The sequence below is a fragment of the Rhinolophus ferrumequinum genome, chromosome 11 (genome assembly GCF_004115265.2).
Source record: "Rhinolophus ferrumequinum isolate MPI-CBG mRhiFer1 chromosome 11, mRhiFer1_v1.p, whole genome shotgun sequence".
NCBI lineage: Eukaryota > Metazoa > Chordata > Mammalia > Chiroptera > Rhinolophidae > Rhinolophus > Rhinolophus ferrumequinum.
This window is the reverse complement of record NC_046294.1, coordinates 36,377,080-36,449,168: the sequence shown is the minus strand read 5'-3', so window position 1 is coordinate 36,449,168 and position 72,089 is coordinate 36,377,080. Positions and strand designations below refer to the sequence as shown.

General features: G+C 36.4%; 1 protein-coding gene across 4 annotated transcripts; it reads left to right on the top strand.

Moving 5' to 3' along the window:
* The first annotated feature begins 29,362 nt into the window (after nt 1-29,362).
* On the top strand, nt 29,363-70,823 carry NUCB2 (nucleobindin 2). Of its 4 annotated transcripts, XM_033121595.1 has the most exons (16): nt 29,363-29,503; nt 34,045-34,239; nt 41,266-41,376; nt 44,514-44,657; nt 45,241-45,348; nt 49,660-49,786; nt 55,410-55,513; nt 58,392-58,577; nt 58,771-58,861; nt 59,433-59,491; nt 59,589-59,681; nt 60,711-60,800; nt 64,817-64,987; nt 65,273-65,360; nt 65,765-68,624; nt 69,928-70,823. In XM_033121595.1, exons 4-15 carry the CDS (start codon nt 44,514-44,516, stop codon nt 65,770-65,772), a joined length of 1,269 nt encoding a protein of 422 aa, XP_032977486.1. In that variant the 5' UTR covers nt 29,363-29,503; nt 34,045-34,239; nt 41,266-41,376; the 3' UTR covers nt 65,773-68,624; nt 69,928-70,823. The 4 variants fall into 4 exon arrangements, with proteins under 4 accessions (XP_032977486.1, XP_032977488.1, XP_032977487.1 ...); XM_033121597.1 differs by lacking the exon at nt 41,266-41,376; XM_033121596.1 differs by lacking the exons at nt 65,765-68,624; nt 69,928-70,823 and having other exon boundaries at nt 65,273-65,368.
* The last annotated feature ends 1,266 nt before the right edge of the window (nt 70,824-72,089 follow it).

Here is a 72,089-nt window from a genome sequence, read left to right as displayed (position 1 = left end):
ACATTGACTCATCATTATCACCCAAAGTCCATAGTTTATACTAGAGTCCACTCTTGGGTTTACATTCTATGGGTTTGGACAAATTTACGATGACGTGTACTATCTACCATTGTAGTATCATACAGAATAGTTTCACTGCCTCCAAAATTCTCTGTGCTCTGCCAGTTCATCCCTCCTGCCCTTCTAACCCCTGACAACTACTGATTTTTTTACTGTCTCTATAGTGTTGCCTTTTCCAGAATGTCATACAGTTGGAATCATACAGTATATAGCCTTTTTAGACTGGTTTCTTTCACTTCGTGATATGCATTTAAGGTTCCTCCATGTTTTTTTTCATGGCTGGATAGCTCATTTCTTTTTACTGTTGAACAATATCCCATTGTCCGGATATACCAGTTTATCCATTCACTGATTAGAAGACATCTTGGTTGCTTCCAAGTTTTGGCAATTATGAATAAAGCTGCAATAAACATCTGTGTGCAGGTTCTTGTATGGACATAAGTTTTCAGCTCATTTTGATAAAAAACCAAGGAGTGAAATTGCTAGATCATACGGGTAAGAGTGTGGTTAGTTTTGTAAGAAACTGCCAAACTGTCTTTCAAAAAGTGGCTGTAATATTTTACATTCCCACTGCAATAAATGAGAGTTCCTGAAGCTCTCCATCCTTGGCAGCATTTGGTGTTATCATGGTTTTGGATCCTATTGGTATGTAATGGTAGCTCACTGGTGTTATAATTTGCAATTCCCTAATCACATATGATCTTTTCATATGCTTGTTTGCTATCAACATATCTTCTTAGGTGAGGTATCTGTCAGGTCTTTTGCTCACTGTGTAATGGGGTTGTTTGTTTTCTCATTATTGAGTTGTAAGAGTTCCTTGTATATTGTGGATAATAGTCTTATATTAGAGATAACATTTCTTATAAATATTTTCTCCAAGTTTGTGGCTTATCTTCGCATTCTCTTGAAAGGTCTTTTTTTTTTCATATGATGGTCATTCTAGTTATTTTCTATGAACTGTCTTTTCAAATCTCTTGATGGGCTTTTTTTAGATGGGTATTTTATTGATGGGTATTTTAGAGTCATTTGTTTGTTAGATTTGAGCAGAAGTTACCTTTTTAGAGTCATCCATGTCTCCACTCACAAATTCCTGCAGTCTCAGAGCAACATACCCTCTTGCATTATGATACCTGGGAAGGTTATCTGGAATTAAATGAAATCTAGTGGTAAAACTGGCTTCTGCAAATTCCTACGTTATAGGCCAATAATATTTGCTGGCAATAACCACTTACCTTTCATTATCACTTAACTAATAGAGAGCAAACTTTTGGCCTTTAGTGTTATGCTGGAGCTATTCATACCAGCTCAAGAGAGCCAGCTATTCTACTTTCAGGAATTTTGTGAGCTACTTGGTAAACAAGGTCATTAAAAGCCAACTTATATAAACTTATAATAAAATAAACTACATTAAGAACAAAGGCTAAAAAGTGATCAAAGCGCATCACTTCCTTATTTTGCTACATTTTACCGTTATCTTTATTCCTGAGGTGATTTGCATCTACTAAGTCGGGAGGGTGGAAATCCTATATAATGGTGTGTAGTAACTGCACCTCTCTTCCCAGTTCCACACGCAGAAACTTGGCCAAATTGGTCATGGTAGGAGTATTTATCCCTGCAAATGCTAAAATCAGGGCTTTGTTTCACTTCCAACCACAGAGCCAATTAACCATGAACTGGCATTTGGTTACAGAGCAGACCAAATGTGTCACTTACTCAAAAGAGGTTCAGAGTGTTCAGTCAACCTGGCTCCCCTTTTGTCTCAGTTTGTGAATTTAGAGAAAATGCAACTGAAACTGAAACAAATTTCTTTCTTCAAAACTGACATTTTAAAATTTATTTTTAAATCTAACATAGTTGGTATGAAATCTTATATTGGTTGTATTAGTTTCAGGTGTACAATACAGTGATTTGACATTTTTATACCTGACAATATGATCACCTCAGTTATTCAAGTAACCATCTGTCACTGTATAAACTTATCACAATATTATTGACTATATTCCCTTTCCCCTTTTCACTCATCCCCCCACCCCTCTCTTCTGGTAACCACCCCTTTGGTCTCTGTTTCTATGAGTCTGTTTTTGTTTCGTTTTTATTTTTTATTTTATTTTTTTTATTATTTTATTTCCCCTCCCCCCCCCCAAACCTCTCCCACAAACCTGTCTCCGGCCGCTCCATCTCCCGCGGAGCCCTCTCCCTCAAAGCCCTCTAGGCCTCGCAGACTCACTGTTTTTGTTTTGTTTTTAGATTTCACATATGAGTGAAACCATATAGTATTTTTCTTTCTCTGCTTGACTTATTTCACTTAGCATAATACCCTCTATATCCATCCATGGTGTAGCAAATGGCAGGATTTCTTTCTTTTTTATTGATGCACATGGCATCAATTGTTCTGATATTGTGCATGGTGAATAACTCAGCAAATGATTTTTTCTCCAGCTTCCTGTGCTAAAACAAATGCCTCAGCATCTGCTTGCAGTTTGTCACACTTTCAAAAGGAAATACTATGTTCCTAGCAAAGTGATTATTTAAGAGGAAGAGTATGTAGGCAGAAACTGCATGTAGGGACTTAAAATTCTAATGCCCAGCACCACGAGAGCTTTCAACAAGTGTTCATTGGTGATGATGAAAATGACAGTAATCAGAGTGACGAGGTTGACACATGATATATGAACCATATGAAGGAGCCGGGAAACGAGTCAGTCATTATTCCTCTGTTAACAGCTTGCAAAGCAGGTTTGGAGCTTGCCTGAGGAAAGCCGAAGAGGTGGTGTGTATATTGCAGTTTGAAAACCACAGGCTGTAGAGACCGGCAGAATTCTGATCCCCCTACTACGAGATTCGTGACCTTGAACACATTACTTAACATCTCTGAGCCTTTGTTACTGCGTTTGTAAAATGGGGATACAGCACCTATTGCTTAGTGTTGTTATGAGGATTAAATGAGATCATGTGACTGACTTATGATTATCAATATTATTTGGGAGTTACCAGGAGATGCCCCCAAGCTTGAGAAAATGAGGAAAGTTAAGTTGCTTTTCAGAAGCAGAGGAAGAAAACTGAAGAGTCGTCAGGCTGGCATTAATTAACCTAGAGACAGATGGGTCATTGAGGAGGGAGAGTAAACATCCCAGGTTCACGTGGTAACCTGATGAAAAGGTTACCTCTTCAGTCAAGTTTGCCAATAGGGAGAAATGAGCAGGCACTCAGCCTTCACGAATGTAAGTCCTGTGGCAGTGAAGTCGCTCTGTGGATGACTAGATTAGCATTTGGCTTCTATGCATTTTGGGTAGCGCACATCGGTCTCTCAGGCCTTTCATAGATCAAGCCAGACTTACCTGAGACAGTGTGCACACAAATCACCTGGAGATCTTATTAAAATGCAGATTTCGATTCTCAGGTCTGGGATAGGCCTGAGATGCTCCCAGGTGATGCTGATTTTGCTGGTCCCTAGACTACACTTTGAGTAACAAAGCTGCAGACAACATGCCCACATTTCCAGTTACACCTCTATTTTCAACAAGGATTCATCAATAATATTTATCACCCTCTCTTTCCTTTGGTGGTCTTAGGTTTCCAATTCAGAACCCCATGCTTGTTGCCCAAGCATTCTACCTCTAGGGACTGGAGCAAGCCTTTGACTGGCTTCCTTGGTTTTGTTCCCTTTATAGCTAGACAGAGGTCAGGATGGGGCAACAATAGGTGTCTAAGTCCCCCCTCGCTAGTCCAAGGCAGGCCCAGCAAGGGCACTGGCTAAATGGCTGCGTTGGCCAGGTATCCTGTCTGAGGTAGATTAAAGCTCAGAGAGAGAAAAGGGAGGTGGAGCACCCTTTTCAAAGTTCAAAGGCAAAGCAGGGGAAGCTGAAGCGAAAGTGGCTGGGTGAGCAGGAAGAGAACTGGAGAGGGTGGTGAAGAGATGGTGGGTAGGCTGATTACTTTGGAGCTGGGAGACCTCAATTTATTTGGTAGACCCTGAACTGGTGGCTAGTATGGTGGTATCATAAATCCTGATACAGGCAAGGTTAAATGTCAATCAGAGGCCCCTCATAAGCCATATCCAGACTTGAATTTGCTGAAATAAGGGACAAAGCAATGCAGAGCTTTGGAGGGTATCTTATTTCTGAAAAATTTGATTTGCTCACCTGAAAACTGAGAGAAATATGTTAAAAATAAATGGATTATATGAAACAATTATAGACAAGATTAAAACTCATTTATAACCTTTAGATGAATGGTGTTACACAAGAATAAACTGCAACATGTCAGAGGAAAATGAATTACCAGTGTGTTAATTATCAAAAAACCTTCAAGTCTTGAAAACTTGTTTCTATTGTTTTTCTCTCATAAAGAAATCCTATTATAATTCTCAAGGCCAAATAAACACACTTTTTAATATTTGTCTTTTTTTCTGCATGCTAAGTGTCTTGTTGAATTATAAAATTGGAAAAGTTTCATCTTTCAAAATGTTTTACTTAAATTTTTTTGTACCCCACAAATAGTGTTTAAAGCTGTTCAAAGTTTTAATTATTATAACCAATGACATAAGATAAAAACTTGTAATCCCCCTCATAGTAAATCACAACAAATTCAAGGACTTTACTTCAAAGGAAATGATCTGAATAAAGGAAGAAAACTGTGTATTAAACTAAGTACAATATGGTTTGCTGCTATGTAAGAACCAACAGGCATACAATGGCCTGTGGTCTAGCAAACAAGAGCACTGTGCTTCGTCACATCATCTTGACTTTGATCTCAGCTGGACGTCTGACCGTGGTAAGCCACTTAATCACTATTGGCCTCATTTTCTTCTCTGTAAAATGAGGGATTAGACTAGTTGGTATCCAGTCCCAAAGTTCCATTGATTCAGTAGACGCCTCCTTTTGATTCTGAGAGCATCAAAAAGTATTTGCCATTCCCCGTACTACTGAATGTCTTAGGAAGAGGGGACCCAGAGAGGTGAAGCAACTCACCCTCTGTGTCATAAAGGCAGAGCTGGAATTAAACTCCCAAGATGCCTGATTGCTGTCTAGGGATACTTTCTACAGTATCATGAAACTCACAATTCTTTCCAGAGATGATCTTCCCTGCTATTAACATGAAAACACGCCAGAATAAACCACGGCAGATGTTGGTCTAGCATCATTTCCTCTATGGAAATGATTATTTTGATGGGTGGCTTACTACAAGTCATAACTGACTGAATATGGTGAGAGATCTGGTTATAAATTATGCTCGACAACCACATGAAAGCACGTCGAGTTCTCATATACAGCCCAGATGGTTAGTTTTGAGATTACACAGTACCGATCCTCTTGGTCTGTGAGTGACCTGAGGGCAGACGCCATACTTAGCAAGGCAGGCATTCAGTAGCTAGGCGATCCTCCCAGTGGTGCAGGGCTGTGGGGGCAGGGCTGGGGCAGAGGAGCAGGTGGCAACATCAGGGAGGGGAACTGAAAGGGAGGGCACTCTCAGCAGAACAGAGCAGGCCATGGCAGGACATCTTACAGTGGCTCCTGAACCAGAGTCCGTCCTCTGCACAGGCACAGGAGTAGGGGTGTCAGGTGTTCTCAACAACAGTTCTGTACACCTAGGGCACATGGAAAGGGATGGGGAGAAAACATAAACCCCACCTGTTTTTTGTAGGTAAACCCTGTCCCTCCCTACTCTTCTCCCTTTGAGAAAGTTGTAGCATTATTATATACTTAGCGTTAGTGTACCTGGACATATTATTTGAAAATGGATAAACTGGAGAGTGAAATTATTCACGTATCTTTGCAATTTCATATAACACTTTGTATGTGCCAGGTACTGTTATAAGTACTTGCAAATATATATTGTCATTTAATCCTCAAAATGACTCTGAGGTATGTACTATTGTTATCCCCATTTTACAAATGAGGAAACTGAGGCACAGGGAGGCTAAGTAGCTTGCCCAAAGTTGCACAGCTAGTAAGTGACAGAGCCTGGGTAGTCTTCTTCCAAGTCCCACTTTGCTTTCTCCTTAAGAAAAGACCACAAAGCAACTGGTAAGAGTAGACATTTGTCCTTCTAGCTGCTTGGCTACTGGACCCACTTCTTATGTTAGGGGAATCTTGGTGAGACTTGAGAGGGGCAGCGTCACTTCCCACTCTACAGACTGAAAGTGGAAGATACTCATTTTCCAGCACATGCTCAGTCTGGCTCAGCCATTTGGATGCACTAACTAGTTTGAATTTGGAGCTAATGATAACCGAAGGAGAACCCAATGGCAGCTGCAGTGGATTTAGGCAGCACAGCGAGAGTCCAGTGTTCGTGGTGAAGGGGTTTTGGAGGCTGACACCTGGCTTTGAATCCCAGTGCTAACCCTTGAGCAAGATGCCTAACTTCTTTGTACCTCAAACTTCTCATGTGTAAAATGAAATAACATAGTATTCTCTCTCAGATTGTTGTAAGAATTATACAGGACATCAGAGATAAAATATAGCACCTGGAACAGAGTAATCTCTCAATAAAGGCCTGCAGTTGTCATTAAGCAGCCTATTTTACAGATAAGGAAATTGGTGCCCAGCGAGGGAAATGTGTACAAGAACACCTGCTAGAAAGTGAGGGAGTGTAAGAAGACATAGTTCAGTTCAGTACAACAATCATCTAATGAATGCTTATTATATCAGGAATTCACAGTGACTGGATTTCAGCGAGCCAGCTAACAAAGTCTTTCATGGTCTATTTGGGCCAGTGAGGCTTCGTACTGGTTGAGTTAGCCTGGTTTCTGTGTGTCACATTATAAGAAACAAATCTATCAGTCAACAGGTAATTAGAAGTGGAAAGAGTACAGAGAAAAAAGTCTTTAAATTTCCCTCTCCTTATCTCTGCCACCCGCAGTAGCACCCTTATGGCAGCTGCTCTCTGGCTTTCCCCCTCACCCTGAACTTTAAACACAAAACAACCCTAGTTTGTGTAGCTGGAGACTCCTCTGTCCCTAGCCTTTCCTGCAGCCTCTCTTCAACATTCTCGTCAAAAAAGAAATTTCAGTCTTTTAGATGCAGACTCCTCCTCCATCTGGCTCTGTTCTGCCTTGATTCTGCAGTATAAAAGCCGGGCAATCAAGCTGGAAAAACCAAACTCTCCTTAGAGGGCAAGAGAAGAGGAAGGTTTTGAACTAACACATTCATAATTTTTGTAGTTATCACTCAAGCGTAGCAGCAAGGAAAAGAGAATTTCAGAGAAATCACAGCGCAGCCATCCTTCAGAATGCAAGGCTAGCCTGGAGCTGGGGTTACTTTAGTATCCCTTTCTACTTATTACCCCATTATTAATAGGACTTTTTTTTGTCTCATCTCTGTTTGTCTTTGAATGTCTCCTCATATCCCCCCCTGGAGCCAACAAGTGAATCTTTCAGTATTTTCTCAAATTTCAGATTTCAGAAGCAGAGGGCAAAACTGACTTAAATAATGTTCATTACGCCCATTGGCCAGAGCTTTGAGCCATCTCTGTGACACAAGCCTAGTGGCCACTGTGGTGTTTTCACCAGATCAGGGCTCGGGTGTTCTTCTAGGTTTGGTTCCCGGCTGCAGAACCTCCAGTCCTGGTTTCCCAGCCTTCCTAGAGATTATGTGAACCACCAATATCCTTTTAATAAAGTTCTTTTCTGCTTAGCTCAGTTGATTCCTGTTGCTTGTAAATGAGAACCCTCACTAATTCAGAGTATGTTATAGAAGGGATCCAAGGGTCAAAAGGTCGTTTTGCTGGTCTTGTCTGGGGCCTCCCCACATCCCTCCCACATCCATGAATCTAAGTGACTTGCCCAAGTTCAAAAGAACCGTTACTAACACCACCCCACTCCTCCAACAGACTTCCTGATTCTTAGCCCCGTTGACCTCCTTGTAAAAATTCTTGGAGACCTCTACCCCTGCCTTATACTTGGAGTCAACTCATAGTTTCCTTAATTTGTAGTATGTGCTTTCTTATAATTCTCACTGTCTTGAATTTACTGGATCTTAAATTCCATTTAATTGGTCTTAAATTCAACCAGTCAAGTGAGATGCGGTGAGAGCCATCGCACAAATGGAAGGGTTGGCCTTAGATGAGAGCTTGGATGAAGTACCCACTTTAATGGGGAAGAAAAAGCATACAGGTACGTTAGAGATGTAAGTCAGGTAGTAGATGTTATTGGTAAGAGGATGGGGAAATTCTGTTTGGTTCCTTCAGTTTTCTCAATGAAATAAAAAGCAGCAGCATCAGCTGAGAGTAGGAGGCAAAGGGTATTACAGGTTTGAGAAGGAGGAGGAGGTAAATGATATGTTAGGAGAGTGTGAGATTAAATTGTCCAGGGAAATTAATAGGGTTGCTGGGTACCATTGAGGGCCCACTTGAGGATTGTGGTCAGAAATTTTAAGCCAGATCAATTAGCATGATTGTATATTTTTCTCCAGCCATGTTCATGCAACATAATTATAATTTGAAGAATTGAGGAACTGAGAAACTAAGGCATTGGATGTATCCTCTGTGTGTGTGTGTGTGTGTGTGTGTGTGTGTGTGTGTATTCACAAATAGGAACATATCATATATACTTTTGTGCTTCTTTTTTCCATTTAATAATACTGGGGGTGCCAAAAAAAAATATACAAATGGGCACTTTGGTCAACATTGCTCAAGCAGTAGTTTGCCGTAATCAGAAGTGTCTGGACGCTGATGGTAACCACTTTGAGCACCTCTTGTAATTGCAGAAGTCAAACGTGACATATTCATCTTTTGTTATCAGTATATATTATTGCAATTTTAATACAGTTTTCCTTTCTTAAAATGTGTATAAATTTTTTTGGCACCCTCTGTATATATTGGACATTATGACATATCAGACTGCCTTATACTTTCTTATTGGCTGCAGAGTGTATGGGTGTACTCATTCCTGGAGGAAATGGAGACTCAGTGGTGAACTAAATTCATTAGTAATGTCCTTTTTTTTTTTTTTTAATAAATTTTATTGGGGAACAGGGTGTTTCTCCAGGGCCCATCAGCTCCCAATCGTTGTCCTTCAATCCAGTTCTTGAGGGTGCAGCCCAGCTCCAAGTCCAGTCACCATTTTCAATCTTTAGTTGCAGGTGGTACAGCCCACCAGCCCATGGGGGAATTGAAACAGCAACCTTATTGTTAAGAGACCAGGCTCTAACCAACTGAGCCATCCAGCCGCCCCGGTAATGTCTTAACTTACTTTCTCTTACACATAAAATGTCTAGTACAGGATCTAACATCTAGTAAGTACTCATATCTTTCTAAATTTTTGACACATATATTTACCTAATCCTTCTGGGGGTCATGTAATGCCTTTGAAGTCTAAGACAGAATCTGCTCTGACAGAAAGCCACAGCTTCGTGGCTTTTAGATTAGGGGCTTTCCCAGCTGCTGCCGGGAACTCCGAGGGCCACTCACCTTTGCAAATGGGAGCTTTTCCAGGCTCACAAATGGAGCTTTGTCTTTTTCTCCAGAGATAAAGGAGTGTTCTGGGGACCTAGGACTGTATGCCAGCTGCTGCCGTTTTTGATCATAGAATCTCATTAACCAAATGTCTATGGATTCTCTTACTAACACAGGGACAAGATAAAGTCAGACATTACAGAACTTCCATCATTTTAAGGAACTAAGTTTTCTATGCTGACACAGTCATGCTCTCCTCCAACTTATCTGCCTCCAGTGACACCTCCCAAGTCTGAGTGCCAGGAATTGCGTAGCCCCATATTCTCTGGCTGAGTGACCACTCAGAGTCTTTGGAGGTCTGAATTATTGGCTTTCTAGGAAGCTGTGGCAGCATGAAAGTGGTCCATTGAGAATGATGGGGTTCTGGACACGCTATCCCAAAATATGGCAGCGTGGTATATTAAATATTTTAAGCTAAAGGAGTTTTGAGAAAACGGCAGAAATAGGAAGGTCATTCTCACCTTCCCTTCACCCTTCTCCCCTGAACCAAGTCATAAAACTCTCATGTGAGAGGTGCCCTCCCTGCACCCAGAGTAAAGGAACTTCCTTATCCTGACGACAAAGGGGCACTGAGAAGAGTCCTAACAAACAGGTCTAAGTTTCTCCCAGTTTACTACACTTACCTCATACTCCTTAACCGATCATATTCCTCCACAACTGTCCACTCTCCATCAAACCTGGCATAAAATACTCAGGTCTGACTGTTTCTTTGGGTCTTCATTTCCTTATGAAGGCTTCTGTGTCACATAAAACTTAAATAAAGTAGTATGCTTTTCTCCTATTCATTTGCCTTTGTCAGTTTCATTTTCTGACCCTAGGAAACTTTTTCCTTCCATACAAAGGCTGTGTTCTCCCCATGGCCAATGTACAGCATGCTGCAGCCCTGAGCAGGGCTCCCGAGGGCACCTTTCAGGGTAGGCCTCAGCCGGTGTTAGCCTACCTCTTTCCTTGCCAGATGAGTATGATGAACACTGGAAACAGTGCAAATACTGTGAGGGAGGTGAGGCAGGTGCCACGCACTGCACATAAATACACTGGCTCAACCCAAGCTGGTCACTAGCGATCAGAGTGCCCTTCTTGCATCTGCTGTTTTTCAAGTGCCTTTAAGCTCAAAACAATCGGTAAGCCAAATCAACATATTTTGAGGTGGCATGTTCTAAATCCCCTCAAGACTCATTTAACAATTTTGTTTTTAAGAAATAGCTATCTCTTTTCTCTGATTTATCGGTGTTAAGTATAATACAAATGTATCTTTTGTTTTACTTTGTTTTTCCTAAACATGTGGAGGTGTAATAACCAAATAAGCTAACATTACTTATACATAATGTCAATAAAGAACAAAAGCAGCCCCTGCCATCCAGGAGCTGGCCTGGTACTGCCCGCTGCTGGGCCTTGGAGTTGCTATGCGCCGGCCTGGCACTCACAGCTAGGTCCTGATGTCCTGTTTCACACGAACTACTTCACGGAACACCAACATCAGACAAGGCCACTCTGTGACCGTGATGGATCACGACAAAAACAAGCAGGCTCCAGTAATCATGGCTGAACACAGACAAGACGAGAACATTGTTCAAGCTGTAAAATACCAAATATCTCCCTGTACCAGCTACTTTGAGTGACTGATGCTGTTTTACCAATTATAGCTCGAGGCTTGCTTTCGTTGGCTCTCCCTATGCATAAGATTTATTGAGATACTCAGGATTCTCCCTACCTTCCGACAACAACCAACCTAGAGGGAACTCTCTCTTCCTTCTCCTTCTCCAAAGTCACCCAACCAAATCGCAAGTCCTGTAAGTCCTTTCTAATACCCTTTTACCGAGCCACCCCACTGTCTCCTGCTGCAATGAATTGTAAAACAAACTTGTTCAACTACAGGAGTGTTCCTGGTGGTCTTTGGCTGGAGGACATTTAAAACACTAAAGATTATGAAATATGTTTGTTATCAACTAAATTGAAACATTATAGTGATAAACTTTTTATTTCAAAAATACTTATATTTTGTAGTGTGTATATTTTGTAGTAACCTGAAGTTAATTTCCAAGTTCTTTAACATAAAATGTTGGACTGATATTAAGTTAATTAATGATAATCAGTGACGACCTAGATGACTTCTAAGTAATGTAGAAAACTGAATCACTGATTACTACTAACCATAGTTTTAAATGTACATAGTTTTGCTTCTTATTTTTTTATGCTATAGAGAGGATATAACTTGAGTCATGGTAATAAACATGTTCGCTTTTGCCACTTTAAGAAATTGAAAAAATGATGTATGGCTGTAGAAAGTTGTATAATATGTGTTCGTGAGCTTTGCTAGTTGGCAAGCATTTTAATGCTCCTGTACAACAGGCAGTTCTCATTGGTCTATCCCCCCCGCCCCGTTTTCTCTGTGTAATAGAAGTTAGTTACTTTGGTTAAAAGTTAATCAACATAAATGGTTACGACTATTCTAGGAGCATAGTAACAGAGAAATACAACTGTGTGTGTCTTTTTGTTTTATAGTAAAAATGAATTGTTTTTGTCCTAATGCAGAAATTTTCAGGATTTGGCCTCCAGATTTCTTTATACTTATACTTTCATATTGGAAATCAAACCAAGAAAATTTTAAGGCTTTTTAAATTGAATTATTTAAAGTTAGCAATGATGAATTAATTGCATTTTAACATAACATCATAGTATTATTATGAAATAGCTTTGACCTCACATGTCTGAGAACCACTGCCTGAAACATTAATGAAGTGTCAGTTTGTTCCAGAATATTAGAGATCATAATACAGGATAAAACTTAAAAAACTGATTTTATTTGCCTTGTGTCTTCTTAATCGGTTTGGGCTGCTATAACAAAATACCACAGAATGGGTAGCTTATAAACACAGAAATTTACTGCTCACAGTTCTGGAGGCTGGAAAGCCCAAGATCAACGTGCCACCATGATTGCCTTGTGGTGAGGGCCCGCTTTCGGTTCCCAGTGGGCACCTTCTTGCTATGTCCTCACAAGGTGGAAAAGGCTAGCGATTTCCCTGGAGCCTCCTTGCTAAGGACACTAATCCCATTCCTGAGGGTCCCACCCTTATGACCTCAGCACCTCCCAAAGGCCCCACCTCTTAATACTATCATCTTTGGGGATTAGGATTTTAACATATCGATTTTGGGAAGACACAAAACTACCTGAGTTTGAAAAGAAGTTATAAAATGGGTTAATGTTTCAGTCAAGTTCACTCAATCTGGATGGGTTTGCTTTTATGACATTGTTCCTCGACCAGGCCAATCAGTCACTTTGTGGCAAGTTGAGTACATCACACCTTTTATCCACTGGGGCACCTCCTGGTATTCTTTTGCTCCATTGCAACTATGAATGGTCGCATGCAGAAAACCTGGACTGAGAATAGTATGATTATGAATGGATTCAGACCCCTCAGAGATAAAAGTGTGAGCTGCACTCTCAGGTAAGCCCCCAAGACCTGGGGAGGTTGTAGCTGAGTGTGAGGGGAAGTTACAATGCACAGTGGAGGAACGAGACGCTGGGGACCAGTTGAATCCCTGATATCAACTGCAGCAGTGGATGCTGCAGTCCTTCCCACAGAGTTCCCTCAGGAAATTTCCTCTCAAGAAGAGAGGCACAGAGCACCACGGAGAAGGTGCTCCATGAACATATATAGAGAAGTAGATCTGCATGGTGCAATGATGGACAGTGGCAGCCAGGAGACAGTGCCTCTCAGATTTCTGACTACGGGGAGCATAACTGACGGTGGCCCCAGCTGCTGTGCTTGGCAATCCTTCTGTATGTTTGTGCCAAGGCCATGCTTCCCTAGCCAATGACCGAGCAGAGCAAGGTTACTGAGGTAGGCTTCTTACTGGGACACGCTTTTCATATGGAGTCTTTAGGTGGAAGACCACACGATGGCCTGGCAAACTTTTCTAGAACTACATGGCAGTCTAAGCACTCCACCCAATCTTCCTACCTACTTTTCTTCCTTCCTTCTTTCCGTTACTCAGGGTCAGATTTACATTGCAAATCTGACAGATCTCTGAGCCTTCTCTAGCTCCCAGCCATTTTTGCTCTCACAGACATTTCCCTTAATAAATTCCTTGCATGTTTAATCCTAGCTTTATGTCTGCTTTCCAAAGGACCCAGGAAACTAATTACCAATTGTCCATCCATCCGTCCATCCATCCATCCATATAAAATGGTGAATTTATACTGGTTCCTCAATTCCATTCTGATACTATAGGGTTCAGTCTAGTCTTTTTCCTTTCAACATGTGAACTCCTTTTTGGCAGGGAGAAATCTAGAAATTATCCACATATATTTACAATTTTTTTATATCCTAGAATACACAAAAGGTAGTTTTAGAATTACTCGTTCCATGCAAAAAACCAACCAACTAACTAGAGTTTAATATTTGCTTACAGATTTTTTGAATTTGACACCAAAAGAAAAGGCAACAAGCACAAAAATAAATAAGTGGGACTACATCAAACTAAAAATCTTCTGCACAGCAAAGGAAACCATCAGCAAAATGAAAAGGCAACCTATGGAACAGGAGAAAATACTTGCAAATCATATTATATGATAAGGCAATAATATTGAAAATATATAAGGAACTTATCCAATTCAACAGCAAAAAACAAATAACTCAATTAAAAAATGGGCAAAGGCCTGAATAGATATTTCTCCAACGTAAACATACAAATAGCTAACAGGTACTTGAAAAGGTGCTCGGACATCATCAGTCATCAGGGAAATGGAAATTAAAACCACAATGACATATCTCACACCTGCTAAAATGGTGATTTTTTTTTTGCCATATATATATATATATATATATATATGTATATATATATATATTTTTTTTTAATTAAATTTAGTGGAGAATGGTTATTGTTAAAAAAACAAAAAATAAGTGTTGGCGAGGATGTTGGAGGGTATGTAAATTGGTACAGCCATTATGGACAATAGTGTGGGGGTTCCTCAAAAAATTAAAAATAGAGTTAGCATATGACCCAGCAATCCCACTTCTGTGTATTTATCCAAAGGAATTGAAATCAGGACCTTAGAGATAACTGCACTCCCACATTCATTGGAGCATTATTCATAATAGCAATATTATTCATAATTTGGAAACAACCCAAATGTTCATTGATGGATGAATGGATACAGAAAATGTAGTATATACATACCATGGAATATAATTCAGCCTTAAAAAAGAAAGAAATCCTGCCATTTGCACTATATGGATGGACCTGGAGGACATTATCCTCAATGAAATAAGCCAGACGTGGAAAGAAATACTGAATGATCTCACTTATATGTGGAATCTAACATAGTCCAACTTATAGAAGCAGAGAGTAGAATGATGGTTACAAGAGGCTGGGGAGAGGGGAAAATGGGGCAGTGATGATAAAAGGGTACAACGTTTCAGTTATGCAAGATAAATAAGTACTAAGATCTATTTATTATATAGCACAGTGCCAATCACTAGAAATACTGTATTGTATATTTAAAATTTGCTGAGAGTAGATCTTATGTTAAATGTTTTTACCACACACACAACAATAATGATAATAATATAACAATAATGAAATAATAAAAATAATATAGATAATAAAAAAATAGAATGGGATGAAACTTTGGGAGGTGATGGATACGTCTGTGGCTTGATGGTGGTGATGATGGTTTCACAGGTGTATATTTATCTCCAAACTCACTGAGTTGTATGCATTAAATGTATACAGCCTTTTACATGTCAATCATACTTCTATAAAGTGGCAAAAAAAGGTAAAAAAAAATTTCCTTGCAGTTCTCTTGGTCTTTAGCGTAAGTGTGTATCTGCCAAAATACTGTATTCTAAAGTTATTTGCGTTAGTTCTCTTATCCTTGAATTTTGACGATACTCTATGATTTGAACTAGCTCATGATTTCAGTTAAGGGCTAATTCCATAGCCAAGGAAAATGCCAAACCAATCCGTAGCCCAAACTGAAACTCATATCTAAGATCAGACTTGTCGACCAATCCAAGCATATTAGTTCAGAAACCAGCTTATAGCCCAGTCAGAATCCCAGCCATACAATCTCAATACAATGTGGTACCCAAAGTTGTATTGAAATAGATAGACAACCATGTTGTCCTCAGCTAAGAGATCAGCCCAACTCAGAATATGCCAGTCCAGCTTCACATAGAAATCAAACCACTCCTGACCAACCCAGATTAGAACCAAAGCCTAGTTTAGGATGGCCCAGAGCCCAGGATATGCAAGTTCATTCCCAGACTCATTCACTCATTAATTTATTGAACCAGTGTTTTTTGTAGATCTACTAGGTTCCAGGCACTGTGGTAGGTGTTAATGCTTATCTAGACATGGGAGGAATCCTAAGAGGCTTGTGTCACCCTAGTGGCCAAAATGCAGGGTCCACTTCCACTTCCTGTTGTAGTCACCACTTCCAGACTAGTGTCATTGGATAAATTCTTATAGATTTTGCTTATGACATCATATTCTGCTTCATCCCCTTATGGCAACTTTTTATTACATAATAGCATATCCCATCATGGCCCTACCCCATAACCTTTTTTTTTTTAATTAAAAGAAATTTTTTAAAAAAAATTAGTTTCAGGTATACAAAACAATGCACTAGTTAGACATTTATCATTTATATCCCTCAGACAGTGATAACCCCCCTGCCCCCATCGACCCCATAATCTTTTGACCTAGCAGATTTCCATACCTGCTTATAACCATTCATGCAACAAATATTTATTAAGTATCTTTAGATGCCGGGCTCTGGATACACAAAAATATTGTCTTTAAGTAACTCACATTCTTTAATTCTACCAAATGAGGTTAATAAATTAAAAAAGAACACCTACTGCAGTTCTCTAATAAAGGTATAAGTTCTTTAATAATGGTATCTTCAAAATTCTATGAGAGCCTAATGGAGGCATTATTTCCTAATTCTAAGAGGGTGTTATTAGGGGAAGTGATTTCTCTATTGTTCTCTGAAGAATAACTAGGAGTTTAGAGAGAGAGAAAGCTATTCTAAGAGAAGAAGTTGTCTGAGCTAAGGCATGCAGGCAGGAAGGAGAACAGGATGTTCCAAGGACAAATTGTTGGTGATGTTACGGAATATCTTACCCTTTGGAAACATAATGGTTTATACCACTTGAGGATAATGAGATTTCTTTTAAACCTGACTCAGGGATGTTTGATACCAAGAATATTTGACAATAAACATATAAAAAGAATTATGCCAATATTAGTGAATGTTTTAGGAAATATCTTATGAATCAATTCCTTGATGAATGCATAGACTAAAACGTTCTCAGATACATAATGGGGGCAAAATCCTCTGAGGTCAGAGTGGCAGAATCCGAAAGAATGTTCTTGGGATTAAAATGGCAGCATATAAAAACCTGCTGCTTCTACCTTATCACAATGAGTTTCCCAAGGTATGCATACCTTCTTGTCTCATAGGTTACCTTCCCCTCCTACAACATATTTCCTCAACGTTGACTCACCTCTTTGTTATATGGAATTCCCCAAACCAGTGTCACAAACATCAATGCCTAAAAGTGCTACATGGATAATATGAATAAAGCTGGCTAAGTGGCGACTGGTAGACTAAAAGCATCTGCCTTGTCCAAAACGACAAGCTGTTACTCAGCTTCAGCAAGTCATGGCCGTGAGGGAATGGGTTGTCAGAACTCCAACACTATCAAGAGAAGCCAGAAATTCTGATTTTTATTATGGCAACTTCCAATTTGGTAACTAATTGGGGTAAAAACCACAACTCAACCCAAGAGTGGCCAACAAAACAAGTCTATGGTCTGGTACTATCTCTGGGCACAAGTTTGTGATCTTTGCCCTAAAAAAGTCCTTATTTTCTGTGAAATCATACTTGAAGGAAGGAAGGACTGTTCCATCTCCTTCTGACATTACTGTCCCAAATATGGACTCTGCCCCCATCTTCTTATGAAGTACTATTTTGTACCACCCTCTTGTGATTTTGGAGTTTGCCCACCCCATTAAACATCAAGTTTTACCCTGCTCCTTGAGATATCATGAACTATACCAACAATCTTCCCCTCCACTATTGGAGGTAGCCTGGCCACACCCTTTATGACATCACAAATGGTGCTACCACCTTGGAATGAGTATTCCTCCATACAGTTGCAATCCTTTGCATATTTCTTTGTATCATCCCATTGTGACATCACATGTTAACCTCATACCAGGACTGCTCCCTGGAATGGGGAGTGGGAAGATACAATCTGTATGGCATCACAAAGAGATGAGATTGTTTGGGAAAGTTCATAATGTTAGAAGAAAATGCCTGCATTAACAGAGATTTTAAAAAGAATCATAAAAGTTAGAGAAGGATGTTTAAATACTATGATTTAGATCTGTTTACAGTGAATAAAAGGTATAAACTTCGTTTTCCAAGTATTTCAGGTCAACTTTCATCACAGTGAAGTTTTATAGGAGACCTCTAAAGAGACTCTGCTCTCTGGATGTACTGTCTGTTCCTTAGGGGAATAAGAGGTGGTTTTCTTCTACCTTCATGGAATGAAAATACAGAGATTAGGAATAAGATTTATATAACTACAGTCACTACATATTTTAAGATTTTTTTGCTGGAAGGAAACAAAAATTATTAATGTAGCACTCAATATTTATTTGATAATGTTTCTTACTGCAGCATGATTAAACTTTATTCTCACTAAATTTTTATAATACATGGAATATATACTTCAGGATTCTTCCTACTACTTTGTTTCTAGTTTATTCTTTTTTAAATTAAAATTGCTAAGTGGAAATAGGATTATTGTGTTTAGGACATTATAAAACTTTTTGGGTAAGGATAGTCTAATTTTTCAACTAAAGGACTCTTGAAATTATGGTCATTGTAACATGGATCTAGATATTATGATTTACTGTTAATAATACCTATCTTCTATATGTTAGTCACTATAATATCAGCAGGAAGAGGATACAATTTCTATTATCTTTCTAAAGAAAAAAAGATAAGAACAAAAATTAAATCTCTCTGCCAAAACACTAAGAATAAAAATCCCCACAATATGAGAACCTAAGATAATTAGGTGATTTTCCTTTCATTCTCATTCATTCATTCATTGAACAGATATGTATTGATTGTCTATTGTATGCATCAGACACTGTGCTAGGCTCTGGGTAAATGGTAATAAACCAAACATGGTTTATACTCTCATGACTCTTATGGTCTAGTGAAAGAGACAGACAAAAAACAAAGAAAGAAGTGTATATATACATATATATATAAATTTCATATATATATGTACATATATACAAACACATACTATTTATTAGGGAGAATAATAAGAAGGAGGTGAGGGAAATTACTTTAAATTGAGAAGTCAGAGTGGGTTTTTCTGAGGCAGTCAGTGGCAGTTGAGTTGAGTTTTAATGAATGAGAAGGATCCAGCTATGTGAAATGTAGAAAAAATATCGGTCTCTTCAAGTGGGTACAGCTTGGGCAAAATCCTTAGCTAGGAATGGTTTCTAAGAACAAAAACCCAACATGGCTAGGGTATAGTGATTGAGAAGGAGGGTAGAGAGAAATGAGGTTGAACAGAAAGATAGAAGACATACTGAAGAGGCTTGCTGATGGATTAGACATGTAGTATGAAGGAAAACTAATAATCAGGCATGACTCATAGGGTTTTGGCCTGAGCAACTCGGTTCACACCATTTACTGAAATGAGAAAGATAGAGTACTGAATAGGTTCTCTGGGAAGCAGATGCTGAGACAGAGTTAGATGTGCAAAAGGTTTATCAGAGAAGAACACTCATCAAAGGAAAAGAGGCAGAAGCAAAATAGTGTAGGGGGAGGTCACAGACAGTGATGCAAACCCAACAAAGTCTCTGCCAGCCCAATGGGGAGCTCCAGAGCAAAGACTGACAGTGGAGTTCTGTGTTGTACTAGGCCCTTGTACTACCACCTTGCTCATTCATTGGCTGGGACTCTCCCCAAGAAGAACGTAACTTTGGCTGGAAAGCTGAGGTGGACCCTGAAGCAGGTAAGAGGAGGAGGCTGTCAGCTAACCACACTCCTCACAGCTGGGCAGCCAATTCTTTCCTGAAGGGGGACGTGAGCAGCACATCTCCATGTCTCCCACAGGGAACGACAGGTAAGAAAACATCAATAATTTAGTTTTAAACAAAAGGGGGCTAAGATAGTTAATTAGATCATTCATTTATCATGTATTTATTGAGTTTCTATAATAGGCCATTCAAATGGCAGTGTCATGCACATAGTTCGAGGCAATCTAGAGTTCAAAAGAGATGTTTGGAGCAGAGATATTTGAGAATTAGTATATATGTATACGATATAAATATATGACATATATGTATATATATATCATATATACATATCATATATATGATATTAAAGGCCACGGACTGTCTGGGATCACCCAATAAAAGACAAAATGGTTTTTAAGTCTGAGAAGTATCACTTCTCTAGGGACTTTCTGGAGGCAACCTGGGTTGTCACATTGACTAGAAGAACGAACAGGACACTTTACTGGCATTTAGGGGGTACGGTCTAGAAATGTAAAATATCCTAAAATGCACGGGAAATCCTCCCCCCTAAAGAAGTGTCTAACACAAAATGTCAACAGTGCCCCTGTGGAAAATTGGCTATCGACAGGGAAGTGGTCCCAGAACAAAGCCTTGGGATATCCCAACTTTTAGAAGCTGGGTAGTGGAGAAGAATCTGGCAAAGGAGACCGAAATGGAGTATCTAGAAATGTAGAAAGATAAACAGAAGAGAGTGGTGTTAGATGCCAAAAGTGCAAGGAGTTTCAAGGAGAGGGAAGTCAGCAGCCAAGGATGCTGCTGAATAGTTGAGTAAGATGAGGACAGAAAATCGTCCGTTCAAAGGTGAGTTTAATAAGAACTCAAGAAGGAAGCCAGAGTGGCATAAACTGAGAGTAAAAGGGAAGGGAGAAAAGTAGAGAAAGGAACTTTTTAAAGGAATTTGAACAAAAAATAAGCAGAGAAACAAATTGTATGGTGACTTGGGGTTAAGGAAATGATCTTATTTCAAATATTTTATTATGAAAGTTTTAAATATACTGGGAAGATGAAAGAATTTCACAGTTAAATATCATTAAATTCTATAATTAACCTTTTATTCTACTTGCTGTATGACATCTTTTTGTCTATCCACAAGGAAGCAATTTTTAAAGGTGGAAAACACTCCTAGAGAGTGTTTGTGTTCCTTGACTGTGATTCAGTTGCTAGGGAAGATTAATGATACAGGAAAGAAAGGAGATAGCCAAGTGAAAAAAATGAAGTCCTTGAGAAGTGGCTGAGGGCAATGTACACAGGTAAAGGAACTGCCTTTTGCTGTTACAGAAGGGAAAAACGTGGTTACGGAATCATGTAGGTTTGTGGATTTGATACTGGAAAAATGTGGCAGACACTACACGACTGCCTCATTAACAGCTTAGAACCTCTTCTCCTGCTCATGGAACCCAAAGTTTGGCATCAATGGGCCCAGGCCCAGGGAATTAATCATGACTGGTTTAAGCCAATCATGATTATTGCATTCCCCTTTACCAGATACAACTTTCCATCATCTTGCAGCTAACAGAATGGCCATATAACTTGTTTCTGGTCAATGGAACTTAAAGGTTGTTTGCTGAGGGGTCTTCCATGAAAGTTTTTCTTTGCTGATAAAACAAAAGGGAACTTCTCACATAGAAGGTCCTTTTGGGGAGGCCAGATGGCTCAGTTGGTTAGAACGCGAGCTCTCTGCTGGTTCAAACAGTGACAGGACGTGGAGCTGAGCTGTGCCCTCCACAACTAGATTGAAGGACAATGACTTGGAGCTGATGGGCCCTGGAGAAACACACTGTTCCCCAATTAAAAAAGTACAAAAAAAAAAAAGTCCTTTTGCTGCCTCCTGCCCCCATCCCTGTGGTTTTTCTATTTTTGAATGTAGTCATGATTCATGATGTCAGAAAATATGATAGCCATCTTTCAACCTTCAATAAGCTTGAAGATGAAAAGCCAGAGCTCAGAAAGGAAAGAGGCTGTGATGATACTGCTTAGCAGCTGCACCAATGCCAACAACTACCTACCTCTAGACTTATTTTTATCAGAAAAATAAACACCAATTTATTGCAGCCTCTGGACTCAGGTTTTATGCAATTTTAGCTGAATACAGATACAGAATATGGGGAAAGTATGGTGGCTCTTTTTCCTGCTGAACACCTCTTTCTAGCTTGATTTTAGTTAGACTCTATTCTCCAGGCCACAGAAGTAAACACCTGACCTAAACAAGGCTCATCGTATTTTGCCGTGTATAATGTGCACGTTTTTGCCCAAATTTTTAAGGGGAAAATAAGGATGTGAATTATACCTGGGTAGTATAATTCCATATCTATATAAATGTTTTTAATTCTTTTATTTATGCTTGTGAGTTAAAAAACTCTAGAAAATCAATAACGATATCCATATGCAAAATAATATCTTGGAATACGATAATCAGTTTTTGTTAAACTTACAACAAACTTGCAATGACAAAGAGTTCTTGGCCTTCTATGATGGGTACATATAAAACAAAAAACAAGTACCTAAATGTAAACAAATAAAATTTGAATTAAAAAATTAAAACGAAAGATTTTATTCCCCTGAAAGTTTGGGCCAAAAACATGGTTGTGCATTATATACGGGAGTGCATTATACTCGGGAGTGCATTACACATGGCAAAATGCGGTAGTTCTTCCTACTGAGGATTTTAGATTTAATTAGGAATACCCAAAGGCAGAAGGAGATAACCTAATTATCACTCCTATAAAGAAGGCCCAAGACCTCCTTCCCCTGGGGTTTTATTCCCACTCAGTCTGTCTATGAGTCACTCCACGATCCTCTTAATAAATCCCCTTTTTCTTTAAGTTACGCGGAATTGGTTTCTGTTGCTTTAAACCAGTGGTTCTCAATGAGGGGAGATTTTACTCCTCACTGGTATCTGGCAATGTCTGGAGATATTTCTCCACAACAAAACACTTGGCCCAAAGTGTCAATAGTGCTGCTATTGAGAAACCCTGCTTTAAAACAAGAGTTCCTTAATTTGTACAAGGAGGTTCTCAACAAAGGTGACTTAGGCTCAATGGAAAATGAGTGGGAAGGAAGAATGGGAGGTCTAAGGAGCAAAGAGAAGTGTGGAATGGACATTGAGGGTGAGTAAGAGAGAGTATGCTGAAGAAACATTGTAAGATTGCTGGGCAGTGGTTAGGGTCTGTCTGAGGTTGGTGACCATGAGTTGAAGACATGAGTCTCCAAATACCATGTGATCTCACTTACATGTAGAATCTAAAGAAAAGAATAAATGAATAAACTAATCAGAAACAGTCTCAGAGACATGGAGGAAAAACTGAGCGTTGTTAGATGGGGTGGGGGGCGGATAAAGAGGGAAGGTGAGGGGATTAGAAAGCACAGTCGGTAATCACAAGATGGCCACGGGGAAACAAAAGTCAATTTGGGGAATGTAATCAATCATGTAAAGATTTTGTAGGGTATCCGATGGACACTTGTCTCATTAGGGAGACCACCTCAGGGATGATGTAGATGTCTGATCACTGCACTGTACGCCTGAAGCTGAAGCTGAACAATAATGAACGTCAACAACAATTTTATATATATATATATATATATATGCACATATATAGTTACAAGAAGTGGAGTACAGCATTAGGAATAGAGACAGTGGAAATGTAACGGCTGTGTGCGATGTCAGAGGGGTAGTGGATGGGGGGAGGGGGTTGACACAGTGTGAGGGACATAAATGATAAATGTCCAACTAAAAAAATTAATGTAAATTCATAATTAATGAAATTCTAAATAAAATGTTTTGTATATTAAAAAAAAAGACATGAGTCTAATGATATTTCTCCTGCAATGTAGAGCTATATTGGTACAGACAAGGAGAGGTATATTTTGGGTACACCCATTGCTGAGTTCTTCTCTGCGAAGAGCAACAGAAGGAAAGAAAGAAATGAGAGTTGATGTTTGCCTGGGGCTTATTTTACTGATGAACCAGAGAAATTAAGCTGGATAATGAGGGAAGAAATAACAAGAAAGAATTGATAATAAAAACTGATGGGACATGGAAATTATGAAAACAATTCCGTTTACAATTACATCATAAAGAATAAAACACCTAGGAATAAATTTAACCAAGGAATGAGAGACCTATACATTGAAAACGATAAGATATTGATAAAAGAAAATGAAGAAGACACAAATAAACGGAAAGATAGTCCATGTTCATGAGTTGAAAGAATTAATATTGTTTAAAAAATGTCCATATATTTAAAGCAATCTACAGATTCAAAACAGTCCCTATTAAAATAGAATAAACAATCCTAAAATTTACATATAATCACCAAAGACCCCAACTAGCCAAAACAACCTTGAGAGAGAAAAACATAACCAGAGGAATATTTCCTGATTTCAAACTATGTTACAAAAACTACAGCAATCAAAACAGTATGGCACTGGCATGAGAACAGAAACAAATCAATGGAACAGAATAGAGCCTGAAATAAACCCACACATATATGGTCAATTAATTTACAACAAAGGAGCCAAGAATATACAATGAGGAAAGGGCAGTGTCTTTAATAAATGGTGTTGGGAAACTTGGATAGTGACATTTAAAAGAATGAAACTGGACCACTAGCTTACACCAAACACAAAAATGAACTCAAAATGGATTAAAACATGAGTGTAAGACTTGAAACCATAAAACTCCTAGAAGAACTTCAACATAGGCACCAAGCTCCTTAACATCGGTCTTGGCAAAGACTTTTTGGATTTGACACGAAAAGTGAAGGCATCAAAAGCAAAACTAAACAAGTGGGACTACATCAAACTAAGAAGCTTCTGCATGGCAAAAGAAACCATCCACAAAATAAAAAGGCAACCTTCAGAATGGGAGAAAATATTTGCAAATCATTTATTTTATAAAGGATTAATATCCAAATAACTCATACAACTCAATAGCAAAAAACCGAAATAATCCAATTTAAAAATGGGCAGAGGCCATTTCTCCAAAAAGGACATGCACATGGCCAGCAGACATTTGAAAAGATGTGCAACATCACTAATCATCAGGTCAATAAAAATCAAAATCATAGTCAGCTATCACCTCACACATTAGAATGTCTACTATCAAAAAGACAAGAAATAAGAGGTGGCGAGGATGTGGAGAAAAGGGAATCCTAGTGCATTGTTGGTGGCAATGTAATTTGGTGCTGCCACTATGGAAAACAGTATGGAGATTCCCCCCAAAATTAAAAATAGCACTACCGTATCATCCAGCAATTCCACTTCTGGGTATTTAACCCAAGGAAATGAAAATATTAACTCAAAAAGATATCTGCATCCCCATGTTCATTGCAGCATTATTTACAATAGCCAAGACATGGCAATACCCTAAGTGTGTATCAACGGATGAATGGATTAAAAAAAATGTGGTATATACATATATACAATGAAATATTATTTAGCTATAAAAAGAAGAAAATCCTGCCACTTACGACAACATGAATGGACCTTTAGGGCATTATGCTAAGTGAAATAAGTCAGACAGAGAAAGACAAATACCATATGATCTTACTTATTTATGGAATCTAAAAAACAAACAAACTAATGAAAGTCATAGATACAGACAACAGATTGGTGGTGCCAGAGGCGGGGCTGGGAAGTCGGTGAACTGGTTAAAAGTGGTCAAAAGGTACAAACTTCCCGTTATAAAATAAATAAGTTTTGAGGATATAAAGTACAGCATGTTGACTATAGTTTGAAATACTGCATTGCATATTTGAAAGTTGCTAAGAGAGTAAATCTTAAAAAGTTTCATCACAAGAAAAAAAATTGGGGGCAGATGGTTCGCTCAGTGTGGTTAGAGCGCAGTGCTCATAATACCAAGGTCGTCAGTTTGATTCCCACATGGGCCAGTGAGCTGCACCCTCCACAACTAGACTGAAAAACGACGACTTGACCTGGACCTGATGGGTCCTGGAAAAACACACTGTTCCCCAATATTCCCCAATTAAAAAAAAATTAGAAAAAACAATGTTTCTCCATTTAAAAAGTTAGAAATTAAATCTACAAAAAAAAGAAAAAAGAAAAAAATTTATAACTACGTGGAGTGATAGATGTTAACTAGGCTTAGTGTGGTGATCATTTTGCAATACAGACATATCAACTATGTAATATTGAAACATTATGTTGTATACCTGATACTAATGTTGTATGTCAATTATATCTCAATTGAAAAAAAAAAGAAAAGAAAAAAACCAAAAAAACCTGATGGGATGGATCAAGTTGATTTAGAGACCAGCAGTATTGGTGTCAATCTAGAGCTTGTTAGAAATCCAGAATCTCCGGCCTCATTGCAGATCTACTGAATCAGAATCTGCATTTTAACAAGACCCCCAGGTGATCTTATATGCACATTAAAGTTTGAGAAACAATGGATTAGAGGATTTGATGAAGGTGAAAATTTTTGCACTGGGTATACTGAAAATGTGATTCTGGGCAAATATAGATCAGGGATTAGCAAATTTTTTCTGTAAAGAGCCAAGTAGTAAATATTTTTAGTTTTCAGGGCCATACAGGCTTTGTCACAACCAGTCAACCTGTCACTGTAGTACAAAAGCAACCAGAGAAAATGCATAAACAAATGAGTATGCCTGTTGAATGTGACTGTGTTGCAATAAAAGTATTTATAAAAATAGGCAGTTGGTTGAGTTATTTACTGACCCCTGATTTAGACCTTAATAAAACTAGTAAGTGTTGGCTCTCATGTAGAGTATATACTGTTTTCTTTATTTCTGAGTACTTACTGTCTCTTGCAAATATGTACTCCTGCTTCCCTCTCCCCTCTTCTCAGCACAATGAAGAACTTGACCAGTTGATTTTCTGTGGGATCCTAAAAGAGACAAGGGGACAAAAATGAAGTATTAACTAGCCAGAAGACAAAATTATTAAACAACCAGAATCTCCTTGATTATATATTCTGATTATATAATCAGAATTATATAATTATATTCTGATTATATAATATATAAATATATATATATGTATACACACACACACACACACACACACACACACACACACACACATTTTTCCCCTAGAGTACCAAGCGATGTAATATGGGGATAGGCTTTACATCAGCTGGTTCTCTGGAATTGTTTCCCTTTCATTTTCTCCTCGCCTCCAGTAAATCTCTTATTGAGCTTCTCAGCTGAGCCAATCTAGGAAAGGTATTTTATCCTTAGACCAGGTTGAGAAATAGCCCCTTCGTGGCTGTGGCATTGATAATCAGAGAGGGGTTCAAAGGTAATAGGCTAGGGGGTGTCAGGGGGGTGAGGGGTGGAGGGGAAGGGAAATAATAGTTATTGAGCATCTCCTAACACTTTACATACATCATTTGAATCCTTACAGTAAGTTCAGTATTATGATCCCAGATTATAGAAGGAGAAACTAAGACCAGTATTTTATCAAACGTTAATATAACACTTACTGTGTGCCAGGCACTGCTCTGCTTTATTTATAAAAACTCATTTAATCCTCACAACTGTGTGAGGTGGGAACAATTATTGGCTCCATGTTAGAGATGGGGAACTTATGCTAAGGAGAAAGGTTAAAAACTTGCCAGAGGACCTTCAGCTAATAAAGGCGGAGCTGGGTTTTTAACCCAGGCGAAGCTGGGATCCAGTTCTGACTCCAAAGTCTTGTTTTTTCCCTTGTACAATGTAGTAGGTATATTCTTCAGTTCTCCTCCCCATCAGGAGATGTTCCATCAGAGCTAAACCCCCGAATTTTGGGTTTTACCTATTAAGTGAAGTGACATTTCCTCGTAAGTCCCTCAGATGGTAGGATGTTTCCGGGGCTCATTATCAACATTCCTATTTTTCCCTATCACAGAACAATCTTTATTAGTGTAAGAGATGCTCTCGCCTGCTTTATATGCACATGGCATTTTGAAGTATTTTCCTTAGTGATTTCTCCTAATCCTGCATCTTGCTATTTGTTTGCCCTGTCTTCCTTGTTTTCTTTTTCCTTCACCCCAGAATATTGCTGAGGATAATGCCGGTATCGTAGTCACCAAGTAGTGCTCACCAAGCTAGCCTTTTCCTTTCCTTGTATTGTTGGACTAATCCAATCTCTTCAGTTTCCATTCTTCATCTCCACTGGATTACTATAAATACTTGAGATAGCTTATTATCAGATAATAATCTATTAGAGGGTCTATCCCAAACTTTCGTGCCTGATCAGGCACTGTGTATTTGGCTTTGTGGTAGATAACAGGTAATAAAATGTGGAAGATAGTTCCTGCCTTTAATGTATTATTCACTTTAGTGTTTTCCAGTGTTGGGATATGGTAGTATCTCCTGATCTTACACTAACATTGGTTATTAATGCTACATAACCAATAATCAAGTAATAATTCTCATGTTTTTCAAATTGAAATTTACTGCTCCTGAACCATAACCTTTTGAATGTCGTTTCTTTCTCTACTGCTTTTACTCTTCAATCCGTCCGTGAGAACTGAATATTATTATCCTTACATTTGTCTCCACTAGCAAGCCTTCAGGGGAGACAGAGCCACAACATTCCAGGACTTACATGATGGAGAAAGTTTTAGATTTTGATTTAAAGAAAATGGATACGTGTTTTGTAAGTGAGAAGTATGTAAGGATAAAGAAGGCTGGTCTTGGAATCTAGAGAACTGAATTATTGTCCTAGCTCAACCACTAACGGTGAGCATGGCTAACAGTAAGGAGGAGGGTAGTATTATTATCTCCATTTTACAGACAAGGAAACTGAGGTACAGAGCGCTTAAGTAACTTGCCCCTAGTCATGGAGTTGTTTTGCGATAAGCAGAGTCCCGATTTTGCAACACAGGCAGTTTAGCTCCAAATTGGTGCACTAAGCTACTACCCTCTATTATCTCGTGATAAAAAGCTACCATTACTAACATATGCAGCAGGTTCTGTACTGGTTTTCTGGAATGTTATCTCATCTAATCTTTGCTAACAACTGTGAGGTAGATGATACCCTTTTTCACAAGGGAGAAAACTGACGATCAGAGAGGGGTGCTATTATTTAGCAGACTTAATTAAGCTTCGAAACCAGCCTGGGGGCTGCGAGAGCTTCTCTAACCCTCGAGCCACAGATATCGTTGAGCCTCAGTTTCCCCATCTTTGAAGTAAGGGCTGTGGAGTAGATGTCTCAGGTCTATGAGGGGTGGGTGTAGAGATAAAAGATATGTCTGTATGTGGGTGTGAGAGACGGTCGAGTGAAAACTAGACAAGCCACAGTGGCCAAGCGCTCAGCATGACGGGGGTGAAGTTGCAAATACGAGTAGGAGTCTAGCCATGGAGGAGGGCCGGGGGTGTTGATCCAAGCGAGGCCTAGGGACGAAAATGGGCCTGACAGCCTGTCTCTGACGTCTGGGCGTTGCCGGCGCTGGCCAGCGGCCAACGGGGGAAGTGATATCTGGGCCCAGGTCGCGGAACAGCACCTCACCCGCCCAAATCCAGCTCCACAGGCTTCTCCAGGAAAGCTAAAGAAGGATGGGGCGCGGCTTCCTCGCCCGCGTCGCAGAGCGCCACGTCCCTCTTGGCTCAGGCTCCCCCTGCCTCCTCAGCGTTGGCTCTTGGTACCACCCGCCTCCCAGCCCGCCGGCGCAGTCTCGTCTCCGCCCCCACCAATCAGCGCCTTCCGAGATCCCAGTCGGACCAATCATTAGCTTCGGGGGGGGGCGGGGCTGTCGCCATAGCAGCGAGGAGGCGGGAGCGCGCTTTGAGTAGAGGTGCAGAGCAAAGCCGCCGGCAGCGGGCAGGAAAGACAAGTCTGTGAGCCGCAGACATTCAGCTGGCGGAGCCTCGCTCGCGGAGACGGACTAAATGAGGCCGGTGACCTCGAGGTGGGTGCGGATCAGTACGGCGGGAGGCTGAGGCAGGTCCTGAGAGAAGACTCAGGTCTTCGTCTGCCCTGCCCCGGCAGTGAGGATGGCGGGGGCCTCACAGTGGGCGGGCATGGGTGGGAGGAGGCTTCCAGCTCGAGCCTGAAGCGCGGGTGCCTTTCTCCGCTCCACTCGCTGCAGGGCACCCAAGCTTTCTTTGGGGTCAGTGAAAGTGGCAGGCTTTTGGCGGGGAGCAGGCGGGGGTGGGTGCAGGATCGAGAGCGGGGCGGGGTTCCAGCCTGGCTTTGGCAGGTCGATGCGCGAGGGAGGTGCCAACTGATGAGGAAGGTACACCCACCAATTCCGGGCAGATGCTTACCACCCCTCGCGCCGCCGAGCAAAGCTAGGCTGGTGAATCCTGCTCTTCTGCTTGTTCTGTTAGGCCGGCAACCCCTGACACTTAGAGGAAAAAGTTCGAATCAGTTATGGTATTGTTTTCCCTTAAGTGACAAATCATTGGTTGTGAGCTGAGCTCTTTCTGTTTCGGAGTATGCGAAAGATGGCACTTCCCTTTTACACCTGCCAAGTGGGATCTCAATTAGCAGATGGGGTTATTGTTGTGGCTGGTGCTATCCAGTAAACTCCTAAATCGGATAATGTACATTTTACACAATTAAGGCTATTAAATCCGTGGATGAATATGAACACCAATCGATATATTATCTTGTTTTAGAAAAGGTGGAGAGAGAGCAAATTTAAACGCAAATGTTTCTGATAGTCGATTTTGTCTGAAGGGTATTGTGGACTTTACCTATAAGAATTGAAAGAATTAATGAGACAGTTGCTTTAAGGAATTCTTTAAAAGTAATATATGACTAGTGGTATAATAGATTTAGATCAGAATACCTATGGCTTTTTGTTTTGTTTTTTTTTACAACAACCTATTTAAATTATTTGTTTTTTTAAAGGCCTTTCTTGGTGAATTCTATTAAATAATTAGAGTCAGGCAATATTCCAGATTCTAGCATGTATCTTGCCTCTCACTAATAGAAATTGTCCTAGAATTCGTCCTGATTTAAGCTGAGTGTGAGTTCTTGTTTTATAGAACTTGAACAAGTTCAACAAATGTTTCAACAAACATCCCTCAATTAATAGGGTCAAGAATTTAAACAAACAAACATGGACGTTTAGAATTAGAAATGAAATCTCAAATAATATCACTTGTTATTTGAGGGAAGACAGCAACTTTTATTTCTCATCTTGGTCTTTAGACTCTCTATGATCTGGTCCGACTTTCTAGCATGAGTGAAAAATTCATTTCTGTCTCTTTGTGTTTGCTCATGCTGTTCTTCAGCATCTACTATGTTTCCCCGAAAATAAGACCTAGTCGGACCATCAGCTCTAATGCGTCTTTTGGAGCAAAAATTAATATAAGACCCGGTCTTATATTATATAAGATCCAGTCTTATATTATATAAGACCCGGGATTATATTATATTATGTTATGTTATGTTATATTATGTTATGTTATATTATATTAGACCTGGTCTTATTTTACTGTAAGACTGGGTCTTATGTTAATTTTTGATCTAAAAGATGCATTAGAGCTGATGGTCCTGCTAGGTCTTCTTTTGAGGGAAACACGGTATCCTAATTTTATTCATCTTACAAGGGCCAGGTCCTATTATGTTTACATTTCTCTGATCTCCTGAGATACTTATTGTTCTTATTGTTCATATCACACATTTTGTATATACCCTTTCAGCATGGTTTTTCCCAGTTGGTTTGTGGTCTGTAAAGACCAGTTAATATAAAATGCACAATTAAGGCAATGAGGGTAACTTTCAAAACACTAGTTGTTGATTATGGGCCCTAATATAGACAGAGTATCAGTAAGATGATTAATAGCGGTATCCTTTTGTTTTGAGATATGTTGTGTACATCTCTATAGATGTACCAAACCAATTTTGTGTTATTTAGAATAATATTTATATTGCTTTCCACTTTCTAAGGACCATTTAGATGACCTAGGTGTGCAAAATACCTTTGTAAGTATCAGGTAGCTGGAAGAATCGTGTAGGATTTTAAAATGTATTGAAAATAATCCTTAAAGGGGATAATCTTTTAAGCATTGTGAGTAATTGAGTTGACTATATTTGGCATGATAGATGATTAACTTTTTCTAATCTTAGGGGGAATGGTTTTAGCTTTTGATTAACTTTTTCTAAATAATTGATGGTCTGGTAAGGGGAAATTTGTTATTTTTATGTTAAATACATGCAGTTGGATAATAGACTTTAAAAAACAGGCTCCTAACAATTTCAAATAATTTATTAGGAAAAGGAAAAAGCTCAATCAGTTTAATGATTTGCAATCTAAATTTTAAAAATGATATGGTGAAAAGTATACTTCATTAGAATTTGATGGCCAGATTTCAATTCTGGCTCTACCAAATGATCTTGGCCAAGTCAGTTAACTTTCCTGTGTTTTATAAACTTTTATAAAAGTAGAGTCTGAACCAAACCATCTCTGAGATCATTTCTGGTCCCAGAATTCTCTGATTGAGAAAGCAGTTGCATGCTTCTATTTTTGGCAGAGCTTTTTGATGTATTGTATGTGTAAATAATGAAGACATTGTAATTTAATAAATTTTTTTATTGAGTGATACAGATAAACAACAGTATCTGCTTTTCATAAACCTATTATCAAGGATACTGTAGCTGATTGTTCAGGGGGAAAAAAGACCATGTGATGGTGTCCTTGACTCATGTACTTTTCTATGGATATGAGCATCAGAGACACTAGCCTTGATACTAATGTCCTGGTAGAGGGAAGGGTTGAACTCCAGCTCAGCTGGTCATACAACTATATTGTTTTGAACCCCACTTTCTCACTGACTCTAATTTTCAAAGGGAAAAAATGGAATTGAACATTAGGTTGCCAGTTGTCCTTGTCACAGCTGCCACCGAGAAACTCAGTAGCTATTTCTTTTCCTCCACCCCACTCCTTTTCATTATTAGAATTATGACCCTGACAGTAAGAAGAAACAACCCAGATTTTCTGGCTCAGGGCAGTGCTTTGGAGGAAGAAACCTGGGCCCCTTGCTAAAGGTCTGTTTTAATGCCTAGGAGGAAGAAATCATGTTCCTCTTTTGTTGGATATACTACTCATATTCTTTTCATTGGCTGCACCAGGATGTTGATTGTGGCAATACTTAGAGGAGAGCTCTAAAGTGGCCCTTCAAAAAATGACATTTAAAGGTTATGTGTCAAGCTGGTGTATTGCTTTTTAAGTTCAACAACTTGGGGTGTTTACAGAGCAGATTTTTATTATTTTAATATATAGCTATTTCATTTTCAAGACAGGAGTAGCATTAATATTTATCTAGCATTTATTATTGCCATGCACTGTGCTACTCACATTGTATTCATTCTTAGTTTCAACCAATCAAAAATTTGTGAAGAAGTATTAATTCAATTTCATAGATGGTAAAATTGAGACTCAGAGAGGCAAGTAGCTTTCTAGTAAACGGAAGTGGTTAGGATTCATCTGTTTGTTTATTTTTGCCCAGGCTGTGTTAATAAAGGTCAGATGCCTTTCCCATATATAACATGCATATGATCACTCTCCTGCTTATATGATTTTATAATAAATATACCATAAAACGAAAAATATATATGTTCTTAGAATTTGAAGATATGTTGTTTGCTTATTTTCTTACGGATTGCATAGAAATAATTGATTCTGTTCACCTGTGAGTTTGTACATGAGCTCACTGCCTTGTATTTTACAAGTAGGTAGTGGGATTTCAAAAAAAGAATTTGAGACGTTTTGCTTTATTACTGATTTCTGTGACTGAGACTAGGGACAAGGTTAATTTTTAAAAGTGGTGGTTAAGGGTAAAGAAAGATTCCAATTGAGGAGTTAATGAGAAACTTAACACTATTTCTTGAAGTCTTATTGCTGAGCAAAGTAAGCTTTTAGTTGGAATTCTTATTTATTTAAAAGGGGAGCAATACGGTAAAACCTGGGCACACCAAATCAATATCTTGCTTATTCTGGTCTTTGATTCTCTTTATTTAATATATCTTTCTCCCCTCACCATTGGAATATATAATTTAGTCTTCTTCCACATCATAAAAACTTGATACTTTTTTCACAGAATGTGACAAATGCATACACTATCATGTGCCATTACCACTGTAGTAAGGCTAAATTTATGTTTGTGTATATATATACACACACACACACACACACACACACACATATATATATATATTTTTTTTAATTTTGTATTGGGTAACAGTGTGTTTCTCCAGGGCCCATCAGCTCCAAGACATTGTCCTTCAATCTAATTGTGGAGGGCACAACTCAGCTCCAAGTCCTGTCGCCCTTTTAAGTCTAGTTGCAGAGGGCACAGCCCACCATCCCATGCAGGAATTGAACCCGCAACCTTGTTGTTAAGAGCATGAGCTCTAACCAACTGAGCCATCTGGCTGCCCCCAATTTATGTTTATGTTTAATGTGTTTTATTTCTTTCTTTTTTTTTTTTTTACATTTAGAACCTGTTAAGAGGCACTGAAAAAGCATTGAGCTTGGAGCCAAGACCCTGTTAAGTAAGAGTCAATGAAAAAGCATTGAGCTCGGAGCCAAGACCCACCTCTTCACTAATTTGATATTGTGCAAGTCATCTTATCTCTCTGGATCTCAGTTGCCTCATCTATAAAAAGGAGATAAAATTTTTCACCTATCTGAAGGTAAGTGATCAGTTAAGAAAGCAAAAAAAAAAAAAAGAAAGAAAGAAATACAGACTTAATGATGGCTTAAACACACAATATTTATTTTTTCATGTGAAATAATTCTTGAAGTAAGTGGTCTAGGTTAGGTATATAGTAGCTTTATAAAGTCGTCAAGAACCTAAGCTTTTTCCTGTTCTCTGATCTGCTATCCCTAAGATGTGGCCGATCCTCATAGTTCAAGATAGCTGACAGAGCTCTAACCATCACAGGCAAATTTCAGGCAGCAAGGCAAAAACAAAGAAGGATGTATCGTCTCCTTTTAGGGAGATATCATGAACCACAGCTCAGGCTATACCAGGGAAGCAGGAAAACGTAGCTGGATGCATGGCTACCCTGAATAAAACTGAGCTTTTGTTACTGAGGAGGAAGTCAAAATTTGGATATTGGCAGGCAAATAGAAGTCCCTGCCACTGTATGGATCTTTTTCTCTTTCATCTCTGAGAATTGTGTGCTCTGATAACCACTTAATAGAAGCTTCAGACTTTGCCATGGCGGAGCTTTAAGTCTGACCTTGTCTATGGGAGGAAACAACTTTTATCTAATACATTTTTTTTTTGGTGTCTTTTTTACCTTTTATCCCAGAATTCATTATAGAAGCCTTTATGTCTTGATTGGGTATTTATTGTGGTTTTTTTTTAATTACCCATAAATGCTATAGATGTTTGTTGTGCAATTTATGGATGTATTAAAAAAGCTAACAGTTTTTGAGCCACTTGCTTTATACAAGGCACTAAAAAGACAGGTAAGTTATCCCAAGGGTATCACATAAGTAAATCATAAGAAGTAAATTTATGTTTAAAAGTGTAATCCATCTCAGGATACAGTTAAGTTCAATATGGTTATATGAGGTATACTTTTGCCTTTCTTGTTAGTTACAAGTTGTTGTGGTTTTTTTTAACCACTTAACTGTTACCTGTCTTGAAATTTCCTCTTAATTAACTACTAGCTCTGGCTTAACTTACTTAAGTATACCAATATTTTATTTCATTCCAGACTTTTCTTTGTAATATTATGTGAATACCCTATACTTGTCATGTGAAATGGTTCATTTGCCACTACATCTGTGAAGAAAGTGATCTGAGATAAAGTTTCAAGAAAAGGAAATGGAAATTCAGGGAGTGAAATTGGAGTGGGGGAGGGATCTGGAGATTCAGTCAATCTTTTAGCGCTATTAGAAGGAAGATATGGAGCTATTGAAGATTTTATTTCTACAAAGTATATTTGTATTTTTGCAAGGTTTTGAATTTTTACTTGTATCACTTAGGGACAAGGTACAGTAATTCTTTTGCTTCCAGTGCTTCGATTTCCTTTTTCTTTTTTTCAATCTAGAACCATTGACCCCTAATAAACAAAATAATTAGGAGACTTATGAGTATAAAAACAGCCTAGTTTATTTTTAAGAGACATTTAGCATTGCAAGGCACCTGACTGAAAATGTCTGTTTGCTGAATACCATTGAAATGCCTTTAAAGATCTTTTAATTAACAGAAAAAGGATCATACTGTGCATTGTTTTGTAAGCAGCTTTTTAAAAAAATTGCAACTGTTCGATTAATAGGCTGCCTTCCACACTAGATTGAAAGTCCTATGAGGGTAGGGATTATGTCCATTTGACATCATCTTGGTGTTTAAAGAGATTTTTACGTCATCACTTTTTTACCTAATATGCTAGCATATTTTCCATTTATTTTATGGTAACAGTTAACATTTACTGAGGCCTTATTAAGAAGTAGAGTAAATGTTGCACTTAACTTTAGACTTAAGTAAGTTAATTGTCCTAATTATTTCTAGAACAAACACTAAAAGATTAGAAACTAGTAGAGGGGAAAAAGTATTTTAAAAATTCTCCATCAATCAAAAACAAGACAAAAAAAGGCAGAAAAGGAGAGGAAGTAAATATTAAAGAGGCAGGATAATAGAAAGCCTAAAAGAAGATGGTACATTTAAAACTCAAGATATGGTATTTCATTGACTCTAAGACTTCACTGACATTGAGACATCATTACATACTGTATATAAAAGCTACTGCCAATCAAACTATGACACTATGCTTTATCATTTACAATTTCATTTTATGTTTAATGAAAGTGCTTTTTTGGATTCATTTAGACATACAGATTTTTCTCACATCACTTCTGTGCATGTATAAAGGAATTATAAATTAAATAAATTCATTAAGGTGTTTCTAAGACTATCACATTCATAGTCTCATTCTTTTTAAACACGTTCTTGATTCAGACTTGTCAATGTGTTTTCCTCAAAGAAAATTTTTCTCTACCATGGAGAGTGAGGGTGATTTTCTTCTGGAAATTTCTTGAAGCCCATTTGCCTGAAATTTTCTTCCAAGCCTCTGACACTCATTTTGCAAGCTTTGATGCTAGTGCTTTTCAAAAGATGACAATGGACAATTTTAAGATCATCTTCTTTTCTCAACCTCTCCTTCAATGGTGTGTTGACTGAAACACTGAGGTTTTCCAGTTGTCTAGAGAAGGCATCAGGAATAACATAAAGTTGTTACTTTTTAGGCAACTGATTCTTTAAATATTCAGATACATGGCCTCAGAAGACATCAAGAACTTGGCAGGTTAGGAAGGGCTCTTGGACATTCAGAGTTAGCCAGCCTTCCTTTAGCTCAGCCATCATCTGTTTCCTGCCACCCCTCTCCTTTTTATACATACAGTAACAATTTTGGGAAATTATTTTGTAGTTTAAAATTTAATGTCAGTAACTTTTGGCCATAGGCATTTATAATAGTGTTATAGTGATGTGCTATTTCCTACCTTATTCTCAGGATATCAATCTCGAGCATCTTTAGCATTCACATATCATTTTGAGTTATGTACAAAAAAACCTCAGGATTTTCTCATCATTTCCTATCGATTAAACTCAGCTTTGTTTTTTCCTCAAATTACGAGGAAGTTACGCAACTTCTGTTCAGTGTTAATAGGAAGTTTCTGACAAATTGACATTTGCCTTAACGATGCATGAATCCATCAAATTAGCCTTATATTTCATGTACTTTTTTTATTAATTGGAGGCATTGTCAGTTTCTACTGCCTTCATCTGCAGGGTTTGGCTGCCCATGGGTATCTTGTATCTCAGTAACAGAATGTAACACAGCTTTGTCTGCTTGTGGATCTCTTCCTGTCTAAAAGCAGGTAAAGCACTTACGTAGTTGTTCCTAACCAAGAAAATGTAAAGTTGCTGTTACTCCTTTAATATAAAATATTTGCTTCACACATGTCAGGTGCTAGATTTTTATGTTTACAAAATAACTTTTCATCTCAATGCCAAATCATAAGTTAATCCTTTGAAGACATTTTAAAACGGTGATTAAACTAAATTTGTGAAGTACCAACAATGCAAAAACTCAACCTGAAGTTATGCCAGTAGAATAGCAGTGATACATTTCGTGCTGTGTAGGCAGTAAAGATTTTGTTTCTATTGCCAGTTGTTCAACCACAACTTTAATATTCCACAAACTGAAAAACACTCTGATTTCTGAGATGTTAAACTGAGGAATTGTGCATCTTGGAACTAAATACATTATCAGTAATTTGATCAAATATGAACAGAGAAAATATGCCAGTTAGAAGACAGAGATTGTTAGGCTGGATAAAAAAGGTGTGTGTGTTTGTGTATCCACACACTAATCAAAAGAAAAACTGGTTTAGCGATAGTACTATCAAAATAGGCCTTAAGGCAAATTGGGGCTTAAAGGTCACTCAAATGTGATAAAAGATTAAATCCACCAGGAAGCCAGAAAATCTTAAATTTATATACACTTAATACTATAGGCTCAAAATGTTTAAACAAAAATTGACAGCATTTTAAGGAAAAACAGATAAATCAAAAATCATACTGCAAGATTTTAACCTTTCTAGTAATGATAGTACAAGCAGACAAAAATCATTAAGAAAATAAAAATTGGATAATTATGAAAAGTTACAGAGCATAGCTAGTTCTATACTTCTATAGGTTAATGATGGTTTGTAAATTGTATGTTTTTTTTTTAATGTTCACATTTTATTTTATAAGGTCAGAATTTTTGCCTTATTTTTCATTACTTCTAAAAAAATTGAAAAATGATTCACATATAAAATTTACCCCTTTAAAGAGTACAATTTAGGGGTTCCTAGTATATTCACAAGATTGTACACCTGTCGCTACTATCTAATTTTAGAAGATTTTCATTACCCCCAAAAGGAACACCATAACCATTAGGAGTTATTTCTCATTCATTCCCCCTTTCCCTCACCAACAGTCCTAAGCAACCATTAATCCACTTTCTTTCTCCATGGCTTTGCTTATTCTGGACATTTGATATAAACAGAATCATATAATATGTGTTCCTTTACATCTGGTTGTATTTATTTTTAATCAGTTCTGTTGTGTTGGATTTTAAAACAAACAAGTGTCTCCTGGAACCTCCAGTCTTTTTTCCTGTAAAGTGAAACTGGTTTTGTCAAAAAGTGAACCTGGTTTGGTTTTGAAATGGCAGTCACAGTTCATTACCTCCTTTCTGCAGAGGTTAAAAACAAATCTAAAAAAAAACACGAAAAAACAAAAAAAAAACAAATCTAGCTTGAATGAAATGCAAGTCTGATAATCTCTAAACCTAAAATCAAAGAGGAACTTTTTCCTTTCACAGAATCAAGATCTAAGTTGGATTAGAGGTCACAGCATCTCACACCCTGGATCCAAAGTGTGAAATGTTCCTGGCTTTACCTTTTTTTACCTTTTATTTTGTATCCAGATAGGAACTTTCTTTGGTAGTTGATTTTTTGTATTCTTTGTATCCCAGCACCCAGATCTTCTACTTGCTTTACCAATGTAATTGTAAGATGGCTGAACAAGCAATATTTAGTTTAAAGACATTTAGAACTCGTGTAACTTAATTTCATACCATTGGTGTGAATACAACAGATTTTATTTGTGTTTCCGATCATGTAACAGAAAAGACATATACTTTATTCAGAAGAATAAACTGGTAATAGAATTTAAGAGCTTAAAGATTACTGAAGTCTAGTTGAATTCCCTTTAAAAAAAATTTCATTATTTTAAGAAATGAGAAAACAAGAAGGGGAAGTTAATTGACCTGTGATCACACAGCACGTGAGTGGTGCAGCTGGACTTCGAGTACCTAAATTGCATTTTGCCTTACTCTTCTTGAAGCAGGGCCTGGTTGGTACCTCTATTGTAAAAGCCTCTCCACGTCCCTGGTCTCACCTGTCCTTGACCTACCCATAGCTTAACTATTAGATCATCCCCCTGTGGCTTAAGCTCGGAATGTCCCCTGTCCCACCCAGTTCCCTGTTTTAGAAAATTACCCTGAAACTCTGATTAATATCCTTAGGCTTATTGATCACAATCTCAGTGGTCTACCAGGCTAATCTCAGCTAATCTCATCCCTGTTCCTGGGTTGCTGACTCCACCATAGAATCACGTGGCCACAGGGAAGGCTCCATGCCGATCCCTGGAACCGTCACGTAGCATCTGGAGGAACGCCCATATTTTCCCTTAAAAACCCCAAGCCGGTCTGAGAATGTTAAAGCGGTTTTGGGGGGTGTTAACCTACTGCCTTCTCAACCACCTGTGCTTTGATAATAAACGATTATTCTAGGACCCAACTCCTGTGTCGATCTATTGGCTGAGCGTCGCAGGCAGCACAAGCCCCAGACTCATTTGGCTTCTGGTTTCATTCTTAGGTATATCACCCGTTTTTCTTTTCCTTGAGGATTTAAATTTGCTGTTCAGATAAGCATTCTCTTATTCTGTCATTGTATACAGGAGTTTCATGATTAAAAGAGCAAAGGGAGGCAGTATGTTTTCAATCAGAATCACCTATAAGGCTTCTCCCCAACCCCTCTCAAAGATTTTCAGATTTAGAAGGTCTGGAGTAAGCCTTGAGAATGTGCATTTCTTGCATTCCCAGGTGAAGCTGCTGCTGGCCCAAGGACCACACTTTGAGAATCACTGCTTAAAAGCAGATGGATGCTTTGGAGTCCATCATTCTCAGGTCCCAACTCTGGCTTTACAATTTACTCCTTTGTGGTCCAGATCAAGTTTTTAAGTCTTGGTTTCCTGTACTTTAAATTGGGGATAATAATATATATTTCACAGAATTAAGAGTTAAATTGGTTAATGTTTTTTTATTTTAATTTTTATTGGGGAACAGTGTGTTTTTCCAGGAGCCATCAGCTCCAAGTCAAGTCGTTGTTTTCAATCTAGGTGTGGAGGGCGCAGCTCACTGGCCCATGTGGAAATTGAACCGGCGACCTTGGTGTTATGAGCACTGCGCTCTGACCAACTGAGCCAACTGGCCGCCCCTAAATTGGTTAATATTTTAAAAAGGTTTAACACGCTGCTTTGTACATAGTAAACACTCAATAGATGGTTTCTATTGCTATTCATAGTAAGTTAATGACCCATAAATTCAGTCAGTGTTTTAGAGTAGATGTCCAGAGACTTTTTGTCATATTGGCACTTTGAGATGCTTTCTGGACACACACACACACACATATTCATATGTACCAACATATTCCTCTCTTGACTTGCCTTCTTATTTATGGTAGACTTAGCTGAAGAGTGAGAGAATGAAATGACAAATTAATAAAGCAATTCCACTTCCAAGGCTGGATTTAACCAGAATTTACTTTTATTAATCTCAGGCTTCTATTGTGTATTGAAGTAAAGATAGACCCTATTAAAAAGTGTATTTTAAAATATGACATAGCTGCCAATTGCTGAGACAGAACTGTTCATTAATTGCATAACAATAAATTAATATATGTGTGTTGTATGGTGGGAGGAGGGGAGCCTAAGGGACACTGGAGATAATGAGGGTGGAGGGGGGAGTCTACGTGAAAGATTCTTTTTTTTTTTTTTATGTTTCTATGCTTTATTGAGTTCCAAATAAAAATTTAGGGATGATAATTTTAGGCATTTCTACCAAATTGTTTTGTTTGTTTGTTTGTTGTTTTAGGAGTACAGCATTAGGAATAGAGACAGTGGAAAGATTCTTTTAAGCTCTGGGTGGCCCCCATCAAGGGATAGTCACAGTTCCTGATGAGGTCTGAAAAGTGAAGTTACAGAGGTACGTCACTGAGCTGACTCTCTGCGTGTGTATCATAGACTATTCAAACATGTTAACAATTGTTTTCTAACTATATGTGTACAATGTTAGGAATCATGGAGATGAAATTAAGTTCCAGAAGTGTGTGTAGAAGACGTCAAACTTGATTGGAGCAGTTAAGTTATATAATTTGGGTTTTTCAGCCATGACTACACTTAAAACTATTATCCTTTTTAATGGTCATTTGGCCAGTCTGTTTGCAATGACACATGGGACTTGCAATGTTTTAAAAAAAAAAAAAAGTTTCAATTCAGAGGTTTTTAGAAAACAACTAACTCAATGATACTTTTAAATTATTTTTTAAAAAAAGGTTAATGTGAAAAGATGCTCAGCTTCATTAACTAATGACATGCAAATCAAAATCACAGTGACATACGACTTTACACCCAGTAGGTTGGCTATCATAGATAATAACATTGAGAATGTGGAGAAATTGGAACCCTCACATATTGCTGGTGGGAATGTAAAATGACACAGCCACTGTGGAAAACAGTGTGGCAGTTCCTAGAAAATTAAACATGGACTTACCAAATTCACCCAGCAATTCTACTCCTAGGTATGTAACCAAAAGAATTGGAAACATGTTAACACAGTAAGTTGAACCCAAATGTTCATAGTAGCATTATTCATATGAGCCAAAAAAGTAGAAACAACTCAAAATGTCCGTCAGTTGATGAATTGATAAATGTGGTATATCTGTACAATGGAATGTTTATTCAGCTGTAAGTAAGAATGAGATACTGATTCATGTAGCAACTGTGGTTGAACCTTGAAAACAATGCTAAGTGAAAGCCAGATACAAAAGGTCACATATTGTCACATATAAATGCTTCCATTTATATGACATGTGCAGAACAGGCGAAAGTATAGATGCTGAAAGTAAGTTAATGGTTACAAGGGGTGGGGAGAATGGGGGAGTGCAGAGTGACTGCTAATGGATATGGGGTTACTTTTTAGAGTGATGAAAATGTTCTAAAATTAAATAGTGGTAATAATTGTATAACCTTGTGAATATACTTAAAAACACTGAATTGTGCAATTTAAAAGGGTAAATTTTATGGCATGTGAGTTATATCTCAGAAAAACAAAAAAACAAAATATATACCTGCAATGGGCATGAAACAGGAATGAGAAATACATTTCTGTTATAAAAAAATAATTGTGGGAAGAGGAGATGATTCATGGTGGGAAGACATCCTGTGGAGAAACAAACCATCTTTCTTTAGGGATTCTTAATGCATAATAGTCAATCACAAATTCTGCAAGTCTTGTAAAAATGAAAACCTATTTAGCTTCAGTGAGTCAACATCTACACATTTCATCATGAAAAACATTTACTAGATAACAATTGAGATACTAGTGACCTAGAGAAGAGTGAATCTTGGACTTGAGCATACATAAGTAAGACTTACCTGGAAAGTTTATTAAAACAGATCCCTGGGCCCCACCCCAGACATTCTGATTCAAGAGATCGTGGGTGCGGCCTCAGAATTTGCATTTTGGACAAGCTCTCAGGTATTTTGATCCTTCAGGTTTGAGAACTAAACTTTGAGGAGCATCTTTAGAGAATAGATAAATCCTATGCCGTAAATGGGTGAATTTTATGTGAATTATATCTCAAGAAAGATGTTAAAAACTTGACGTAGTATTTCTATAGCATTAAAATGTAAGTTCTGATGATTTTGTTAATGCAAGAAAATGCTCTGTGAGTAAATTATTTTAATTAAAAGTTTCTTAGTGCCGGCCCGGTGGCTCAGGCGGTTGGAGCTTCGTGCTCCTAACGCCTAAGGCTGCCGTTTCGATTCCCACATGGGCCAGTGGGCTCTCAACCACAAGGTTGCCAGTTCAACTCCTCGAGTCCCGCAAGGGATGGTGGGCTGTGCCCCCTGCAACTAGCAACGGCAACTGGACCTGGAGTTGAGCTGCGCCCTCCACAACTAAGGCTGAAAGGACAACAACTTGAAGCTGAACGGCACCCTCCACAACTAAGATTGAAAGGACAACAACCTGACTTGGAAAAAAAAAGTCCTGGAAGTACACACTGTTCCCCAATAAAGTCCTGTTCCCCTGCCCCAATAAAATCTTAAAAAAAAAAAAAAAAAAAAAAAAGGTTTCTTCATCTGTAAAATGAGTTACTATCTTATATACAACCTAGGGTTGTGGTGTAAATAAGGCAATGTACTCTCCCAAATTGTGTTCTGTGGATTAAAAAAAATTTAAAAATCCATGGCCAGCTAAGTTTGGGAGACTCTGAGTTAAATAATGCATGTCTCAGATTGATGGTCAGAGAATTATTCTTGACTTGAACTCTAACATGAGTCTATGTGTATAAAGTCAATTAGATATGAGGTTTGTATTCATTTTAACTCTTGCAGTAGATTCTCTGGAGTTACTAAGGTCCTTATGGAGTGGAAACTGAATAACCAAAATTTGAATCATATTGTGGGACCAGCAATAGTTACTCCTCGTTTGTTTCAAGCCTGTTATATCCTGCTTGATATTTTGTTAGCCTATTTGAAAAATTATTGACCAAAAAGAATTTTAGCAAATGACTGTTGGCTATGATTAAAATAATGTCTAAAAGGTTAAGAGAATATTTGTAGCTTAGTTATTTGTCTCTTTTAATCAACTTATGTTCATAGAGCACCTTATTTTCAAAGTTAGGTTGAAGCTAATTAAATATCCTATCCAGAAATAGTTTTCGCTCTCTAATATTTTAATGGAAAAAAATATGTAGTTTTCCCTTAGTTCTCCCTTTCTTAAACTTGGGCTATTTATTTTTTAAAATTTTGAGTCCCTCATTACCATCTTTATTTGAAGCTTTTATAATGAACTGAATGTTTTCTTATAATACGTACATAAACTTTAAAATTTTGTTTGTCTTTTAAATTTTAGCTGAAAAGCATTTCTCCCCTGATTTTCTTTAGTGACCTATTTCAAATGGTTTTTTGTTATATTTTTAAGCCCTTTCCTAGAATTCTTTTGTTATATTAAACTTCCTGAAATTGAATATATTATTAATGTGGCTTGGGGATGCACGTATATATAGTTTGAAAATTTCTTTTCAAGACCTTACTATAATTATACCTTTATTTCAGATGAGGTGGAGGACCATCCTACTACAATATTGTTTTCTCTTGGTTACATGTCTACTTACTGCTCTTGAAGCTGTACCTATAGATATAGACAAGACAAAAGTAAAAAATACTCAACCTGTGGACAGTGCAAAGATAGAACCACCAGTAAGTGAAATGATAATGATAACCTTGTGGGAAGAATTGTAACTAAATTATTGCTAATGTTTATTAGCTATAAAACTGGACATTTAGAAGCTATTTGTGATATAGCAGTGAAAAAAAATTGGATAAGCATATATTGTTTAACATTAGACAACGTTTACTTAATGCAATTAGTGTATTAGTGCATAGAAGAATTAATCGTAATACATATCCAGTTTAGAGCTAACCAGCCAAGAAAACATTGTATTATATTCAAAGGAGAGACAGATAGCAATGAGGAGAGACAGGTAACAATGGAGTAAAACCGACTAATATTAATAAAGTCTTCATTGTCTAAGCCATATAGAAACTCTACCTTTATGTTACAGTAAAACGTGATTTTGGTTTGATCACTGAAACATGATTTCTGAAACTATTCATTTGAACTTTTTAACTTTGTCCAAACTATCAAACTAGATATGTCTCAATGCCATTTTGTTAGACATTTCTTTTCTTTTTTTTTTCTTTCTTTCATTAGAATTGAGATCTTTAGATGCAGGGAAGAAAAAACTTTCAGAAGCATTATTGTTTGTTTCTTAATTTGAAGGACACTGGACTTTATTATGATGAATATCTCAAGCAAGTGATTGATGTGCTGGAAACAGATAATCATTTCAGAGAAAAGCTCCAGAAAGCAGACATAGAAGAGATAAAGGTAAATGTAATTAAATAATTATTTAACAAACATTTGAGCATGCCAGACACTGAGCTAAGTACTGGGGATACAAAAATGACATTCAGGGTGGCCAGTTAGCTCAGTTGGTTAGAGCGTGGTGCTAATAACACCAAGGTTGCCAGTTCGATCCCGACAGGGGCCACTGTGAGCTGTGCCCTCCTTAAAAAAAAAAAAAAAAAAAAATTGAGAGTTACCTCCAGCCCTTAAAGAACATTCAAGGGAGAATAATATCCAGAAAAAGGGTATATAAGGTATATTTGAATATATAATATATTTTGAATGTACAGAGGATAGACACATAATTCAGTATGAAGCAGTAGGGGAAGGTGGGAAGTCATTCTTGGTAGAACTTATGCCAGAATGTAAAGCTGTGACTGAGAAAAGGAAAGAGATTGGGAGGTGTTTTAGGCCAAGATACAAGGTTACAGAGATAAGAGATATATGGGAAACTGAAGTAGTAACTCTTGCTGGAACCTATACCGGGAAATGGAGCCCAAGATTGGCTAAAAGATGAGGTTGGAAAGAGTCGTGGGCTAGATGACAGGGCCTAGTACATCATGTTAAGGGGCTTTGATCATGATGTGAGGACAGCAGAAAGCTATATAAAAGTTTAGAATAGGTTACGTTCTGGTGTTTTAATCAGGTCCAGATTATCTTGTTTCCCCGAAAATAAGACCTAGCCGGACAATCAGCTCTAATGTGTCTTTTGGAGCAAAAATTAATGTAAGACCCGGTCTTATATAAGACCCCGTATTATATTATATTATATTATATTATATTATATTATATTATACTACATTACATTATATTATACCTGGTATTATATTACATTATATTATATTATAAAGACTGGGTCTTATATTAAAATAAGACTGGTCTTATATTAATTTTTGCTCCAAAAGACGCATTAGAGCTGACTGTCTGGCTGGATCTTATATTCGGGGAAACATGGTAATAAAAGAGGTAATGGGCCATATCTTTTATCAATAGGAAGGTTTAACTATTTGCCTCTGTCCTAAAACCCTATGAAATATCCTAACTCTAGACATCTCCTTAGTACTCATAATAAAGAGAGAGAGTTGTAAAGTTCTGACTTGAGAGATTCTTTTGAAGTTCATCCTTGAAGGGCAATGAGTCAGTTTAGTTGGGTTTATCTTCGAGTCAGCAGTAAAAAAAATTCCAATGATTTACTTATTTTTTAAAATTTTAAACTCACAGTTACACCTTTCAAGATAGTTTTGCTTATGTTACTTTGTTTGTTTTTAACTTTCCTAAAAATATTGTCTCACCCGTTTTTAGAATCAGAATTAGAGAACTTTATTTGAAGGAACCTTTCTGGGTCAAACAGCCTTCTTATTATAGTCTGTCCCTGGAGCGGACCACTTTGAAAGAGTCACCCGCTTCAAGTTGTGGCAATTATCAAAGCCACAGCTCGATGTGGGAGGCTTTTAATGCACAGCTCTCCTCTTGGAGGCTGTGAACTGTTCTGGGGAAAAGGTAACAGCGTTATGCCAGTAGTTCCCCTGAATTGTCTTGACAATAAGCTTATGTTTCCTTTGAAGAATTCATTTGATCTCATTTCCTGGGATGGAACTAATTTCCTGGGGTAAATGGTATTTAATGAAGACCTTTCAGTATCTCTTACCTGCCTAAATTAGGATTCAGAGTATTATGTGGGGGTAACATAAAATGTGGATAATGGGAGGTACTATAGAGAGATAATCAGGGAAAAGAAGACAACAAGCTTCCTGGTTTGTATAGGGAATACCTTTATAACTGTCTTCCTTTCACAGTCAATTCCTATGCCTTGTTGGGGCACGGGGAGAGATAAAATCAAGTAAGTTAAACAGTTATTCAATGAAAAAGAAATGAGTAAAAATAGGCAATAAAATCCAAGTAAGCAGAATTATTACATATACCAGTTCCCCGAAAATAAGACCTAGCTGAACAATCACCTCTAATGCATCTTTTGGAGCAAAAATTAATATAAGACCCGGTATTATATTATATTATATTATATTATATTATATTATATTATATTATATTTTATATTATATCCGGTCTTATATTAATTTTCGGTTCCAAAAGATGAATTAGAGCTGATTGTCCGGCTAGGTCTTATTTTTGGGAAAACACGGTAGCCTAGCAAAGACTCTTGTCTCAAGAAAACCTGGAAAAAAAAAGTTAGAATTTGACCTTGGCTTTTACCCCAGGCATGTTGCAAGAGGAATCATACTACATCTCTTTTAACTTCCCAAACATTGCTAGCTGAAAGATTATGGCTTTGCCTGCACCACTTCACTGAATGTACTTTTGTGAAGGATGTCAGTGACTTCTAAATTGTCAAATTCAGTGAACACTTTTTATTCCTCTTCTTACTGAACTCTATTATTTTATCTCAAGAGTTCTCAGATTTTAGGGCTTGTTAAAACACAGATTTCTGGGCCCCACCTCCAGACTTTCTCTGATTCAGTAGGTCTAGGGCCTGTATTTCTGAACTTCCTATTTGACACAGAAATGTTGACTTGGGGACTGCACTTTGAGAACCATTGTTTTATTTAACACTGACCATTCTCTCCTTGAAATATACTGCTTTTATTTTTGCTTCTAAACAGCATATTCTCCTACCGTGTTCCCCCAAAAATAAGACCTAGCCGAACCATCAGCTCTAGTGCATCTTTTGGAGCAAAAATTAATATAAGACCAGGTAAATACCCGGTCTTATATTATAGTAAAATAAGGCCAAGTCTTATATTAATTTTTGCTCCAAAAGACGCATTAGAGCTGATGGTCTGGCTAGGTCTTATTTTCAGGGAAACAGGGTAGTTCTCCCTCTCCAAACATTCTTTCCTGGTCTTCCTTGTGGGTTTATTTTCCTTGCCTTCCTCAGCAGTCCCATTGACTCAGTCCCAGAAGGTTTGTCTGCCTGATTGCTAGTGAGACTTGCAGTTTGTGATTCCAAGAGATATGAACAAGAGAAAGTAAACCACTAGCTACCGTGTTTCCCCAAAAATAAGACCTAGCCGGACCATCAGATCTAATGTGACTTTTGGAGCAAAAATTAATATAAGACCCAGTCTATATTATATTATATTATATTATATTATATTATATTATATTATATTATATTATATTATATTATTATGTAAGACCTGGTCTTATAGTATGGTAAAATAAGACGGGGTCTTATATTAATTTTTGCTCCAAAAGACGCGTTAGAGCTGATGCTCCAGCTAGGTCTTATTTTTGGGGAAACACGGCATTTATTTCTTAAATTTTGGAGCATGTATCTAATTACTGATCCATGAAAAATGTTATCAAAGGAGACAACCTAAAAACAGATGAATTTTGAAAAGTTACTGATATATGGGATGACTAAAGCTTAAGAAGTCCAAGTTACTTTAAAACAATACTTGATTGAAATATAATTAACATACCATAAAATTTGCCCCATTAAAGCAAAAATTCAGTGTTTTTTAGTATATTCAGACATGTAACCATCACCACTATCTAATTTTAGAACAATTTGATTTGTCCCCAAAAGAACCCTGTACCCATTAAGCAGTCATTCTCTATTTCCCCCTCTACTCAGCCCCAGGCAGCCAAAAATCTACTTTCTGTCTCTATAGATTTGCCTCTTCTGGACATTTCATATGAATGGAATCATATAATATATGGTAGCCTTTTGCATCTGGTTTCTTTGACTTAGAATAATGAATGAAAAAATATTTTTCAAGTTTCATCATGTTATAGCATGTATTAGTACATTCATTACGTTTTATGGTTGAGTAATATTCCATTGTATGGATATTTCATATTTTATCAGTTCACCAGTTGATGGACACTTGGGTTATTTCAACCTTTTTGGCTAATATGAATAATGCTGCTATGAATATTCATGTACAAGTTTTTATGTGAACATGTTTCAATTCTTTAGGTATATACCTAGAAACGGAATTGCTGGGTCAAATAGTAGTTCTGTGTTTATCTTTTTGAGGAACTGCCAAATTGTTTTCCAACATGGCCGCACCATTTTACAATTCAAGTTACTGTTTGGGTTTCTCCTTTGTGCCTTAATTACGCTTTTCTAAATTTTATGGCTTTTGGACATCTTAATTTTAGAGTTTCAAACTGAAAGCATTATCTTCTGAAAGAAATGCTTTTGTAATACCAAATTTATCTAAATTAGTCAAAAATAGCTATCACTATTATAGCCCTATTTTTAATATGTGGTATCTGTTCTAAAAATGCAATGTAATAGATAAAACTAACTTATTATTTTGTCAACAGAGTGGGAGGCTAAGCAAGGAGCTGGATTTAGTAAGTCACCATGTCAGGACAAAACTTGATGAACTGAAAAGGCAAGAAGTAGGAAGGTTAAGAATGCTAATTAAAGCTAAATTGGATTCCCTTCATGGTAAGTTCTAAATAAAAGAGAAATTTCAATATTTGATTGTTGAGGTCAGTTTACATTAGCACATACCATGTTCTTCTAGTCAGAATTTAATGTTAGTATTGATTTGGCTTCTCTTCATTTTTAAAATGTATTTTTTTGAATAGGTAATACATTCACATTATTTAAAAATAAAAGTGATTAGCATTAAATAATTATATCAGTAAAAAGGAAAATGAAAAGTAATGAGTTGAGACACTGGTTTAAAAGAAGAAAAATAACTTCAAAACCAACCAGTAAAAGCAGAGAGAGAAAATCTAATTACAACAATTTTCATAGATGAAATAGAAAAATTGTCAGAGAGCTAGCTCCACAAAAACACCTGGCCCAGACAGTGTCAAAAGGAATTCTATCAAACCACTAAAGAAGAGATTGCCAATGCCATTTAAACTATTGCAGAGACTATACAAAGAAGGGAAGCTTCCATACTCTTATTATATATTAATGTCAAAACCAAAATTATTGTATGTCAAGAGAATTATATATTGTATGTCAAAAGAATTACAGCAAGTGGATTTATTTTAGGAGTGTAAGATTGACTTCATATTAGGAAATTGAATACTATACATTATCATATGACTAGAAATAAGAAACAAAGATTTTGGTGTGACAAAAGAAATCATAAAGTCAAAAGACAAATGATAAAATGGAATAAATCTCTGAAGCTTGTACTTTTTAAAATTAAGACTTAATTGTTTTAGAGTGATATGTGGTTGACAGCAGAATTAAGGAGAAGGTACAGAGATTTTCCCATGAAGGCTATGCATTGCTCCCAAACGTGCATAGCCTTCCCCATCACTGGCATCTTCCACTAGATTGTACGTTTGTTATAATTAATGAACCTACATTGACACATCATAATCTTCCAAAATCCGTAGTTTATATTAGGGTTCACTCTTGGTGTTGCACATTCTATGGGTTTGGACAAATTTACCATGACATGTATCTACCATTATAGTATCATACAGAATAGTTTCACTGCCCTAAAAATCCTCTGTGCTCTGCCTATTCATTCCCCCATATTCTTTTAATTTTGGATTATGTGAATAAAATAGCTCTGAAGTTTTTAAAATGTGAGCATATCTTAAAGAAAGTAATCTTACAGTTCATAGGATTATTTCCATATATACAGAAAAGGCATTTGATAACATTGAACATCCCTTCTTAATTTTAAAAAAGTAATAAAATAATCAGTAGTTATTTCTATAACATGATCAGATATGTTCAACTCAGCTACATCATAGTTAGTAGAGAAACACAAGTATGTATTATAGCTACAATCAGGAACAAGACAATTGATGCCTACTATTGCCACTATTAATTGACATTGTATTGGAGGTACTAGCCACAATTATACAAATGAAAAAATTGTAGGTGAAGTAATTCAAAGGGAGGTGATAATTATATACTTGGAAAACCCAAAGTAATTGGCTGGTAAACAGTATAAACAACAGGAAAATTCATCAAAGTAGACTTAATATATGGAAATCAATATTTTTCATATGTGCAAACAACAGCTAGTTAATATATAATGGAAGAAAAGAGTCCATTTACAATACCAACAAAGATAAAATACCCAAATAAACCTATTAAGAAATGTGCAAGTTTACAGACAAAAAAATTAAGATACTCCTGAAGGACACAAAAGTAAGACTTGAAAACAAATAGGAAGACATACATCATTTTGATACAAAGACTCTACATTATAAAAATGTCAATTCTCCTTAGGTTAATTTATGAACTTAATATAATCCAAATAAAAATATATACTTTTCTTTTTGGTACTAGCCTAGTTAATTTTAAAGTTTATACGAGAAAGGAAACAAGAAAAGCTACATGCCTCTGAAAAAGAAGAACAATGAAAAAGGGCTAGATATATTAGATATTAAAATATATCAGCCTCAGCCTAAAATTATAAGCTTTGGTCATTAGAACTGTATGTTTTTCACATACAAGTAGGAAGACCAATGGAACAGAATAGAAATTCCAGAATTAAAATTAGATACTCACAAAATTTAGTTCAAATCAAAGGTAGTATCTCCTTTTTAGTGGGATAGATTTTTTTTAAAAGAGATAGTGTTGGTATAATTGGGTAGCCACTTGGAAAACTGTACAGTTAGTTCTGTATCTCGTATACATCCAGCTAAGTTCAAATAAATCATAGATTTAAGTGTAGAAAATAAAACCATGACAGCACTAGATGAAAACATATGTGAATTCCTGTATTATCTTGGAATGGCCTTTCTAATAATGAATCTAAATCAAGGGACCAGATTTGGGAGATGCGAGACTCTTCAAGCAGGCTCCTGTGTCCTTGTGACTTGCCCCTGTAGTTGGTTCTTTGGGTGGTGCATTGTGATTAATAGAATCTGAACATTTACTCTTGGTGGAATAGTAGTTCTACACTTCACATTGCATAAGAACCACCTGGGAAGCTAGTTAAAAATGCACATTACTGAATCTCACCTCCAGATATTCTGATTCTGGGGATAAGTAACCTTCATTTTAAACATGTACCTCTGGGTCAATGGGTTATATCGGAGAAATGCTTGTGTAGAGCATTAAACACTGTCCTGGTGAATAGACTTAGAAAACAAGTACCAAATACTCATTATCCTGAATGTAAGGATATCAGTAAGAGATAAACTGATATCTTACTCATATCTTACTACTTCAGGTGGCCAGAAACACAAGGTAATTCTATTCTTGAAGCTAGGCTGAAGATGTTTTGAGATTTCTTTCCTCTTAGACAACCTTCATTCCCTCAATCTTGGCAATATTTCCTTTATTCCAAGATAGAGACTGAATTTCATTATCTAAAGAAAACAGTCTGATATGCTTAGAAAACGTATGAATATTTTCTTATTGATTCAGAATTTATGAATTGAAATTTTTGATAATTTGAAGAAGGATTCAAAGGGTCTTAATTTTTTTGGGGGGGTTTAATTTTTAAAGTACATTAACATGGTTTAAACCAAGAAAGTATAGGTAGGTATATAGCATATAGCTCCTCAATATTTTTGTACCCTGCCAGTTCCCTCTGCCCCCTAATACCCTGAGTTTCTTTATTATATGAGCAAATACAAATAAAAGTTCTTATTTTTCCTCTCCTTTTTTATATAAAAGATAGCATACCATACACATTTTTTTTGTCTTGTATTTTTTCTTTAACAATATATTTTGGAGAATTTTCTGTATTTGTAAGAGACCATCTTCATTTTTTTTTTTTTAAAACAGCTGCATAGAGTTCCATCATATGGTGATACCATAATTTTTTTAACTAGGCCCCTATTGATGGACATTTGAGTTATTTCTAGTGAACACTCTTTTTTTTTTTTTTCCAAGTCAAGTTGTTGTCCTTTCAGTCTTACTTGTGGAGGGCGCAGCTCAACTCCAGGTCCAGTTGCCATTGCTAGTTGCAGGGGAGCAGCCCACCATCCCTTGCGGGAGTGGAGGAATCAAACCGACAACCTTGTGGTTGAGAGGACACACTCCAACAAACTGAGGCATCCCGGAGCTCAGTGGCAGTTCAGCTCAAGGTGCCATGTTCAATCTTAGTTGCAGGGGGCATTGCCCACCATCCCTTGGTAGAGTGGAGGAATCAAACTGGCAATCTTGTGGTTGAGAGCCTGCGCTCTAACCAACTGAGCCATCCGGGAGGCGAGGCAGCTCAGCTCAAGGTGCCGTGTTCAATCTTACTTGCAGGGGACAGAACCCACCATCCCTTGCGGGACTCGAGGAATTGAACTGGCAACCTTGTGGTTGAGAGCCCACTGGCCCATGTGGGAATCGAACTGGCAGCCTTTGGAGTTAGAAGCACGGAACTCCAACCGCCTGAGCCACCGGGCCGGCCCTAGTGAACATTCTTGTAAATATATCCTAGGTATCTGTGTAAGATTACCTGTAGGATAAGTTCCCTACTGTGAAATTGTTAAAGCAAAAGATAACAAAATTACAATGTATTTGTAATTTTGATAGATATTGCCACCTTCACAGAGACTGTATCAATATGCATTCCCACCAGCAATACTTTCTCACAGCCTTGCTAGTAGTATCTTCAAACTTTAGGAGTTTTGCCATTCTGTTAGATGGTATACTAGTGAAGTTTTAATATGTATTTCTCTTACTCTGAGTGAGGTTAAGCATCTTTTCATATATTTCACTGTCTGGTCATATCCTTTAGGGCTAAGTCTTATAACAAATCTTTTCTTCCTAAGTAAACTCCTAGTACAGAGCCATACTAAAAATTCAGTGAAAGCGTAGTTGAACTAAATTTAGCAGTTTCTCACTTTCTAATATAACAAAATGTTCCAGGCTCATCTTGTACCTCTCCTGCCCAGTCCTGGAATCATCCATTTCTCTGAGCATTTCTGGTTCTTTTTAGTGGGAAATGATATTACAGATTGAGGCCTGGCACTAGCTGTGCTCATTGCTTCTGGAATGTATTTCCTTCTTGGTACTTTCATTAGATAGAGGTAGGAAACACATGCATGTCTATACACTTACATGTGTACACACATTTATGTATATATAGAGGGTGCCAAAAAAAGTATACACATTTTAAGAAAGGAAAAAACTGCATTAATTGTAATAATATATATCTATAACAAAAGATGAATACAAGTCACGTTTGACTTCTGCAATTACAAGAGGTGCTCAGAGTGATTACCATCAGCGTCCAGATACTCTGATTATGGCAAACTACTGCTTGAGCATAGATAACATCTCTTAAAATGTGTATACATTTTTTTGGCACCCTCAGTATATATAAATGTATATATGTACACACACATGCATGTACACATGAAATATGCATGCATATACATGTGCACATACTTATTTTAGAAATAGTAAGTTCATACAGGCAGTATTAATTCCCAGCCATTTCCATGGGTTTCTTTCTTTTCTTCCATGACTTCATATTTGTATATTTTTGCTAAGTGGGAACCCTGACTTCTAACAAATCAACACAGGTACCTATTTTGTTCAGTTCTGTAATACAACTGAAATAGCCAGAACCACTTCACCCATTCAAGTACAATACACTAGTGTAGGCTGTTTTTCAAAAAATTTTTACGAAGAAAAATAATTGATGTTCCTTTAAAAATAAGTCATTGTTCAAATGAATTTACCTGAATTAGACTTACGTTGTCTAAAAGATTCATTGGAGCAGCATGCAAAGAATTCTTTCATAGAAATTTTAGAGCAATTCTCTTTAGAAAATCTACTTAGACCTTTGATGAGGGCAGTATATTGGAATTTAATGAAAAGTAGGAAGTTTGGTAGTTTTATGATAATAAAAATTTTTGCTATTTATTATACTGATGGTCAACTAGTCTTTCTAGAAATAATATTAAAATGTACACATTAAATTGTATTACATTCTAGATTCAAGGATATTACCTTTGCCTAGAATAACTCTATGTACAATATCCTAAAAGAAAATATGAACCTTTAATCTAAAACTTTGTATTTTCTTTTAAATCCCTATAAGAACAAATATGAATGCTTATTCTTGTATATCATTGATATTAATGTTTCTAGCTTCTGGTAATTTGTCATTTATAGTTTTCTCTTTTTCTTTCAGATACAGGCATAGACCACCATGCTCTTCTAAAACAATTTGATCACCTAAACCACCTGAATCCTGACAAGTTTGAATCTACAGATTTAGATATGCTAATCAAAGCGGTGAGAATAATTCCAAAAAATAATATGTTTGTTATACCTTTGAGGTTTTGTAATTTGACAAGTAAACTCAATGAAGTGGTAATATAACTTTTCTAACTCTAGAGAGTGTCTTCAGAGGCAGATAGCTTAACTTTTGTAGTACAGATAATAATTTGGACATACAGGTCTGTAACTCTTACCCACAATTCCAAAGTTCAAAAAACAAAAACTGAAACTTGGCTTGAATTATAGTAAGGCTATCTATAGGTTTTATGTAGCCTACTGAGTGTGAGTATTCACAGATTTTGCTTTAAAAGTACTAATCTGTTTGATTACAGACTCTACAGAGATATTTCATAATGTGGCATATGTGCCATATTCTCTTTCTAAAATCTAATAAATTTTTTTTAAAAGATTTTTTTTTTTTTTTTAATTGGGGAAGGGGAACAGGACTTTTGGGGAACAGTGTGTACTTCCAGGACTTTTTTTTTTTTTTCCAAGTCAAGTTGTTGTACTTTCAATCTTAGTTGTGGAGGGTGCCGTTCAGCTTCAAGTTGTTGTCCTTTCAGTCAGTTGTGGAAGGCGCAGCTCAGCTCCAGGTCCAGTTGCCTTTGCTAGTTGCAGGGGGTGCAGCCCACCATCCCTTGTGGGAGTCGAACCAGCAACCTTGTGGTTGAAAGCCTGTGCTCCAACCAACTGAGCCATCCAGGAGGCAGCTCAGCTCAAGGTGCTGTGTTCAATCTTAGTTGCAGGGGGCAGAGCCCACCATCCCTTGCGAGACTTGAGGGATTGAACTGGCAGCCTTGTAGTTGAGAGCCCACTGGCCCATGTGGGAATCGAACCGGCAGCTTTCGGAGTTAGGCGCATGGAGCTCTAGCTGCCTGAGCCACCGGGCTGGCCCCATAAATTTTTTTTTTGCTTCTAGTTTTATTGAGATATAGTTGACATACTACGCTGTTTAAGGTGTACAACATAAAGACTTCACATACATATATATTGGAAAATGATTACCAAAATAAATTTAGTTAACATCCATTATCTCCTATTGTTACAAAATTTTTTTTTCTTGTGATGAGAACTTTTTGGCTCTACTCTTGCAGCAACTTTCAAATATACCTTACAGCATTGTTAACTATAGTGATCATGTTGTACATTGTATCCCCAGGATTTACTTATTTTATAACTGAAGTTTATAGCTTACGAATATCTTCACCCAATTTCTCCACCCCGTACCCCCTGCCTCTGGTAACCATAAATCTAATCTATTTTTCTATGAGATTAGCTTTTTGTTTTGTTTTGTTTTGTTTTAAGATTCCACATATGCGTGAGACCATACAGTATTTGTCTTTGTCTGATTTATTTCGCTTAGCATAATGACCTCAAGGTCCAACCATATTGTTGAAAATGGCAGGATTTCTTTTTTTTTTTTTTAATGGCTGAATAGTGTTTCAGTGTGTGTGTGTGTGTGTGTGTGTGTATGTATGTACTGTGTATGGATATACCACATTTTTTTTTTATTGATTCATCTATCGATGAACACTTAGGTTGTTTCTATCTCTTGGCTATTGTAAACAATGCTGCAGTGAACATTGGGATGTAGATATCTCTTTGAAATTGTGATTTTGTTTCCTTTGGCTATACACCCAGAAGTAGAATTGTTGGATCATACGGTCTTTCTATTTTTAAGTTTTTGAGGAACCTCCATACTGTATTCTATAGGGGCTGCATTTTCACCAGCAATGCATGAGGGTTCCTTTTCCTCCATATCCTCACCAGCATTTATCTCTTGTTTTTTGTTTTGTTTTGTTTTGTTTTGTTTTGTTTTGTTTTGTTTTGTTTTTGATAATAGCCATTCTAACAGGCATGAGGTAATTAATATCTCATTGTGTTTTTGGTTTGTACTTCCCTAATGATTAGTGATGTTGAGCACTTTTTCATGTACCTATTGGGTATTTGAATGTCTTCTTCGGAAAAATGTCTATTCAGGTCGCTTGCCCATTTTTTAATTGGATTATTTGGTTTTTTTTGCTGGTGAGTTATATGAGTTCTTTATATATTTTAGATATTAGCTCCTTATCAGATACATGATTTGCAAATATTTTCTTCCATTCCATAGGTTGTCTTTTCATTTTGTTTATTGTTTCTTTTGTTGTGCAGAAACTTTTTAGTTTGATGTAATCCACTTGTTTTTTTTTTTTTCATTTTGTTGCTTATGCTTTAGGTGTCATATTTTATAAAAATCATTGCCAAGACCCATGTCAAGAAAGTTTTTCCCTATGTTTTCTTCTAAGAGTTTTATGGTTTCAGGTCTTATTTTTTTAAAGTCTTTAATCCACTTAGAGTTAATTTTTGTGAGTAGTGTAAGATAGGGATTTAGTTTCATTCTTTTACAGGTGAATATCCAATTTCCCCAGCACCATTTATTGAAGATACTGCCTTCTCCAATGAGTATTCTTGTCTCCCTTGTCAAATGTTTGTCAATAGAAAGTTCTGAAACACATCTGGTCTCAGGAATTCTAAGAGTTTGTATACCCCTCGTGTTATATTGTACAGTTACCAAACTAGATGCTCTTGCCTGGGTATTATTAAATTTAGTGAAGTTGTTAGAAACCAATCTAGTTTTCTATATTGTACAGATTTGATACAGTCCCTTCCTCCTTCTTTTCAAATAATATATTACTTGCTTATGAGGAACTTCCTAAACTTTTGGCTTCTCTGAATGCCTCCATTTCTGCTAATAATAATGACTAAAATAAATTGGTAGAATTTAAAAAGAGGAGCCCAGTATTTTAGGGCCTGTCTATACTATCTTCTGTTAGAAAATATGCTATATACAAGAATGACATTGTTTCTATTTTTCAAACACATCTTTTTATTGAATTTGAATACTCTGTTTTAGGCTACAAGTGATCTGGAACACTATGATAAGACTCGACATGAAGAGTTTAAAAAATATGAAATGATGAAGGAACATGAAAGGAGAGAATATTTAAAAACACTGAATGAAGAAAAGAGAAAAGAAGAAGAATCTAAATTTGAAGAAATGAAGAAAAAGCATGAAAATCATCCCAAAATTAATCATCCAGTAAGGATTATAACTTTATGAAACCATAATTAGATGAAAATACTTCTTTGTATCAGATAGTAGAATTTTATCATGAGTTATTAGTTCTTAAATCTTGATTTTTAATTCTCCAAAGTTCCTCAAATTCATATTTTATTTTGAGCATATACAGATTATATTTTGTTTTGAGTGTTTTTTATAAATTGATTCACAGGGAAGCAAAGATCAACTGAAAGAGGTATGGGAAGAGACTGATGGATTGGATCCTAATGACTTTGACCCCAAGACGTTTTTCAAATTACATGGTAACAGATTTGATACACATATTAATATTTTTATCTGTTGTTTGAAAAATTATAGTTGCTTTACTCTTAATTGATTTCTGCCAAGGTCTGCTATTGAGCTCTATTGAAAGTAAATGTTTAGAGTTTTTCTCTAGGGTAATACCATAGTCTTTACTGCTGATCTGCAGTATAAAATATTTTAGGTTATTAGCTGTGTCTTTATACCTGCTTTCACTGTTAAGTCATCATATGACTTAAAACAAGATTCTCCGTAAAATGAAGGTATTTCTGTGACTAGGTTATATCTAGTGGGCTTTATGAAATTTACTTTTGCTCATAGCATATTGCTTTACTTTATATTTTTGGAAAGGATTGTTTAATATGTATTTTTCTAAAAATCTATGATGAATTATAAATAGGTAATGAATTGTTATCAGTTGGACTGATCTGAGGCTTCATAAAAAAGAAGAGACCTTTTTCTGTAGCATATTGATGCATTGTGTCAGTATTACTTTTGCAAACCATTTTTATATAGTTGTATTTTAATTATTTTTAAGGCATTAAAATCAATTTTTTCCATTGGTAACTTTAGATGTCAATAATGATGGCTTCCTTGATGAACAAGAATTGGAAGCCCTATTTACTAAAGAGGTAAATGAGTTCATTAAATATTTAGTGTTTTTGCTCTCTCTTTTTTCCTTCTATTGTTTTCCTTTCTTTCATGTTGGTCTTACATTTTTCATTTTAGTTGGAGAAAGTATATGACCCCAAAAATGAAGAGGATGATATGGTAGAAATGGAAGAAGAAAGGCTAAGAATGAGGGAACATGTAATGAATGAGGTATGTTTTAAAAGTTTGATATACATTACTTCTGTGGATTATTCAAGTTGTTGCAATAAATTTTTGTCATAAAATGGAAAATACATATACAGAATATGTATTTGATTTGATTTTTCATTTTTGATCCAGAATATTCAGTAGGTTCCCTTACTGTGAATAAAATTATTTTAACAAGTTAAAATATTTTAACAAGTTAAGATGTTGCTGCATATCAGCTATAAAATATCCATTTAGAAGTAAAAAATGATGTAGCCCAATATTAGATCTTTTTAAAAGGCCGTTTTAGTTTTGCTAAGAAAATCCCAAAACCCAATTCCTAAATGGTTCATAACAACAAATATTTATTTCTGGTTCATGTTACTAAGCTGAAAACTCTGATATAGACATGGTAACTAAAGCCCACTGTTTTGCTTCAGTGATTTTTATCTGATATGGATGAATTGGGATTTCTTTTGACTGATGGCATCCCAAGTATCAAATGAATTTCTTCAGCCATTACAGAGTTCACTTTTGTAACTGAACTTGCCATTTTCTATATAAGATCCATTGTAGGGTTTGGAGAGGTTGTTAACTTTAGCTTTAATTTACTTAGTTGTTTGCTTTTACAAAAAAAATGTTGAGAGCATTTTAATTTAAACTCCTTTACTCTTATCTAAAACAGTCCTCTTACTGGAAAGGTTATTTTTCTTGCCCAAACACTAGGCTTCAAGAGGGATTTTACATGGTATGGTGAGGAAGGAAGACAATACTAGTCAGATCAGCAGACTCAAATTTGGAGATCTTTGGGGGTGTCAAGTATATCGACATCTCATGGTATTTTCAAATTTGAATTATATAGAAGAGAAAGATACCTATTTTCTAATTCTCGTATAATGTTGGGTATTCTGTTCCCCCCCACCCAGCTTCTGTATATGATAGGCTAGCCCTAATTGCTATATGTTTATATAGTAGCATCTATTAAAAGACAGTTTCTAGTGTCTAAATAATATGAGAGTTATTTATTTTAAATACACATTTTCCTTTCATCAGGTTGATGCTAACAAAGACCGACTGGTGACTCTAGAAGAGTTTTTGAAAGCTACAGAAAAAAAGGAATTCTTGGAGCCAGATAGCTGGGAGGTAATAGAACCTACTTGGAATGGGGTGTGTGGTTCAATAAATTCTACATCAGGTTATTCTACTTTTAACTTTTATTCTCCATTATGTTTGCATGTATGTAGTCTTACCATGTTGGCTTTTCATATAAAAAAGTGTCACTTTAAAATAATGAACTTGATTTCTTGGAAAACTTGTGGCAATTGGTCTCTCATTTGTAATCACATTGCATATAATTAGAAGTTTTTTTCTAAGTAAAATAATGTTCATTCCTGAAAATTAGAAATATAGATACATTTAAAGAATAAATTAGAAGTTACAAAAAAAATGTTACCTATAATTCTACCATCTAGAGGTAGACACTTAAATTATGCATTGTGTTTTGCAAATTTAAATAGGATCTGCATATGTAGCATATTTGCATATTTAGTATATGCATATATAGCATATAGTATTTAATGTATTGTCCCATCTTTAATTTACATATATACCTAAATTCATACCTACTGTGTTTCCCCAAAAATAAGACCTGGTATTATATTAATTTTTGCTCCAAAAGACCCATTAGGGCTTATGTTCAGGGCATGTCATCCTGAAAAATCATGCGAGGGCTTATTTTCCGATTAGGTCTTATTTTCGGGAAAGCATGGTATATATTTTTGAAAATGGCTTTATACTGTATAAATGCTTTGTATGTTTGTGAATTTTTTTGTGTGTGTGTGAATTTTTTTTTTAATTTATCAGTATTTCATGAACATTTTGCAATGCCATTTCTCAAAAAGATGATTTAAAAAATGACTACTTAGCTTGAAGTTGTGTGGTTGTACCATAATTTATATAACCATTCTTCCAGATTTAGACATTCTGGGTCAATTCCATTTTTTTTTTTTTGCTATAATAAATAACACTATTATAACTGTCCATTTGTTCCTACATTTTTGGCATCTATGATGATTTTCCTGGGATTAGTTCCTAGGAATAGAACTATTCTCAAAGTTTATGAACATTTTTTAGTTTCTAAATATATCTGTCAAATTGCTCCAGAAAGGTGTACCAATCTATGCCATAGCTTACTGTGTATAAATGAGTGCGTACATATCTTTAAGAGTGGTTGAAAATTACCAAACACACTAGATTGAAGAAAGAAAATAAAATGATTACCATTTTAATTAGAGTTTTAATTGTCCAGAAAATAGTTTGAGATAGGGTGACTAATTGTCCTGGCTTACCCAGGCCTGAAGAGTTTCCCAGGATGTGGAACTTTTTGGTGCTAAAATTAGGACAGTCCTGGGCAAATTGAAACACTTGGTCTTCTTAGTTTGAGATTAAAGAAATCAGCTTCTTTTTGTTGTAAGTTTTTGTTTAACATTTGAAATATTTCTGGACTTTGGTGAAGCAGAATTTTAAAATTATTTGAACATGCATTCCTTTTAGTGCTTCTGGTGAACTATATTAATAGATAATTATATACTTTTTCATTTGATATAATTTCAGATTTATAAAAAAGTTGCAGGAATAGAAAAGGAATTCCTGAATACCCTTTTCCTAGATTTCCCATTTTACTACATTTACTTTCTCTCCCTCTCTTTTTCTTTCTCTATTTTTAATATGTGTATATGTGTATGTATATAAAACAAATAATTATTTTTGAGTAGGTTGCACATGATACTGCTTTAACTTCAAATACTTGAATGTGTATTTCTTGCAAACAAGGATTTATCTTACATAATCACAGTAAAATTATAAATTCTACACACACAATACACTTCTCTAGACTTTATTGAGATTTTTGTCAATTTTCCTGGTATTGTCTTGTATAGCAAAAGAAAACCCAAGATAATGCATTGAATTTAGTTGTAATATCTTTTTATTCTCCTTTTGTCTGAAATAGTCACTGAGTCTTTGTACCTTATGGCACTGCTATTTCCAAAGAGTCCAGACCAGTTATTTTGTAGAATATCCATCAGTTTGAGTGTGTCGTTTCCTTGTGATTCCTACTTTTGGTAGGAATATCACTGAAGTGATGCTAAGTGCATTGTATCAGGAGACATATGCTGCTGATTATTCTCATAACTGGTAATGTTAACGTTGATTATTTGGTTCATGTCGTGTCTACCAGGTTTCCTCACTATAAAGTTCCTATTTTAACTCTTGTAATTTAAAAAGTATCTTGTCAATCTCACCATGCTGCCAGAATCAGAAGTCAGCTTTTTTTTTTAAAAATCACTCTACATTATATCAAAAGTATTTCCAAATACTATTTGTAAGCATTATTGTAACAGCTATGCATTGCTTAACTGTTCTCTCAGGGTGAGACATTATATTATGTTCATTCTTTTACTGTTATTTTAAAAAGTATTGCTATAAACACATTTTTATATAAAACTATGTGTTTGGGGCTATTTTATAGGATTGATTCTCAATGTAGCATTACCAGGACCAAGGGAATATTTTTAAGGCTGTTGATGTATTTTGTAAAAGTGCTTTTAAAGAAGTATACTCATTTAAATTTATACTGATAAGAAATTAATGTTCCTTTTTTTTTTTTTAATGTCTCTTGAAGGATATACTTTGAGGCTCATTATCTACTGGTTTTAGCATCCACTGATGATTCTGGTCAGAACCTGTTGTTACTGTGATTGTTGACAAATGGTGATTTTCTCATCATCATTCTTCTACATATATTAGTTGCCTTTCTACTGTAAGGAAAAGCTGTCCCTCCCCCATTCTGTATCCATTTTTCTCAGTATCGACTCATGGCTTCTCATTTTATTCAATAAGCTCGAATCCTTACTATGATTTATTTTGGTGCTCAAATTGTCCCAGATTTGGCTAGTGGGAGTTTCCTCCTACTGGTTTTTATTGCCTTCTGGCATGTCCCCATTATTCTTTGTGGACTTCCTTACTTTGTAGCATAACAAGATGTTCAAATCTTATCTTGTTCTTTCTCTGTCCCACCTCTGTAATCAGACATTTTTCTGAGGAACACTGTTTTTTTTAGTGAATATTGATATTACAGACCAGGATCTGGACACTGGATGTGCTGTTTGCTACTGAAGTGTCATTACTTGTAGGCCTTGTCAGATAACAGTTGGGGAATTAAAATTTTTTTAAAATATGTTTTTATTTATTTATATTATGTATATGTACATACCTATATATACACATACTCACACATACCCTTACACACATTTATATTCATTTTTATATATTTAGCTATCTATATGTATTACAACTCATGAGTTCACACTATCTCCTTACATTTCAATCCAACACTTTCAATTCCAATACAGCATCTTATGTTTTCCTTCTTCCATATTTCATACAAAACCTGGCTCCCATTTTCCACAATAATTTTCCACTTAGTTGCTCAGTCGTAGGATGTACAAAGAGTTTCAGGATTGCTAATGGATGCCTCTGCAAAACAGGAATTTAATATTTGTTCAGATTTTTTGCTTGTTTTTCACATGAGGGCACATAGTTCAAATACTGAAATCAAAAGTTTATTGGGTTAGTTCTTTTTTTCCCTCCACCTCTGTTAGTTATTTTATTAAAATAAAAGTATTATTTATTTGCTTCTGTTTGTATTCAGTTTGGGGACTTTGAGGAATTTTTCTGTCCTTGTGGATTTTCTTTTTTTTTCTTTTTTTTTTTTTGAGTATGTGAAGCATTGACGTGTTTCCAAAAGTTAAATCTGTACAAAAAAGGTGGATTCAGACGAGTATGATTTCCTTTCTCTCATTCCCTTTGTCCTTCTTACCCAGTTCTCTTCCTTGTTCTGTAGGTAAACAATTTCATCAGTCTGTTGGTTTTTGTTCCTGTTTTCACTTTTGCTCAGATATATATATATAAATACATATTTTCTTATTTTCCTTTCGTTTTTACCCAAAAGGTATAATACTTTATATATATATATATATATATATATATATATATATATATATATATATATTATACTTTACTAATAGAATTTTAAAGCTGAAACAGACATTATTGTTATGTTTCTCAAATTATTCCTCCCTCATTTTTTTTCCTTTTAGACATTGGATCAGCAACAGTTCTTTACAGAGGAAGAACTGAAAGAATATGAAAATCTTATCTCCTTACAAGAAAGTGAACTTAAGAAAAAGGCAGATGAGCTGCAAAAACAAAAAGAAGAGCTACAGCGTCAGCATGACCAACTGGAGGCTCAGAAGCTGGAATATCATCAGGTGGGATTTTGTAAACGGATTGTGGCATTAAAAAGGATTTTAGGTGCTTTGCTAAAAGCCTGTGTTTTAGGAATGTAATACTTCAGTGTCCTATTAGCTATAGTATTTTAAATTTTGGTATTTTTAAAAAGTCCTTTGTTGAATATTAATCTAAATTTAAAAATTTTAATATCTCATTTTGGAAAACAATTTTCAGTTAGTTTGTTGTGATTTGTCAAAGGTCACACATATCAGAAAAAAATCAAATAATACTTCCTTTTAAAACATTCTTTTTCCATTCATTAGGTCATACAGCAGATGGAACAAAAAAAATTACAACAAGAAATTTCTCCATCAGTGCCTGGCGGAGAATCGAAGTTTGAGTTTGAGCCACGTATGTAATTTTGTTTGCTTATTTGTTTAAGGAAATAAAAAATGGAATAATTAAAATCCACATTTTTAATAAATATAATTCAAGTTATTAATATTTATGCTATTTTCTATACATTTATGGAAATAGAGCACCTTATATTAAGAAAAATGAAATGGCCTCTAAAATTTTTATTCATCTGTATATTTCAAAAGCTCTATCATTTAATACCATATTTATGATGAAATGCTTTATTTCAACATTATTCATAATTCTTTCCAATCAATTATTGATATTTTCAGATAACATGGTTTTTAAATTGTAATCTGTGATCAGCTAAACATGTTTTAAAAATACTATATATAAAAGAAGATTCAGAATAAAGGAAGCTACTGTTAAAATGAGTTGTTTTTTTTTTTTTTCAACAGTCATTTAAAGTCCGAAGTCCACCAGAACTTGGAAGAAAACTGTTAAGTCAACATCTGTGTCATCTTTTTATCTCCCTTCCTTTTTCTCTACTCAATAAATATTTTAAAGCATATTATGGAATAAAGGAAGATACTTTTTAAATGAGACCATATTTTTTTTTGGACATAGATACTTAAGGATTGAAGTGTACCAGAACCAGGAAGAAAACAAACTCAGTGTCTGCTCTCACTTTCATTCCTCCCTTCTTTTTACTTTGTTCTCCTCTAACGACTTAAATGGCCTACAGCCATAATTTAGTGAAACCATCAGTAACTATTTAAGAAATCTCTGTCTACTGCTGTTAAAATAAATTGCTCTCCTTTACTCATAAAGATAGATTTTCTTTTATGGGTGCCTATCATCCCCTCAGTCAGTAAAACTCTTTTTGATATTAATAATTTTTCTCCTGAAAAGACCACAGTATTCCCCAGTGTTCCTTGGTATCTTTTTCCTACTTTTAGCATCCTTAACTGCCAGAGATTCTACTGAATAGCTTTTGCTACCACTTCGGGTCATTTTTCATTCATATTTTTGCTTTATACGCTATCATTTAATGTCAGGTTCTGCTACCTAAAACAGAAAGACCAGAGATAACAGTGGTTTAAACAGGAGTTTTTCCCTTTTACATAAAAGAAATCTGTAAGTAGGTGGTGTCCAGGTTCCTTATCTTTCTGCTCTGCTATCCTCAGTGCATGGTTTTTATTCTCAAGTTATCTCATCCTCACTGCCCCAAGATTGCTTTTGTAGGCAGGGGAAGTGCAAGAAAAAGAACTTTCCCCAGGTAACTCTGCTTCCTTGAGGCAATTTTCCTGGAGAGCCACACAGCATTTGAACTTACATCTCATTGGCCTAAACTGAGTCACATGGCCATCTACCTGCTAGGGAAGATGAGAAATCCTTGTGGCATTGGGACTAGCTAAAAGTTAGGATTCTTTAACTAAGGAAGATGGGAAGAGGGACTGTTTGGTAGACAACTTTTAATTTTAACCCAATCAGCCTTGTTGGCCACCTACATATCTTTGTACACTTTTCTGAAACATAGAAAACGCTCACTTTCCCCACCCAAAAGGAAACCACCCAAATCCAATCCATTATTGCATAGACCTCAAAGACCGTGGTATCTGAGTATAGTCCCCTCCATCAGGTTAGGAGGTGGTTTCTTATGTTCTGGCCACAACAGCAAGGAGTCTGCTCCATGAACAACATATCTATAATGCTGGGTCAGGTACAGGATTACTGCAATCAAATCAGCCTTCTTGAAAAGGGGAAAACGGAAACAGAGCACTCACTGATTCATAACAATAAAAATACTGCTTGATAAAAATAGCAGGGTTTCTCTGCTATGTCCCTTAGTACACATTTCCTGGTTTTTCCCTAGGCAACTTCCTGATAGTTTCAACTTTCTGGAGAAGTACCTTGTCTAATGTCCTCAGGGCATTGCCCTCAGGGAAGTTTTTATTGTCAATTAATTTTTAAGGACACATCTGAGTGAGGATTGGAAAGGGTGCCCTAGTTGGAGGCCAGACAGGCTTAGCACTTCACTTCCTATTATTTTGGGTTCGGGGGTTCAGGATTGTTTTAGATACTTACAGGTCATTATAGGCCCGGTTTAGGGATTTTTTTGTTTTGGCAAAACAGTTCCCTAAAAACTTAGTAAGTTTCTGGTCTGTTTTCTTTAATTCTTACCTTAAGGAACCACAAAGGTCTTGATTAGACATAGTTTTTAACAAAGAACCTCATCTTTACTTGCTGGCCTCTGTGTTCTCGCGCTCCCCTGGGGTCTTAAATGAATGGTACTTACTTGAAATCATTTTAAACTATAGGCTTGGATGGGATGGCAACAGTCTTTATCTGATCTTTTTCCGTAGGATGGTTCCCATTACTTGGCAGAAAATTCTTAAGGGAAGGTTCTTGAAAAAGGTTAAGGAGGCTTTGGCAGCCTCCCAGAACCTTGTAATTGTTTCCGTTCGCAGTACTGTGGTAGTTGACTTTTTCAGTTCTTCAGTGCTCCAGATCTGGGACTTGGTCAATTTATTCCGTAGATAGAAAGAGCAATTCCTTCAGCAAAGCTATATATCCTTCCATCTCTGTAGGCTTATTAACCTTAGCCTGAGTCACATCTCTCTTGTAGGACTTTGCTGAAAGAGGCAAGAGGCGGCCCACACGTATCCTTCTGAAATACTCCCACCACTTTCTCTGATACCTTAACTTCAGTTGATATGAGATCTCACGGCCCAAAGCCCCACATCCTCAGTTCAGCCCACTTCATGTTTAAGATCCTTTTACTTGCTGTACCTCACTTCTAGCTATCAAATTCTGTATAGGTCAAGATTCTTGGTTCTAGGTAATGGAATCTTCTTTAGCTGTTAAACGGAATAGGATTGATTAAGGGGTATAGATAGCTCACAGGATCTTTGAGAGAGCTGAAAACACAGAATGCAGGCTGAGCTTCTACTGTGTTTCCCCAAAAATAAGACCGGGTCTTATATTAATTCTTGCTCCAAAAGATGCATTAGGGCTTATGTTCAGGGGATGTCATCCTGAAAAATCATGCTAGCGCTTATTTTCGGGTTAGGTCTTGTTTTCGGGGAAACGGGGTAGGAACTACATCACAAGCGAGGACTACCAAAGAAGCAGCAGCTTTGGGAACAATCAAGAAGCTACTTACCATATTGAGACTCTGCCTGCTGGATTAGGAAGATGTGAACAGTCGCCAGCTCCGGAACCACACCACCACTGCTGTGCTTTGTGTTGGCAAAAATGGATATCTCGTGTCCTGTCTCTTTCCCCATGTAACTCGGTTCTGAGTGAAAGTCTCAAGTGAGTGCATCTGATTGTTGGACCAACCATACCTGGAACCCTAGCTGCAAGGGAGGTTAGGAAATAGTAGTGTTTAACTTTCTGTAGTACAGGAATGCATGTTTGAAGCTTTTGAGTGAACCAATCCAATGTAACACCTCATAATTTTGCATTGTTTCTCAACATCAATAATTTTTTAAACTCTTAGTCCTCATTTTACAAATTTTTAAACAATCATTGCATATTCCTCCAGACTTCAGATTTTTTTCTTAAATCATGGATCCCAAAATTAAAGATGCCAACCTAGAAAAGTTCTGCTTATATTCAGCTTTAAAAACAAAACAAAATCCATAAAAGTCACTCAATAGAGTAATACTATGTTTCTTTAGAGATGGAGAAGAATCCCTGTCTTTATTGTGCGAATTGTAGGAGACATTCAAAAATGGTCTAGAACATCCTTTTATTGATTACTCTATTTGTGACCAGAAATTGTGATAAAACAGGGATTCTCCTAGGGTTAACCCTTTGACATGTTAGGCGCGTTAAATCGGAAAGTAATTGGAGGAGAACTTAGAAAAATTCCTTAAAATGCTTTTTTTTGGCATGAATAAATGATGGATATTAATCCAAACAAACAGTATCCAGCAAATTATTATAATTTATTATAATTTTAAAAAGAATTGTTTGTTTCAAATTATTTATGGACTTAAGGAATTCCAGTTCTTGTGAGTATTGGGCATTTATGAGAGAGTATTATTTCTGAGAGAGTGGCTAATAGTACTCTTTCCAGTTCTGTTAGAAAGCATTGGTCCTGTGGTTAATTTATACCATTCTTCATACTTCTTTAGATGTTAAATAGTCTTTGATTTAGCTGACTTAGTGGTATGTATTAGTAATTTGGGGTTTTGTTTCATATGTGAATTTTCATGAAGCATGTAAATTTTATAAAATACTTAGGTCTATATAATTAAAATTTTATTTTATAAGATGGTTTTCTATAATATTTAACTCTCACTAAAGAGAACTGCAGTTTACAAATAGTGGTAAAAATCCTTTGAGACATGGCTATACATATTTTTTTACCAAGATTTGTTCACAACAGCATTATTTTTTATTGCTAATTGGACAGATTTGTATCACCATAAGCCTAAATACAAATCTGGTTTTCACCTGAGGAAAGTATAAAGAAAATTTTAATGTGTTGTAATAATGTAATTTTCAAGATAGCCAACCTAATAAAAGAGGGGGTGAGAAAAGTATTTAGGGTGAAATTTTGATAAACCCAGTTCTGGTTAGTGCCTAATATTCAATCTTTGTGTTACAGCTCTGCATTACAATCAAGAAGAAATTGAAAAAGAGCCAAAGTTAGATAATGAGCTTCATCATTTTCATCCAAGATTTTTATCCCCTGAAGAAGGTGCTAGAGAAATCTGCCGTCACCCTCCACCACTGGTGCCTCTAACTTCATACTTGTTGGAATCGAGAGACTGAAGTGTATTAACTAAATGCAAAGTTTACTCTTTCGTTCCTTGTGGGTGATATAATGGAAGATTAATGACAACTTGCTTTCAAGGTGGGAAATTTGAAGGAAATTAGATCTTTTCCTTGCTTTTAAAAACATTTTTTTAACACTATCATTAGCGGGATTCCAATCTTTACCTACTTATGTTTTAAATTATTTTTTAAATGAATAGTTAGCTATGCGTTAGTAACCGTTCCTTAGAGACTCCAAGAACTGAGCCAGAACAATCAACCACACCAAATGGTGAAGAAACCAAATTGAAAAATTAGGATATATGGTCACCAGCACTGGCAACCTGTCTATTCAGACAAAAGCAAAGCAAAATGAAACCAATGAAAACTTTGATTTGATTTAGGAATTTAGATTTTTTGTTGTTGTTGTTGAAATATGGCCTATAGAATTGGGTAGAAAAAAACAACTACGTTTCATGTCAACAGATTATGTACAGTTTTTACTGCAGAGCTTTCAGTATATGATGTCAGTGATGTTCTTGATGAATGTCATGTACCAGCTTGATTGTCCGCCAGCCCTTGACTGTGTATGTTTCCTTACACGATCACCCTTCCAGTTGCCTTCAAAACTCTGCAAGCCTGTAAACAAGTTTTCTTTTGTTTGTAATTTGTTTATAATCTATTGTAAGCAATGGATTTGACTTTTCCTGTGCAAATTTTCTTACCCCCTTTTGTTTTATCCTTAGGAATAAGTATATATCCTTAGGAATAAGTATATTATGAATATATTATATATCTTGTAATTAAAATGTTAAAATATTTTATTTTACAATTCTTATAATTTTGCTACTCCATGAACTTTAAAAATGAGTAATGATTTATTTTCCACATGATTTTAAAGTTAAGACTTGCCTGAGTACTCTAACATCGAGAGAGAAAAAGTAAACCTCCTTCTAGTTCTCTTTACCACCCCCCATAAATCATTGTATTAAAATGTTATTTTTTTTTTGGTTCAATTTTAGTCCATTTTAAATGTTCACTTTTAGTGATATGAGAGTATCTGTCACTTAATTAAATCCTTGCCCTCACTTTAGATTCCCCGTGTGAGGAGTATGAAACACATGTGAAGCCTGTGCTGTATTTGTTTTGTACCATGTTGCTTTACCTGTTTTGCCAGCCACTATTACCCTTCAATTGTTAAAGTGGTTTGAATTTACTTTACTTTTGAATCCTCCCCTTCCCCCACTTTTGTTCTTGGGATTGATACTTCATAAATATTTTCTTATTTTAGAGTAGTGATGGCTTATAGATTATTTCCTTTTAAAAACATACTTGCCATGCCCCTTGATGTTTTAAACATTTTCATGATAGTATTGAAGCATTTTTATCAAACAATTTAAAACTTCCGTCCTATTTGTGTAGTGATTCCTTCTTATTCTATAGCTTTGAGTACGGTATCAGTTCTAACCCTGAATGCATTTCTTGTTTCCTTTGATGTGTATGTCTTTTCACACTCATTGATATATATATATATATATATATATATATATATATATATATATACACACACACACACATATATATATATTTTAAATTTTAATTGGGCAATATTGGGGAACAATGTGTTTTTCCAGAACCATCAGCTCCAAGTCAAGTTGTTGTCCTTTAATCTAACTGTGGAGGGCGCAGCTCAGCTCCAAGTCCAGTTGTCGTTTTCAATCTTAGTTGCGGTGGAGGGGCAGTGCAGCCCACCATCCCATGCAGGAATTGAACCGGCAACCTTGTGGTTAAGAGCTGGAGCTCTAACCAACTGAGCCATCTGGCCGCCCCCACACTCTTTGATATCATAGTATGTTTCATTGACATTCAAGGTTGAGGTTGGCCTAAAAAAAAATTTGCAGAAAAGTCAGCTTTTCTAGAGCTAGTTTGGCAAGCAGGCAGTCATTCCTAGTGTTTCTGAACTGTGGAGAGTGCTTTTAACCCTGGAAGGAAATTCTTGACTTAGGAGTAGAG

Coding starts and splice junctions, on each gene's coding strand:
- NUCB2 (XM_033121597.1), top strand. CDS start 44,514: ATGAGGTGGAGGACCATCCTACTACAATATTGTTTTCTCTTGGTTACA. Junction 44,658..45,240: donor GTGCAAAGATAGAACCACCA/GTAAGTGAAATG, acceptor CTTAATTTGAAG/GACACTGGACTTTATTATGA. Junction 58,578..58,770: donor ATCCCAAAATTAATCATCCA/GTAAGGATTATA, acceptor ATTGATTCACAG/GGAAGCAAAGATCAACTGAA.